Source organism: Phyllobates terribilis, unplaced genomic scaffold (assembly GCF_046119375.1).
Source record: "Phyllobates terribilis strain yellow unplaced genomic scaffold, ASM4611937v1 Scaffold_3__8_contigs__length_932513732, whole genome shotgun sequence".
NCBI classification, from domain to species: Eukaryota; Metazoa; Chordata; class Amphibia; order Anura; family Dendrobatidae; genus Phyllobates; species Phyllobates terribilis.
The window spans coordinates 524,660,123-524,732,211 of record NW_027362763.1 but is presented as its reverse complement, the minus strand read 5'-3'; the positions used below and the strand labels follow the sequence as shown (position 1 = coordinate 524,732,211).

Below are 72,089 nucleotides of genomic sequence, written 5' to 3'. Positions count from 1 at the left end.
CCTCAGCTTTGTGACTCACATTTCCCAGACATTTCAAAGTAAAAACCGCCTGATGACGTTGAGCCCTACTGCCAGCATAGTAAGGAGGTGTGCAGGATCCCTTCTGCGCAGTTAGAAAGCTTGTGGCATGACCAGACAGGCTTTGGGTGCAGGTGGAAGACCGAGAGGAGGTTGAGGAGGCAGAAGCAGTGGAGGAACTTTGACATAAAGAGGATTGACGCACAACTCGTGGGGACGGCAAGACTTGGACAGCAGCCCCTTGTCCTGCTGTCACCATAGTTACCCAGTGCCCAGTCAGCGACATGTAACGCCCCTGTCCATGCCTACTCGTCCAAGTGTCTGTGGTGAAATGCACCCTGTCACACACAGAGTTTCTCAAAGAAGCGGTGATGTTGTGTGCGACATGCTGGTGGAGCGCAGGCACACCTTTCTTTGAGAAGGAGTGCCGACTGGGCATCTGGTACTGGGGCACTGCGACAGACATAAGGTCTCGAAAATCCTCTGTGTCCACCAGGCGGAAAGGCAGCATTTCTGTAGCCAAGAGCTTGCAGATGGTGAAATTCAACCTCTTAGCTTTCTCATGGCTAGGAGGAAATGGTCTTTTACTTGTCCACATCTGAGGGACCGAGGGCTGGCTATTGTGCTTAGACGGGGTTGATAAGGGTGTCCCCGGCAAACTGCCGGTCTGTGAGGAAGATGCAGGCGAACATGTTAGGTTGCCTTGATCCAAAGGTGGTGCTATCGATGTCGGACAGCGCTCAACACCAGCTGGTGTTACCACCTCCAAAGAAAATGATGACCTGCCAATCACGCTGGCTGTTGCGGGTAAAGAGGTGGCAGGTCTGCGCCCCAAAACAGGTGTGACTGCTGTCCCCCCAGTCACAGAGGATGAAGAGGCCGCGGTTGCACAAGATATGGCAGACGGTGGCTGGCCCGGCCGGCTAGGCCGCATTGTAGCACACTGAGCTTCCCACTGCAACTTATGCTTCATGTCCATGTGCCGGTTCATGCATGAAGTACTCAAGCTATGTATTTTTTGGCCCCTACTTAGCTTTTGCTGACAAATGTTACAGATAACACGAGTTGGGTCATCTTTATCGATCTGAAAAAATGCCCAGGCTATGCAAGGCTTAGCACCCATGCGACCTGAAGAGCCACCACGACTTGTGGTGAGAGGCAGAGTTGTGTTTGAGGATGCAGTTGTTGACGTGCTTCCAGTACTACGTCTCTGTCCAGGAAGGCGCAACCTGACCTCGTCGTCACTAGCATCTTCCTCCACCTCCTCTGCTGACCTCATCTCTTGGCTGACTGTGGGTTGACAGTAAGTGGGATCTCCAACCTCATCATCATCACCCTGTGCGTTATCACACCCGTCGTCCTCAGAGCCAACCTGTTCCTGCCCTGACAAAAAACTAAAGTTGTCGCTTCAATCAGGTATTTGAGTCTCATCATCGTCTTCCTCATTGTCTCCACCAACAGGAGTTATAGTTTGGGAATGAGGGTCTACATTATGGTCAGAACCTTCTGCGTCTGGTCCTGGATCCGACTCATAAAGATTCTGGGCATCAGTGCAGATCATTTCCTCATCTGGATTCACAGAAGCGCTGGAGTCGACCTCTGATTCCCAGGCTATAGTATGAGTAAACAGCTCTGCAGACTCAACCATCTGTTCTACCTCATACTCAGACGGGCAGCTGGAGATTTGGGAGCTGTGAGGAAGCAAGTGCGATTGGGGTGACACCTTTGAGGACTGGAGTATTTGTGATGTTGAAGTTGATGTGGAGGAGAGCCCACTTAAAGGAGCACTTGATATCTGTTGAAGCACCTGCTGTTTTTGTGCCTCATCTGGAATTCGTAGCGATTGGCGTGGCCGTAAGAAAGGGATCTTATCACATTGTCCGCTAAAAGAAGTAGACATTTTAGTTTGGCTGGAAGATGGTCTTTCTTCTGCAGATGTTACTGTTGCTTTAACACCTACCCCACGGACACAACCTTTTTTCCCCCTTCCCAACACGCCTATTCCCCTTTCCACCAGCAGCAGGCCTTTTTCCACTCATTTTGGTGGTTAACTAATTCACAACTCTGGAGTTGTTTGCACAAAAAAACAATGGATGGGAACCGAGCAGAGCTGAGTGGCCAAACTGTGGTATTAGGCCAAAACTATTGGCTGGGTTAGATGCAGAAAAAAATTATATTCAATTTGCAACCTGATGGAGGTCAGTATAGATGGACTAATAGAGAAAGTCCCACACACAGCTAGAAGCCCAAATATTTTTTCAGAGGTAGATGCAGAAAAAAATTGTATTCAGTTTGCAACCTGATGGAGGTCAGTATAGATGGACTAATAGAACAAGTCCTACACACAGCTAGAAGCCCAAATATTTTTTCAGAGGTAGATGCAGAAAAAAAATATATTCAGTTTGCAACCTGATGGAGTTCAGTATAGATGGACTAATAGAGAAAGTCCCACACACTGCTAGAAGGCCAAATATTTTTTCAGAGCTAGATGCAGACAAAAAATTATTTTTAATTTGCAACCTGATGGAGGTCAGTATAGATGGACTAATAGAGAAAGTCCCACACACTGCTAGAAGGCCAAATATTTTTTCAGAGCTAGATGCAGATATAAATTATTTTTAATTTGCAACCTGATGGAGGTCAGTATAGATGGACTAATAGAGAAAGTCCCACACACTGCTAGAAGGCCAAATATTTTTTCAGAGCTAGATGCAGATATAAATTATTTTTAATTTGCAACCTGATGGAGGTCAGTATAGATGGACTAATAGAGAAAGTCCCACACACTGCTAGAAGGCCAAATATTTTTTCAGAGCTAGATGCAGAAAAAAATTATATTCAGTTTGCAACCTGATGGAGGTCAGTATAGATGGACTAATAGAACAAGTCCCACACACAGCTAGAAGGCCAAATATTTTTTCAGAGGTAGATGCAGATAAAAATTATTTTTAATTTGCAGCCTGATGGAGGTCAGTATAGATGGACTAATAGAGAAAGTCCCACACACTGTTAGAAGGCCAAATATTTTTTCAGAGCTAGATGCAGACCAAAAATTATTTTGAATTTGCAACCTGATGGAGGTCAGTATAGATGGACTAATAGAGGAAGTCCCACACACTGCTAGAAGGCCAAATATTTTTTCAGAGCTAGATGCAGACAAAAAATTATTTTTAATTTGCAACCTGATGGAGGTCAGTATAGATGGACTAATAGAGAAAGTCCCACACACTGCTAGAAGGCCAAATATTTTTTCAGAGCTAGATGCAGAAAAAAATTATATTCAGTTTGCAACCTGATGGAGGTCAGTATAGATGGACTAGTAGAACAAGTCCCACACAAAGCTAGAAGCCCAAATATTTTTTCAGAGGTAGATGCAGAAAAAAATTATATTCAGTTTGCAACCTGATAGAGGTCTGTATAGACGGATTAATAGAACAAGTCCCACACACAGCTAGAAGCCCAAATATTTTTTCAGAGGTAGATGCAGAAAAAAATTATATTCAGTTTGCAACCTGATGGAGGTCTGTATAGATGGATTAATAGAACAAGTCCCACACACAGCTAGAAGCCCAATATTTTTTCAGAGGTAGATGCAGAAAAAAAATATATTCAGTTTGCAACCTGATGGAGGACAGTATAGATGGACTAATAGAGAAAGTCCCACACACTGCTAGAAGGCCAAATATTTTTTCAGAGCTAGATGCAGACAAAAAATTATTTTTAATTTGCAACCTGATGGAGGTCAGTATAGATGGACTAATAGAGAAAGTCCCACACACTGCTAGAAGGCCAAATATTTTTTCAGAGCTAGATGCAGAAAAAAATTATATTCAGTTTGCAACCTGATGGAGGTCAGTATAGATGGACTAATAGAACAAGTCCCACACACAGCTAGAAGCCCAAATATTTTTTCAGAGGTAGATGCAGAAAAAAATTATATTCAGTTTGCAACCTGATGGAGGTCTGTATAGATGGATTAATAGAACAAGTCCCACACACAGGTAGAAGCCCAATATTTTTTCAGAGGTAGATGCAGAAAAAAAAATATATTCAGTTTGCAACCTGATGGAGGTCAGTATAGATGGACTAATAGAGAAAGTCCCACACACTGCTAGAAGGCCAAATATTTTTTCAGAGCTAGATGCAGACAAAAAATTATTTTTAATTTGCAACCTGATGGAGGTCAGTATAGATGGACTAATAGAGAAAGTCCCACACACTGCTAGAAGGCCAAATATTTTTTCAGAGCTAGATGCAGATATAAATTATTTTTAATTTGCAACCTGATGGAGGTCAGTATAGATGGACTAATAGAGAAAGTCCCACACACTGCTAGAAGGCCAAATATTTTTTCAGAGCTAGATGCAGAAAAAAATTATATTCAGTTTGCAACCTGATGGAGGTCAGTATAGATGGACTAATAGAACAAGTCCCACACACAGCTAGAAGGCCAAATATTTTTTCAGAGGTAGATGCAGATAAAAATTATTTTTAATTTGCAGCCTGTTAGAGGTCAGTATAGATGGACTAATAGAGAAAGTCCCACACACTGCTAGAAGGCCAAATATTTTTTCAGAGCTAGATGCAGACAAAAAATTATTTTTAATTTGCAACCTGATGGAGGTCAGTATAGATGGACTAATAGAGAAAGTCCCACACACTGCTAGAAGGCCAAATATTTTTTCAGAGCTAGATGCAGACAAAAAATTATTTTTAATTTGCAACCTGATGGAGGTCAGTATAGATGGACTAATAGAGAAAGTCCCACACACTGCTAGAAGGCCAAATATTTTTTCAGAGCTAGATGCAGATAAAAATTATTTTTAATTTGCAACCTGATGGAGGTCAGTATAGATGGACTAATAGAGAAAGTCCCACACACTGCTAGAAGGCCAAATATTTTTTCAGAGGTAGATGCAGATAAAAATTATTTTTAATTTGCAACCTGATGGAGGTCAGTATAGATGGACTAATAGAGAAAGTCCCACACACTGCTAGAAGGCCAAATATTTTTTCAGAGCTTGATGCAGACAAAAAATTATATTCAGTTTGCAACCTGATGGAGGTCAGTATAGATGAACTAATAGAACAAGTCCCACACACTGCTAGAAGCCCAAATATTTTTTCAGAGCTAGATGCAGAAAAAAATTATATTCAATTTGCAACCTGATGGAGGTCAGTATAGATGGACTAATAGAATGATGCTATGCTCAAAAGATTTTACTTCACTAGGTGTAGTAAAAAAATTGGTATTCTATACACAGGTGGCATATCTTGCAACACAGATAGGCTACTCCACTGACTAACACACTCTGCAATAGGCCAAAAAGGATTAGCTTTGCTAGATTCAGCCAAATGCTGTGAAAAAAACTTGTACAGCACTGGCACAGACCTGCCTAGCAAGAACTGATAGGAACTGATGTAACCTAGTCCTGAAAAGGACTGCAATGACAATTAGTCTTTACTCCCACAATCTATCTATTTAAGAGCACAGACCTGCCTGATAAAAGTCGTAGGAAATGCTGTAACCTAGTCCTTAAAAGGACTGCATTCACAACTATTCCCTACTCCCAAGCTATCTGTAGATTTGTGCGAAAATTGGCTTGAAATTAACAAGGTATAGCGCACACACCAACAGCGGTGCCGTCTAACACGCAGCTGCAGCAGTGAGAAAATGGTGGCGACGGGGAAAATGGCTTGGTCTTATAGGGCAAGGACATGTAACATACACTGCCAATGACACATGCCCTTGCTTGTGTGAAAAAAAGCACTTCGCTCTGTGTGGGCGCTGCTGATAGGCTGACAGATTGCACCTCCCCACTGTAAATGCGGGAAAGAGAAAAAAAAATGGAGATCTTCATTATTCCTGCAGAGATCCATCCCCTGCCCCTCCCCCCACCCCGCTGTACACTCAAACTGCGTATTAACATTAATTTTCATCATTACTGAGAAAAAATCCAGTTATGATTTTGGTGCACGAACAGTTATCGAACATAACCTCGAACAGCCGAATTTTTCTCAAATCGTTCGTGTTCGCCAAACGGCTCGAACACCGCCCAAAACAGCTCGAATTTGAGATTGGCGAACAGTTCGAGTCAAACAACGCTCATCTCTACTCCTTAGTTGCCCTGACTGTGTGTTTCGTGTCATTGTCATGCTGGAACACCTAGCCATGACCAGTCTTCAATGCTATTACGAGGGAAGGAGGTTGTTGGCCAAAATCTCGCTATACATGACCCTATACATCCTCCTGGTGCATCCAATACAGTGCAGTCATCCTGTCCCCTTTGCAGAAAAGCACCCCCACAGTATGATGTTTCCCCTATCATGCTTCATGGTTGGGATGGTGTTATTGGGGTTGTACTCATATTTCTTCTTCCTCCAAACACGGCGAGTGGAGTTGATTCCAAAAAGTTCTATTTTGGTCTCATCTGATCACATGACCTTCTCTCATGCCTCCTCTGAATCATCCAGATGGTCATTCACAAACTTAAAACGTGCCTGGACATGTACTGGCATGAGCAGGGGAACCTTGCGTGCTCTGCATGATTTTAATCCATGACGGCGTAGTGTGTTTCTAACGGTAATATTTGAGACTGTGGTCCCAGCTTTCTTCAGGTAAATGACCCGGTCCTCCCTGTTCTGGGCTGATTCCTGACTTTTCTCAGAATTATCCTTACCTCACGAGGTGAGATCTTGAATGGAGCCCCAGACCGAGGAAGATTGACAGTCATCTTGTGTTTCTTCCATGTTCTAATATAATTGTGCCAACAGTTGTTACCTTCTCTCCAAGCTGCTTGCCTATTGTCCTGTAGCCCATCCCAGCCTTGTGCAGGTCTACAATTTTGTCCCTGGTGTCCTTAAACAGCTCTTTGGTCTTGGCCATGGTGGAGAGGTTGGAGTGTGATTGATTGAGTATGTGAACAGGTAACGAGTTCAAACATATGCAGTTAATACAGGTAATGATTGTAGAGTAGGAGGACTTCTTAAAGAAAAACTAACGGGCCTGTGAGAGCCAGAATTCCTGCTGGTTGGTAGGTGACCAAATACTTATTTCATGCAATTAAATGCAATTTAATTAATTAAAAATCATACAATGTAATTTTCTGTTTTTTCTTTTTAGATTCAGTCTCTGACATTTGAAATGTATAACCAACCTTTCCATTCTTTGTAGGTGGGCAAACTTGCAAAATCGACAGTGTATCAAAAACTTATTTTCCCACAGTATAATACACTGTGTGCAGAATTATTAGGCAAGTTGTATTTTAGAGGATTATTTTTATTATTGATCAACAACTATGTTCTCAATTAACCCAAAAGTCTCATAAATATCCACGCTTAATATTTTTGGAAGTTGGAGTGTTTTTTTTTTAGATATCTTAAGAGGATATTGTTAGAACCTTGTTCTTAGTTTTTTTTCCTTTGCTGGTCACATGACCTTGTTGGCCTATTTAATCCTGCTCCGCCCTTCTGGCTTTGCTGGACTTCATTGTTTAACTACTTTCTAGCTAGCCTGTGCCCTGTATCTAACTCTGTTAGTTTGCTTGGTCTACGGACCTCTATGTTCTATATATTTTGTTTGTTCGTCTGTCTGCTACTATTTCTGTTAGGAGGTGTCCCATTTTCCTCCCAGTCCTTAGTACTTGTAGGGATTCCTTCCCCACATCTATAGGTCTCCGTACAGACTAGCTTAGGACTTTAGCAAGTCTGATTGCAGGAACAGGTCCCCTGTTACATCGTAGGGATTAAGCTGAGTTCTATAGTAGGGACAGATCTCCTCTCTTTCCTTAGCTCTGGTAGCAGAACATAACAGTAAGTCCAGCCCAGCAAATGCTCTAAGGAAAGATTTTTTTTTTCTGTTCCATCATGGTGTCGGTTCTGGATTTGGCTAAACACCTGCAGGGACTCTCTTTGGAGGTGACTGAGCTCCGTCAGCACGTGAGTAACTGTCCTGGAGCACATTTCTTGGAGCCTAAGGTATGTTTGCCGGATTTATTTTTTGGTGAACACCGAGAATTTTTTTCATTTAAAAATGCTTGCTTATTATATTTTCGTTTGAGACCCAAGTCCTCTGGGGATGATTCCCAGCGCATAGGGTTTATAATGTCACTTTTGCGCAAAGAGCCTCAGGAGTGGGCCTTTTCTTTGCAACCTAGTGATACATGCTTCAGATCAGTGGATAGTTTTTTTTCTGCTTTGGGACTATTATATGATGATCCTGACCGTGTCGCATCAGCTGAGACTGAGTTAAGACGTTTGAGACAGGGATCAGGTAATGTGGAAAAATATTGTACTCATTTCCGTCGATGGTCTACTCAAACAGGGTGGAACGATTCTGCTCTGAAAAGTCTATTTCTTGCTGGGCTCAGTGAAAGGGTTAAAGACCTTCTAATTGCTTATCCTACACCTGAAGATTTGCAACAGGCTATGCAATTAGCTATACGGGTGGATAGGAGACTGCGTGCAAGGGTTAATGAGAGCAAATCCTCTGCTATGTCAGTTTCTGGTTATGAGAATGTGTGTACTAACAGTGGTGAATCGATGGAGATTGGAGCGATGGCACATCGCTCTCAAGAAAAAGATCGCAGATTTTCTGAAGGCTTGTGTTTCTATTGCGGAAAATCTGGTCATTTGATTAAAGACTGTGAGCTTCGTATCAAGAAAGAAAAAAAAAAGGTCAGTCATGCCCGTATTGCCTGTTTAAATTCCAAGGGTGTATTTTTAGCTGCTTCCACGATTGCTCAGGAAAAATTAATGGAATTTCGGGTGTTTGTTGATTGTGGGTCTACTCTGAATGTAATTGATGGGGGATTCTTGGAAAGACTCAATTTAAAACCCGAACCTTTATCATCCCCCATTGCTGTGGTCTCTGTGAATGGTTCCCCTTTGAAGAATATTACTCTCAAGGTCTGTGAATTTCCTCTCACTATTAATGGTGTTCACCATGAGAAATTGGATTTGGTAGTGTTGAATAACTTGCCTTCTCCAGTAATATTGGGATTGCCCTGGTTAAAATTTCACAATCCTGTACTGGATTGGTCTACCAGTGAAATTAAATCCTGGAGCCATAAATGTTATGACAAGTGTTGTAACGGGCGTATTGCAGCTTTGGATAGGGGAGAATTGCCTGTTCCTATTCAGGATTTTTGGAGAGTTTTTTCTGAGAAGGAATCGCAGGTTTTGCCTCCCCATAGAGACTATGATTGTTCTATTGAATTTGTCCCTGGAGCGACTCTTCCTAAAAGTCGTTTATTTAACCTTACTATTCCTGAGAGAAAGGCTTTGGAGGAATACATACAGACAAGTTTGGCCGCCGGTCACATTAGGCCCTCTAAGTCTCCTGTGGCGGTTGGATTTTTTTTTGTAAAAAAAAAGGACGGCGGTTTACGTCCTTGTCTGGATTTTCGTGAGATTAACAAAATTACTGTACGCAATCCTTACCCACTGCCATTGATTCCTGATCTGTTTAACCAGTTAATGGGGGCCAAGTGGTTCTCTAAAATTGACCTTAAGGGGGCATACAATCTGTTGCGCATGAAGGAGGGTGACGAATGGAAGACTGCTTTTAACACTCCTGTGGGTCATTTTGAGAATCTGGTTATGCCTTTTGGTCTTACTAATGCTCCTGCATTTTTTCAGAATCTTATTAATGACATCCTTAGACCTTTGATCGGCAAAAATGTGGTTGTGTATTTGGATGACATTTTGATTTATTCGCCGGATCTGGAGTCTCATTGGCGGAGCGTACGTGAGGTATTACAGTTGTTAATGGACAATTCGCTTTTTGCTAAGCTGGAGAAATGTGAGTTCGCTGTACAGAGAATTAGTTTTTTGGGCTACATTATCTCCAGCGAAGGTTTTGAGATGGACCCGGTTAAAGTTCAAGCTGTACAGGAATGGCCTAGGCCTATTGGTTTGAAATCGATACAGAGGTTTTTGGGTTTCGCCAATTATTACAGAAAATTCATAAAAATTTTTTCTAGTATTGTCAAACCTCTGACCGATCTCACCAGGAAAGGTGCTGATGCGGTTCAGTGGTCTTCTGAGGCCATTGAAACTTTTGTGTATCTCAAGGAGAGGTTCACCTCTGCTCCCATCCTTATGCAGCCTGATGTGACTAAGCCGTTTTTGGTTGAGGTTGATGCTTCCTCTGTGGGGGTTGGCGCAGTATTGTCTCAGGATAACGGGGATGGATTACATCCCTGTGCCTTTTTTTCAAAAAAATTTTCGGAGACTGAACTGAATTACGATATTGGTAATCGTGAATTATTGGCTATTAAACTCGCATTTGAACACTGGCGCCACTTCTTGGAAGGTGCGGAATTTCCCGTTCAGGTTCTTACGGATCATAAAAATCTGATATATCTTGATGCTGCCAAGCGCCTGAATGCCCGTCAGGCTAGGTGGGCACTGTTTTTCTCGCGGTTTAATTTCTCCGTTACTTACATCCCTGGTACTAAGAATGTTAAGGCGGATGCCTTGTCTCGCAGTTTCTCTCCCATAGTCGGTGCTGAGAAAGAGGAGAACATTTTACAAGAAGGTGTTGTGATAGCTGCTTTGGACTCCGTTTTGGAAGATGAGATTCTTAAAGCACAGGAGAATGCCCCATCTAACACTCCTCATGGGAGGTTGTTTGTGCCTGGGACCTTTAGGAGAGATTTGTTTGTTGAGTGTCACGAATCTCGGTTGGCAGGTCATCCCGGAATCTCTGAGACCAAGAGACTGGTGGGTCGCAGTTTTTGGTGGCCTGGATGGCAGAAGGAAGTCATTAAGTGGGTGCGCCAATGTACTATTTGTGCTAGATCTAAGTCCTCACATACTCCTGCTGCGGGGTTGCTTTGTCCTTTGGAGGTTCCCAGTGCTCCTTGGACACATTTGGCTATGGACTTTATAACTGACCTTCCCCCCTCTGAGGGTTTTACTGTCATCTGGGTGGTCGTTTTAGCAAGATGTGTCACTTGGTTCCCTTCGTCAAACTGCCCTGCGCTAAAACTCTCGCTAAGGCCTTTGTCAAGTAAATTGTCAGACTTCATGGCGTTCCTACTGACATTGTTTCTGATAGAGGTCCTCAGTTCGTGGCTCGTTTTTGGCGTGCCTTTTGTGACAGGTTGGGAGTTCATTTGTCGTTCTCGTCCGGATATCATCCTGAATCTAATGGCCAGACAGAAAGGAAAAACCAGGATGTTGAGCAGTTCTTGCGTTGTTTTGTGGCAGACAATCAAGAGGGGTGGTCTGAGTTTCTGCCACTTGCTGAATTTGCTCTGAACAATCATACATCTTCTTCTGCTGGTTGTTCGCCTTTTTTTTTGTTGTTCTGGGAGACATCCGTCGTTTGGGTCGTTCTCCAAGTTGGGATCTGCCGTGCCTGAGGAGGAGAATTTTTCCGGTGATTTGGAGAGAGTTTGGACGGATGTGCGTGGTAATCTTCAGGAGGCCAACAGAAAATCTAAAGACTACTTTGATAGGAAACGACAGGAGGTTTTGTTCGCTGTTGGTGACATGGTTTGGTTGTCCTCTAGGAATCTGCGGTTGAGGATTCCTTCTAAGAAATTGGGTCCCAAGTTTGTAGGGCCCTTTAAGGTGCTTCAGGTTGTCAACCAATCTGCTGTTAGGTTGGAGGTTCCTACCTCCTGGAGAATTAATCCGGTATTTCATGTCTCTCTGTTGAAAAAAGCTGTTGTATCGGATTGTGACGCCTCTGCCTCTGTTCCTCCGGTGGTGGAGGACGGGGAATATGAAATTTCTCACATCCTTAACTCTAGACAGTATAGAGGTAGTTTGCAATATCTTGTGGCCTGGAAAGGTTTCGGACCCGAGGATAACTCTTGGGTGAGGTCGGATGATGTTTCCGCGTCCAGACTTATCAGAGCATTTCACAGGAGATTTCCTGATAAGCCTGGTCCTAGGGGATCCGGAGGATCCTCTTAGAAGGGGGGGTACTGTTAGAACCTTGTTCTTAGTTTTTTTTCCTTTGCTGGTCACATGACCTTGTTGGCCTATTTAATCCTGCTCCGCCCTTCTGGCTTTGCTGGACTTCATTGTTTAACTACTTTCTAGCTAGCCTGTGCCCTGTATCTAACTCTGTTAGTTTGCTTGGTCTACGGACCTCTATGTTCTATATATTTTGTTTGTTCGTCTGTCTGCTACTATTTCTGTTAGGAGGTGTCCCATTTTCCTCCCAGTCCTTAGTACTTGTAGGGATTCCTTCCCCACATCTATAGGTCTCCGTACAGACTAGCTTAGGACTTTAGCAGGTCTGATCGCAGGATCAGGTCCCCTGTTACATCGTAGGGATTAAGCTGAGTTCTATCGTAGGGACAGATCTCCTCTCTTTCCTTAGCTCTGGTAGCAGAACATAACAGATATCTGTTTGTGCAGGTAACTGTTACTGTGCAGAATTATTAGGCAACTTAATAAAAACCAAATATAATCCCATCTCCCTTGTTTATTTTCACCAGGTAAACCAATATCAGTGCACAAAATTTAGAAATAAACATTTCTGACATGCAAAACAAAAAACAAAAAAATTAGTGATCAATATAGCCACCTTTCTTTATGATGACACTCAACAACCTTCCATCCATAGATTCTGTCAGTTGCTTGATCTGTTTTCGTTCAACATTGTGTGCAGCAGCCACGACAGCCTTCCAGACAATGTTCCGAGAGCTGTATTGTTTTCCCTCCCTGTAGATCTCACATTTTATGATGGACCACAGGTTCTCTATGGGGTTCAGATCAGGTGAACAAGGGGGCCATGTCATTATTATTTCTTCTTTTAGACCTTTACTGGCCAGCCACGCTGTGTAGTAGTTGGATGCATGTGATGGAGCATTGTCCTGCATAAAAATCATGTTTTTCTTGAACGATACTGACTTCTTCCTGTACCACTGCTTGAAGAAGTTGTCTTCCAGAAACTGGCAGTAGGTCTGGGAGTTGAGCTTCACCCCATCCTCAACCCGAAAAGGTTCCACAAGTTCATCTTTGATGATACCAGCCCATACCAGTACCCCACCTCCACCTTGCTGGCATCTGAGTCGGAGTGGAGCTCTCTGCCCTTTACTGATCCAGCCTCTGGCCCATCCATCAGGCCCATCAAGAGTCACTCTCATTTCATCAGTCCATAAAACCTTTGAAAAATGAGTCTTAAGATATTTCTTGGCCCATTCTTGACGTTTTATGTTATGTTTCTTGTTCAAAGGTGGTCGTTTTTCAGCCTTCCTTATGTTGGCCATGTCCCTGAGTATCGCACACCTTGTGCTTTGTGATACTCCAGTAACGTTGCAGCTCTGAAATATGGCAAAACTGGTGGCGAATGGCATCTTGGCAGCTTCACGCTTGATTTTCCTCAATTCATGGGCAGTTATTTTGCGCCTTTTTTGGCCAACACGCTTCTTGCGACCCTGTTGGCTATTTGCCATGAAACGCTTGATTGTTCGGTGATCACGCTTCAAAAGTGTGGAAATTTCAAGACTGCTGCATCCCTCTGCAAGACATCTCACAATTTTGGACTTTTCAGAGACCGTCAAATCTCTCTTCTGACCAATTTTGCCAAAGGAAAGGAAGTTGCCTAATAATTAAGCACACCTTATATAGGGTGTTGATATCATTAGTCAACACCCCTCCTCATTACAGAGATGCACATCACCAGATTCACTTAATTGGTAGTTGGCTGTCAAGCCTATGCAGCTTGGAGTAGGACAACATGTATAAAAAGTATCATGTGATCAAAATACTAATTTGCCTAATAATTCTGCACACAGTGTATAGAGACAAATGGACCTTATGTAAAATGTTAATCCACAGACTCTTGACACAGTTTTAAGGATAGAAATGATGTAAATTCTTTTGACAGTATCTGGACATCTGTAAACATATGTTGATAATCCTGGATCCCATGGAACAAATTAACAACCAATGAACAGTATTGTAATCTTTTTAAATTGATGGACCTATCCATAGGATAGGGAATCAATGTATGATTGGCTGGGGACATGCACGCGGCACCCCGCCGATCAGCTGTTATTGGTGCAGGCTGCGGTGGCCGCCAGGTGGAAGTGCTCACCTGCGGGGCTCCGCCGTCAAGTGAAAGTGGCCACCGTGGTGTACTGCAGATCTGCCTCCCATTCAATTGAATAGGAGGCGGATGTGCAGTACACCGCGGCGGCCACTACCACTTGACGGTGGAGCCCCACAGGTGAGCACTTCCAGCCGGCGGCCGCCGGCACCGATAACTGCTAATCGGTTGATCATACATTGATGCCCTATCCTATGGATAGGGTATCAATGTAAAAGTAGTGGACAACTTCTTTAAGGGAATTAGTGATACATCAGTATTTGTAAGCCTATATCAGGAGTGGAACAGTCAAAGGAAAAATATAATATAAACATGTGAACCACTTCTGTATTTTTCACCCCATCCTGGGCCCTTTTGATTTTTAATAATGTTCCATATCCTAGGCCCTTTATTTAATAATGTCCCCATCCTGTCCCTTTTATTTAATAATGTCCCCCACCCTGTCCTCTTTATTTAATAATATCCCTTCCTGTAGTAATGTTAATATCCCCCACCTGGGTCCTTTATTTAAAGGAAATCTGTCAGGTCATTTTTGTGTAGTATCCTAAGAGTATCCTGAAATAGGGCTTTGGCAGCCCTATCAGGATATGTAACTTTTATTTCTCTATGTGGCCCGTTGTGATCCTGTAAGCCTCAGACAAATTCATTGTTAAACTGGCAAGTCAAGCATATGTAAATTGCAAATTAATATTTACCCCTTCCCCTGCCCATAATCCCATTCACCCCTCTGCACTGGCGTAATTTATTCAGTCAAACTGCTGTATGCCCAAGGATCGCACTCCCTGACAAAGGTAGACGCCGAAACACGCTTCGGAGTGGACACATACTTGTTCTGCATTCTGCACTGGCTCCCATACAGGTGTACCTAACATGAATATTAAAATGAGTTACCTATAAGAGCAGCAAGGCATTGTTATACACTATTAGCTGATCACCTATGGCGTCTAAGCACTGCAGCACTTTATAAATCTATATAGACATATCCCTATGAATCTGTCTGGAACCTTTGCATGGCTGCACTTTATTAGCTAAGTTTGAGTTTATTTACAGTACAGACCAAAAGTTTGGACACACCTTCTCATTTAAAGATTTTTCTGTATTTTCATGACTATGAAAATTGTACCATCACACTGAAGGCATCAAAACTATGAATTAACACATATGGAATTATATACTTAACAAAAAAAGTGTGAAACAACTGAAAATATGTCTTATATTCTAGGTTCTTCAAAGTAGCCACCTTTTGCTTTGATGACTGCTTTGCACACTCTTGGCATTCTCTTGATGAGCTTCAAGAGGTAGTCACCGGAAATGGCCTTCCAACAATCTTGAAGGAGTTCCCAGAGATGCTTAGCACTTGTTGACCCTTTTGCCTTCACTCTGCGGTCCTGCTCACCCCCAAACCATCTCGATTGGGTTCAGGTCTGGTGACTGTGGAGGCCAGGTCATCTGGCGTAGCACCCCATCACTCTCCTTCTGGGTCAAATAGCCCTTGCACAGCCTGGAGATGTGTTTGGGGTCATTGTCCTGTTGAAAAATAAATGATGGTCCAACTAAACGCAATCTGGATGAAATAGCATGCCGCTGCAATATGCTGTGGTAGCCATGCTGGTTCAGTATGCCTTCAATTTTGAATAAATCCCCAACAGTGTCACCAGTAAAGCTCCCCCACCATCACACCTCCTCCTCCATGCTTCACGGTGGGAACCAGGCATGTAGAGTCCATCTGTTCACCTTTTCTACGTCGCACAAAGACACGGTGGTTGGAACCAAAGATCTCAAATTTGGACTCATCAGACCAAAGCACAGATTTCCACTGGTCTAATGTCCATTCCTTGCATTCTTTAGCCCAAACAAGTCTCTTCTGCTTGTTGCCTGTCCTTAGCAGTGATTTCCTAGCAGATATTTTACCATGAAGGCCTGCTGCACAAAGTCTCCTCTTAACAGTTGTTGTAGAGATGTGTCTGCTGCTAGAACTCTGTGTGGCATTGACCTGGTCTCTAATCTGAGCTGCTGTTAACCTGCGATTTCTGAGGCCGGTGACTCGGATAAACTTATCCTCAGAAGCAGAGGTGACTCTTGGTCTTCCTTTCCTGGGGCGGTCCTCATGTGAGCCACTTTCTTTGTAGCGCTTGATGGTTTTTGCAACTGCACTTGTGGACACTTTCAAAGTTGGCCCAATTTTTTGGACTGACTGACCTTCATTTCTTAAAGTAATGATGGCCACTCGTTTTTCTTTACTTAGCTGCTTTTTTCTTGCCATAATACAAATTCTAACTGTATATTCAGTAGGACTATCAGCTGTGTATCCACCTGACTTCTGCACAACACAACTGATGGTTCCAACCCCATTTATAAGGCAAGAAATCCCACTTATTAAACCTGACAGAGCACACCTGTGAAGTGAAAACCATTTCCGGTGACTACCTCTTGAAGCTCATCAACAGAATGCCAAGAGTGTGCAAAGCAGTCATCAAAGCAAAAGGTGGTTACTTTGAAGAACCTAGAATATAAGACATATTTTCAGTTGTTTCACACTTTTTTGTTAAGTATATAATTCCACATGTGTTAATTCATAGTTTTTATGCCTTCAGTGTGAATATACAATTTTCAAAGTCATGAAAATGCAGAAAAATCTTTAAATGAGAAGGTGTGTCCAAACTTTTGGTCTGTACTGTATAATCACATGTATTTATCTGTAGGCTAATACTCATTTATATCCCATAGATTTCTTACCCTTGGCTTATTATATATTTTTGATACTGTGTCTGTGCACTGTTGTACTTGTGCTAATACTAAGTTTTACATATGACTACTTTTATATATTTTTGAGAAGATCTTTGTGCTGTTTATATATTTGTATTTTTGACATTTGTCTGGACATTTCATAACTATTTATCTATTGATTGATATAGGATTACTGTTTTGACTCTTAGAACTATATGCCACTTGGATTGTGCACTTGCTTTTCTTCTGGTTGTCTTTCCCATCCTTGTACACCATCTTTTGACCAATATAATATTCAATATATTGCATCATTACTATTGACCTTTTTGTCATTTTTTCTTCTGTTTGGTCTTTCATGTATTTTTCCAATGGCTCATTATATAACACAAATCTGCACATGCACTTTAATAATGGAGACTTCTCCCTATATATAGACAAATACTGAGTATAGTATAAACAGTGGTGTAAAAAAGTATTTGCCCCCTTCCTGATTTCTTATTCTTTTGCATGTTTGTCACGCTTAAATGTTTCAGATCATAAAACAGATTTATATATTTGTCAAAGATAACACAAGTAAACACAAAATGCAATTTTTAAATGAAGGTCTTTATTATTAAGTAAAAAAGAAATCCAAACCTACAGGGCCCTGTGTGAAAAATGGATTTGTGTATTTTGTATTGTAGTATTCTTTTTTTTATAATTTTTGGGCATGTATGCCTACTGGAGGCATACACTCAGACATAGACGTCTCAATCTCAGCTTATTCTGACCTTAGCAGTCAAGTAGGCAATCTAATCAATAATTGACAGCCTTTTCTGTATAAGTGTATAAAAATAGTAAGTCACTGACTAGGACCACCCACTTAACTAATAAACCCATATAGAGCTAACATTTTCAAGTTATCCTGAATCTTTCCTTTGCATTAGATCAATCTGTTCAGCTTCTCCCGCTCTTACAACTTTACCAACAGATTAGATTTAGACACCATCTTCAGTGTGGGAGGTTCTCTTCAATAATAGTCTATGTTGCATTGAATTGGCAAAAAATGAGAGACTCTTAAAGGTGTCAAAATCTACCACATTGTTGCAATTGCACCTACTGTCTTGTTTCTATTAGGTCATTTTGTACAAGTACCCTTTAAAGAGGTTTGTCACACGTAATACCATATTTTAAAAAAACTTGAATTTTTTTGTATTCAGTGATTGTTCTTCTTTTGCCTTTTTACTGCAGTGCTTCAGTGCTGTTGACAAAATATGTATTATCATGCCTTGTATGCTTATTTTTCTTATTCAAAAGAGCTTGTCAATTCTTTGCATTTCCTTTTGTCAAAAATGTCTGCAGAAAACCAACAAATCATACATTGTCCCACTGCTAGGAGTTCCACAAATTTATTATGCTTATGTAAAGGAGTGAGAAGATGCCGAGTCAAGAAGAGTTAAATTGTACAGTAATGTATACTGATGCTTTATGGTTATGTGTTTTTATAAATATCTGCATTTTTATCCTTATGGCTGGTTTGTGTCTCGGTTTTCCAGGAGGTTTTACCTCAAGGTCATCCATGGGGATTGGGGAATGCTGTCCATAGGGGAACCAGTGGAAGGCATAGGGATACAGTTTGCAGCAGTCAGGGTAAGATATAGTTAAGAGTTTGGGAATAGTCCACTTATTGGGATGGATTAGATCAGATGAAAAGGGGAAGCACTTCCTGCTTCGGAGTGGAAGTGTCACAGATGTGTCAGAGGTGACAGATAGTCACCCTGCAGTTGGTTGCAGGAGATCTCCACGTTTGGCATTACAGACATCTTCATAAAGGCTGTCTCTAGGACCAAGTGGCTACCTCCCTCTAGCTAATTAACTCCCTGGCCTGGGTGTATAAATACCTGGTGTGTTCTAGAGGGAGATGCTGGTGATATTCATTATTCCTTGTGAAGGCTTAGCAAGAGCATTACCTTTTCCTCTCTGGAGCTTGAGGACATGTTTGTGTATTTGTCTGGAGTCATCTAAAGCTAAGCACTTTTCCATTGTTTGTCCTTCCTTGTTGTCTATAGGGTTTAGTGGAGATCAACTAGTGCTCATCTCCCCCCTTCCCTAGCTTGAGCCAAACGCCAGGGAAAGACAGGGCGAGGTACGCGTGCATTGATTGGTTAAGAGCCAATACAGGGACATTAGGAGAGACAGGGTGATGCTAGATCAACCTAGGAGGTCTCCACTTTCCCCTCTTTCCCTAAAGTCTGGGCTCCCTTTCCCTCTTACCTTTGTGTTGCACTAAGTCTTTCCCACGCTTTGCGTGACATTATCGCTGGCTGAGCACATTTTGAAAAGGAAAAAAAAAAAACTGACACTTTGTTTTTTTTTCTTCTCTGCATGTTTTTGGGCGTGGACCTTTTTTTTCCTTTTCCCCTTGGTATGGACTCAGTTGCGGACCTCGCAGAGCAGTTCCATTGCCTGTCTCTGGAGGTGAATGACCTCTACAATCTGGTTAGAATCAGAGAGGGGGACGAATGGAAAACAGCGTTCAATACCCCGTAAGGACATTTTGAGAGTCTGGTTATGCCTTTTGGTTTGACCACTGCACCTGCGGTATTCCAGCATTTCATAAATTCTATATTCCTTCATTTGGTGGGAGGTTTGTGGTGGTCTATCTGGACGATATTTTGGTTTATTCACCTGATTTTGAGACCCATCGTGGGCATGTTAAGCAGGTGCTCCAGATATTAAGGGACAACAAACTCTATGCCAAACTAGAGAAATGTGTTTACGCTGTTCAGGAGGTGCAGTTTTTGGGGTACTTCTTGAAAGACAGGGCGAGGTACGCATGCGGCGACTGGTTAAGAGCCAATAAAGGAGTGTAGGGGAGACAGGGTGACACTAGATCAACCTAGGAGGTCTCCACTTTCCCCCCTTTTCCTAGAGTCTGGGCTCACTTTCCCTCTTCCCTTTGTGTTGCACTAAGTCTTTCCCACACCTTGCATGACAGGAAGTTAGGAAGTTTCAGACAGTGACAGGTGTGATAGGTCCAAGTTCAGTGTATGCAACAGCGATGAGGGGTCCTGCCAGTCACAAGTCTCTAAAATAGTATGGGGACACATCCGAAGTTTTGCGTAGATCCAGGAATGGTCTTGGGCCTAGGGCCCAGGAGAGGCATTGGATTCCATGTCTTTGTCTCCCCTGTGAGGAAGAGGCCAGTCGGATCACAGTGAGAAGGAAAGATGGTAGGCCTCAGGAAAGCAGTAATGCTGGATAGAAAGTCCCTTGTACCAACACAAGCTGTTGAGTTGGGGGCAGGTCAGGAAGAATGAAGGCAAGGACTGACAGTACGCTGGACTAAGGGAACATCAACTGGAGGGGACTCTATCTCATTCTGTTTGCAGCAAATGCATGTATCCCAATTGCACCGGACCTAAAGTCTCCTGTTATGTGAACAGCTGTATATGGTCCCATGGATGGGGAGGTAACTCAGACTCCTGTAGGACAAGTGAGTACAGAAGGAATCAGCACATCACATATATGTCAGATTCCTGTGTAGAAGAGGGATTTCAGGGCGCAGAGAACTCCGTTCCGGCCCACAGCATTGGCCCTGAGCCCCCCTTCATTTACCCCCTTCAAAGCATCATCATATTTTGTAGCTCTTTACAGAAATTATCAACATTGTCCCCATTGGGGCTCATAATCTAAATTCCCTTTCAGTATCTCTTTAGAGTGTGGTAGAAAAGTGGAGGAACCAGAGGAAACCCATGCACGGGGAGAACATACAAACTCCTTGCAGATGTTGCCCATGGTGGGCTTTGAATCCAGTATCCCAGCACCTGTGCTACTAAGCACTAGTGTTGAGCCAACCCCGTAGTGTTCGAGTTCGGTTCGTCGAACACCCGTGTGTTCGCCGAACTGTTAGTCAAACTGTTCGTCGAACTGTTCGTCGAACACCTTCGAACACCGTTAAAACCAATGGCAGGCAAACAAAAACACATAGAAACACATAGAAAACACCTTCAAAGGTGTCCAAAAGCTGACAAACTGCTCAGAAGACATAACTAACATATGGAAAAGTGAGAAGTACATATAGTCATGCGAAAAGAAAAGAGGTGGAGGAGTAAAAGGAGGAGGAGACACAGATATAGGCATGTCATGCCCTTCTAAAATCCAAAAAGTGAGAAGCCGACACGGCCAGTTCGTTCCTGCCCGTGCCACCTCCGTGTCACCGGGTTTGTGCCAGAGCTGCGGTGGACCCTGACGGCCAGCCCCCCTCTCCCAATACTGGTGCCTGTCCGCTGGTGGGTCGAGCGAGTCCCCCTGTGGTGGAGGCAGCTCTAAGCTTTTAATTTAAATTGTCTCTCTAATTTGAATGAATACACTTTAAATCCTTTTACAAGGATCTATTGGAGGGCAAGTCTCATGCCTGCAGCTGCGTAATTCCAACTCCAGTAGCATTCACTAAAGCTGCTGCAATTAAAAAGCTTTTATAAGGATCGAGCTCAGCTGTCCACCGCAAGGCGTCCTACCGCCAGTCCCAGCCCCTATGCCTTGGGGTGCCTCCTGATGCTCTTCACTGAGTATCCCGTGGTCCCGAAGCATTTACTTTGAAAAAATTAAGTGTCCAAACTACAAGTGGTGTAGCTTGCATAACAGCCGGGATAATCCGCTGACTAGCAGACACTGCTACTAGGCACAAAGTATTTCCTGGGATAGATGCAGTTAAAAATTTGTAATTAGATACTCTCGTTGGATGCTGAGAAAGCATTCCATAGAGTTTCCTGGCACGCCATATATTATTCTCTTAAAAAGCTTGGGGTAGGGGTCTAGGGGACCCTTTTATAGGCAAAATCACGGCCCTGTATCGCAATACGTCACCTAGCCTGAAGATAAATGGAACTGTAGCACCCTGGGGGCTCGGTTGCTACAGACGTATTGCACCTCACCCAGAGGTATGATATCTCACTCTCAGGTAAGGATGGAGTGTGGATCAGGACCCGACACCTGCATGCATTACACCACATTGCCGTGGGGCAGGGCGACCAATATGCCCCTGATATGGGCACGACAGTCCTTTTCCCTGGCTGGAGTGGGGGGAGGGAACACTGAGGAAGGGGAACCCTGTAGTGCAGGAGCAGGGAGGAAGCAGTTCCTGGGTGCATTGAGAAGGGAGTATAAAAGGTGGGCACCATCTTAGTTCAGTGCAGAGAAGTCTGAGCAGAAGTGACAGGGAGCAGGGGCTCTGCATGAGCTCTGCTCCGGAGGCGGGCCTAGTAACAGAGGCCCAGGCCTGGAAGAGGGAGAAGGAAGGAAGAGGAGCGGAGAAGGCTCCAGGAACGAGGAACGAAGGGATCCCAGGGGTGCGGACGGGCGAGTCGCCACCGCATGCCCGAATCCACCTGTGTGGAGGGGTCAGGCCAAAGGGGGAGACCGGTCCCCGAAACTAGTGGAGGCGGGAAACGACCCTCAGCTAGAAACCAGAGGCTGTGACATTTTATGTGGCGCAGCCCCTTGCTACACCCGCTAGGAAGGCACCACATAGGGTCAGGGAAACTGGCGCCAAGTTTACCAAGAGGAGGCCCGAGGCAGCCGGACAGAAGCGTTGGTAAGAAAGGCCAGACAAAGGACGCACAAAGGGGGTCCTGTGAAGCGCTCCAAAGTTATCTGGGAGTTGTCTGAGCCCCTCACCTGGTGAGCACAGTACGACGTGGGCAGCCGTTACCTGCAGAAGTGGTCTGGATAATAAGAACTGTGAGTAAAGGCCCTGGACTGCATCACTGACTCCGTGTCGTTACTGCTGCTGCCCTGCACCATCACCCCTATCCTCCGCATACACTGCCCTGAGGCTATACTCTTCCCGTGGGGAGTTATGCTACGCTCTGCTGCACCCACAACACCAGCCTCAGCGGTCTGCCCTGCAGCGGCGGTTCACTCTGACCGCAATCCACGGGTGGCGTAGTCGGACATTTAAACATCAAAACCACATAAATAGTTCCTCCACTGGTTTGACCGCCCTGAGCCATGGAACCGGGTCGCCGCCACGGAGACTACAACCACCAGCATCCACCAAAAAGGGTCCGGCTCCGGGTGTCTCAAGGCCCAGGGGGCGCGTCAGAACATTTTCATCACCTTTCATAATCACCAATGGGACAAGGCAGGGATGTCCTCTGTCCCCTCTCTTATACATCCTAGTGACAGAGCACCTGCTCTCATCAATTCGCCATAACCCCAATATTAGGTGGATTGAGGTGGGAGGCACCGAGTACAAGTGCTCTCTATTTGCTGATGATGTCCTAGTATATATCACTCAATCACATCCATCCATCCCTGCTGTTATGGCTGAAATAGATCACTTTGTTACATGGTCAAATTTTAAAATCAATGCAGCGAAGTCTGAGGCCCTAGATATCTCCCTCCCCAAATCCATACAGGATTCCATCCAGTCCAACTTTCCCTTTGCCTGGCCCTCACAGGGTATCAAATACTTAGGAATTCCTATTCATAGAGACCTCTCCCGTCTATGCTATCTTAATTTTGGGCCCTTTATTGAACAACTCCATACAGACCATGGTTGGCAAGCTAGAACTGTAAGATTCACTACGTGAACCACTGGTGTTTTGTGGAAAAGCACATGTATACTGTGTTCCAAATTATTATGCAAAAAGTGTTTAGGAGTGATAAGGGAAGAATTTGTTTGTTTGTCAGTTAAACTCATTGATGGTGATGTGTGTCAGGGCTCTTTATATCACTGTAAGCAATTGCAGACACCTGTGCTAATTAGTTTGGCAGGTGTGTCCAATGAAAGGCAAGACTACTTAAGAAGGCTGTCCCACATTATTAAGCAGCCTACATTTTCTGCCAAAATGGGAAAGAAAAAGGATGTGTCGGCTGCTGAGAAGCAACAAATTGTGGAGTGTTTAGGTCAAGGCATGACTACAATCAACATTGTGCGATGATCAGGATGAAGTGTCTTGGCAATCAAGAAGTATGTAGCTGATTCACAGTACACACGTGTGCGTGCTGATAAGGGCAAATTGAGGACTCTTTCCTACAGGTAATTACGTCAGGTTAAAAGAGCAGCGGCAAAAAAGCCTTGTCATAGCAGCAGACAAGTTTTTGAAGCTGCTGGTGCCTCCAACGTCCCCCGAACAACAAGATGCAGGGTCCTTCAGAGGTTTGCAGCTGTGCGTACGCCATCCTGTCGACCTCCTCTATCCACTGCACACAAGCAGAAACTGCTCCAGTGGGCCAAACAATACATGAAGACTGACTTCAAAACTGTTTTGTTCACGGATGAGTGCCGTGCAATGCTCGATGGTCCAGATGGATGGAGTGGAGGATGGCTGGTTGATGGACACCCCACGCAAACACGACTACAGCGCCAACAAGGAGGAGGTGGAGTAATGTTTTGGGCTGGAATCATGGGGAGAGAGATTGTCGGCCCCTTTAGGATCCCTGAAGGGGTAAAGATGAACTCCATAATATATGTGGAGTTTCTCAAACAGCACTTCCTGCCATGGTTCAAGAAGAAGAACCGTGTATTCCCAGCAACATCATTTTCATGCATGATAATGCACCGTCTCATGCTGCACATAACACATCTGCATCTCTGGCTGATATGGGCATAAAAGGGGACAAACTTATGGTGTGACCCCCATGCTCCCCTGACCTCTACCCCATTCAGAACCTCTGGAGCATCATCAAAAGGAGTGTCTATGATGGCGGGAGGCAGTTCACATCTAAGCAACAGCTCTGGGAGGGTATTCTGTCCTCATGCAAAACAATTGAAGCAGAAACCATCCAAAACCTGACAAATTCAATGGACGAGAGAGTTCAGAAGTTCCTTTCGAACACGGGGTCCTATGCGCAAATGTAACATAACCTAGAATAAAGTTTTGAGTTGAAAACTGTTTGATTTCAGTTTCTAAAAACCTGCTAATGCTTATAATTTCAAAAATGACCATTTTTTTGGTCTTTATTAAAATGAAAAGGTTGATCGAAGAGTGTGGGGGATCTAAGAGTGTGGCAATCCAGTAGTCAGGATTACTTCGAATTCTGACAATCTGAGGGTCATGTTGCAGGTAGTGCAGCAAGAAGGCACTTATGTGTCTTGTGCATCTCGGAGCCCCAAAATTATTTTCCGGGCTAGATGCTGCTAAAAATTATTATTAATTTTAAATCTAGTGGAGCTTAGTATAGATGGCCTAATAGAATCAGTACTGCACACTGCTACAAAGCCCAAATTATTTTCCAGCCAAGATACAGATAAACATGATCAGTAATTTTAAATCTGGTGGAGTTTAGTATAGATGGCCTAATAGAATCAGTACTGCACACTGCTACAAAGCCCAAATTATTTTCCAGCCAAGATACAGATAAACATGATTAGTAATTTGAAAGCTTAAAACGGTTGGTGAGGTGATTTTAACCAATCATCAAGCTTTTTCTCTCCCCAGGATGACACAGGGGTAGAAAAGTCGTTTCGGATCCATGATTTGTTCATCTTTATGAACGTGAGTCTGTCTACATTATCAGTGGAGAGCTGCGTCGTGCGCTTATCTGTCAGCACACCACCAGCAGCGCTGAACACACGTTCAGACAGAACGCTGGCTGCGGGGCATGACAAGATCTCAAAGGCGTAAGTGGTGAGCTCCAGCCATTTATCCAGATTGGAAGCCCAAAAAGAGCAAGGGTCCAGTGACACAGTCATGGCTTCAATGTTTACTTGGAGGTACTTCTGTACCATCGTCTCTAGGCGTTGACTATGTGTCAGACTTCTTGTCTCCTGTGGCCTTGCAAAGGATGGGCTAAAAAAGTGGTGAAATGATTCCGCAAAATTGATGTTACCAGCAGATACTGTGTTTCTGTTAAAGTTTGAGTGCTGAACACTCGTCGGTCCCACGGTTGGCAAGTTGGAACTGTGAGATTCACTACGTGCACCACTGGTGTTTTGTGGAAAAGCACATGTAAGATTCTGCAACAGTCTCTGCTGATACTCCTGCATGCGTGCATTCCTTTCTATGGCAGGAATAATTTCTGCAAATTTACTTTTGTACCGGGGATCTAACAGTGTGGCAACCCAGTAGTCAGGATTATTTCTAATTCTCACAATTTGAGGGTCATGTTGCAGGTAGTTCAGCAAGAAGGCACTCATGTGTCTTGCGCATCCAGGAGTACCAAGTCCCTGTTGTGTTGGTGGCGAGGTAACAATCATGCTTCCTTCCTCTGTCCTCTCCCCCCAACCTCGCACAACAGAAATGTGATCAAGGTCTCCCTCATCTGATGAGTCTTCCATCAGTTCGTCCTCCACTTCTTCCTGGGCTCCTGCACCTTCCTCACTAGTTTGGCTGCTATCATGCGCCCTGGTAAAACCATCTCCCCCACCCTCACATGCCTGCCGCCTTGGTGCTGCCGACCGTCTGGACCTTGCAGATGTGAGCCCTTCCGCATACAACTCCTCCTCCTCTACTTCCTCCACCTCCTCTTGTGCCACCACCTGACTCCGAATTCTGTTTAACATGTGCTCCAGCATATAAATCACCGGAATAGTCATGCCGATAATGGCATCGTCAGCATTAAACATCTTCGTCGCCATTTCAAAACTGTGCAGAAGTGTGCATAGGTCCCTGATCTGAGACCACTCCTCCAGCGTGATTTGCCCCACCTCTGGATCTCGTTGGCCCAGGCTATAAGTCAGAACGTATTGCACCAGGGCTTGTCGGTGCTGCCACAGTTGCTGCAACATGTGCAGAGTTAAATTCCACCGGGTAGGCACATCGCATTTTAGCCGGTGAAGTGGCAGGCCCAACGACTTCTGTAGAGATGTATATCGCTGATCTGCGGGATGCGAACGGCAGAAGTGAGCACACAGTGACCGTGCCCTCTGCAGAAGGCCATCTAGTCCGGGATAGTGGGCTAAAAATTGCTGGACAACCAGGTTCAACACGTGAGCCATACAAGGCACGTGTGTGACATTGCCCAGGCGAAGGGCCACACCCAGGTTTGCAGCATTGTCGCACACGGCCTTCCCTGGTTTCAGGTCCAGTGGAGACAACCATTCATGAAATTGGTTCTCCAGAGCTGACCACAACTCCTCAGCTGTGTGACTCACATTTCCCAGACATTTCAAAGTAAAAACCGCCTGATGACGTTAAGCCCTACTGCCAGCATAGTAAGGAGGTGTGCAGGATCCCTTCTGCGCAGTTAGAAAGCTTGTGGCATGACCAGACAGGCTTTGGGTGCAGGTGGAGGACCGAGAGGTGGTTGAGGAGGCAGAAGCAGTGGAGGAACTTTGACATAAAGAGGACTGACGCACAACTCGTGGGGACGGCAAGACTTGGACAGCAGCCCCTTGTCCTGCTGTCACCATAGTTACCCAGTGCCCAGTCAGCGACATGTAACGCCCCTGTCCATGCCTACTCATCCAAGTGTCTGTGGTGAAATATACCCTGTCACACACAAAGTTTCTCAAAGAAGCAGTGATGTTGTGTGCGACATGCTGGTGGAGCGCAGGCACACCTTTCTTTGAGAAGTAGTGCCGACTGGGCATCTGGTACTGGGGCACTGCGACGGACATAAGATCTCAAAAATCCTCTGTGTCCACCAGGCGGAAAGGCAGCATTTCTGTAGCCAAGAGCTTGCAGATGGTGAAATTCAACCTCTTAGCTTTTTCATGGCTAGCAGGAAATGGTCTTTTACTTGTCCACATCTGAGGGACCGAGGGCTGGCTATTGTGCTTAGACGGGGTTGATAAGGGTGTCCACAGCAAACTGCCGGTCTGTGAGGAAGATGCAGGCGGACATGTTAGGTTGCCTTGATCCAAAGGTGGTGCTATCGAGGTCGGACAGCGCTCAACACCAGCTGGTGTTACCACCTCAGAAGAAAATGATGACCTGCCAATCACGCTGGCTGTTGCGGGTAAAGAGGTGGCAGGTCTGCGTCCCAAAACAGGTGTGACTGCTGCCCCCCCAGTCACAGAGGATGAAGAGGCTGCAGATGCACAAGATGGGGCAGACGGTGGTTGGCCCGGCCGGCTAGGCCGCATTGTAGCACAGTGAGTTTCCCACTGCAACTTATGCTTCATGTCCATGTGTCGGTTCATGCATGAAGTACTCAAACTATGTATTTTTTGGCCTCTACTTAGCTTTTGTTGACAAATGTTACAGATAACACGAGTTGGGTCATCTTTATCGATCTGAAAAAATGCCCAGGCTATGCAAAGCTAAGCACCCATGCGACCTGAAGAGCCACCACGACTTGTGGTCAGAGGCAGAGTTGTGTTTGAGGATGCAGTTGTTGACGTGCTTCCAGTACTATGTCTCTGTCCAGGAAGGCGCAACCTGACCTCGTCGTCACTAGCATCCTCCTCCACCTCCTCTGCTGACCTCATCTCTTGGCTGACTGTGGGTTGACAGTAAGTGGGATCTCCAACCTCATCATCATCACCCTGTGCGTTATCACACCCGTCGTCCTCAGAGCCAACCTGTTCCTGCCCTGACAAAAAACTAAAGTTGTCGCTCCAATCAGGTATTTGAGTCTCATCATCGTCTTCGTCATTGTCTCCACCAACAGGAGTTACAGTTTGGGAATGAGGGTCTACATTATGGTCAGAACCTTCGGCGTCTGGTCCTGGATCCGACTCATAAAGATTCTGGGCATCAGTGCAGATCATTTCCTCGTCTGGATTCACAGAAGCGCTGGAGTCGACCTCTGATTCCCAGGCTATAGTATGAGTAAACAGCTCTGCAGACTCAACCATCTGTTCTACCTCATACTCAGACGGGCAGCTGGAGATTTGGGAGCTGTGAGGAAGCAAGTGCGATTGGGGTGACACCAGGCCTTTTTCCAGCAGGCTTTTTTCCACTCATTTTGGTGGTTAACTAATTCACAACTCTGGAGTTGTTTGCACAAAAAAACAATGGATGGGAACCGAGCAGAGCTGAGTGGCCAAACTGTGGTATTAGGCCAAAACTATTGGCTGGGTTAGATGCAGAAAAAAATTATATTCAATTTGCAACCTGATGGAGGTCAGTATAGATGGACTAATAGAACAAGTCCCACACACTGCTAGAAGGTCAAATATTTTTTCAGAGCTAGATGCAGATAAAAATTATTTTTAATTTGCAACCTGATGGAGGTCAGTATAGATGGACTAATAGAACAAGTCCCACACACTGCTAGAAGGCCAAATGTTTTTTCAGAGCTAAATGCAGATAAAAATTAGTTTTAATTTGCAACCTGATGGAGGTCAGTATAGATGGACTAATAGAACAAGTCCCACACACTGCTAGAAGGCCAAATATTTTTTCAGAGCTAGATGCAGATAAAAATTATTTTTAATTTGCAACCTGATGGAGGTCAGTATAGATGGACTAATAGAACAAGTCCCACACACTGCTAGAAGGCCAAATAATTTTTCAGAGCTAGATGCAGAAAAAAATTATATTCAATTTGCAACCTGATGGAGGTCAGTATAGATGGACTAATAGAACAAATCCCACACACTGCTAGAAGGCCAAATATTTTTTCAGAGCTAGATGCAGAAAAAAATTATATTCAATTTGCAACCTGATGGAGGTCAGTATAGATGGACTAATAGAACAAGTCCCACACACTGCTAGAAGGCCAAATATTTTTTCAGAGCTAGATGCAGATAAAAATTATTTTTAATTTGCTACCTGATGGAGGTCAGTATAGATGGACTAATAGAACATGTCCCACACACTGCTAGAAGGCCAAATATTTTTTCAGAGCTAGGTGCAGATAAAAATTATTTTTAATTTGCAACCTGATGGAGGTCAGTATAGATGGACTAATAGAACAAGTCCCACACACTGCTATAAGGCCAAATATTTTTTTAGAGCTAGATGCAGATAAGAATTATTTTTAATTTGCAACCTGATGGAGGTCAGTATAGATGGACTAATAGAACAAGTCCCACACACTGCTAGAAGGCCAAATATTTTTTCAGAGCTAGATGCAGATAAAAATTATTTTTAATTTGCAACCTGATGGAGGTCAGTATAGATGGACTAATAGAACAAGTCCCACACACTACTAGAAGGCCAAATATTTTTTCAGAGCTAGATGCAGAAAAAAATTATATTCAATTTGCAACCTGATGGAGGTCAGTATAGATGGACTAATAGAACAAGTCCCACACACAGCTAGAAGGCCAAATATTTTTTCAGAGCTAGATGCAGATAAAAATTATTTTTAATTTGCAACCTGATGGAGGTCAGTATAGATGGACTAATAGAATGATGCTATGCCCAAAAGGTTTTACTTCACTAGGTGCAGTAAAAAAATTGTTATTCTATACACAGGTGGTGTAGCTTGCAACACAGATAGGCTACTCCACTGACTAACACACTCTGCAATAGGCCAAAAAGGATTAGCTTTGCTAGATTTAGCCAAATGCTGTGAAAAAAACTTGCACAGCACTGGCACAGACCTGCCTGGCAAAAAGTGATAGGAACTGATGTAACCTAGCCCTGAAAAGGGCTGCAATTACAATTAGTCTTTACTCCCAACCTATCTATTTAAGAGCACAGACCTGCCTGATAAAAGTCGTAGGAAATGCTGTAACCTAGTCCTTAAAAGGACTGCAATCACAACTATTCCCTACTTCCAAGCTATCTGTAGATTTGTGCGAAAATTGGCTTTAAATTAACAAGGTATAGCGCACACAGCAACAGCGGTGCCATCTAACACGTAGCTGCAGCAGTGAGAAAATGGTGGCGACGGGGAAAATGGCTGGGTCTTATAGGGCAAGGACATGTGAAATACACTGCCAATGACACATGCCCTTGCTTGTGTGAAAAAAAGCACTTTGCTCCATGTGTGCCCCTGCTGATAGGCTGACAGATTGCACCTCCCCACTGTAAATGCGGGAAAGAGAAAAAAAAATGGAGATCTTCATTATTCCTGCAGAGATCCATCCCCTGCCCCTCCCCCCACCCCGCTGTACACTCAAACTGCGTATTAACATTAATTTTCAGCATTACTGAGAAAAAATCCAGTTATGATTTTGGTGCACGAACAGTTATCGAACATAACCTCGAACAGCCGAATTTTTTTCAAATCGTTCGTGTTCACCGAACGGCTCGAACACCGCCCAAAACAGCTCGAATTTGAGATTGGCGAACAGTTCGAGTCGAACAACGCTCATCTCTACTAAGCACACATATCAGCTTTAATTTGCAAGGGAATATAAAACCAAATGTTCACCCTAAGCGGAAATAATGCACTGCATGGTGACCATTCAAATAAATGAAAAATGAATCAAGATGGAAGTGGGGCTGTAACACTGGGAAAATTTCAGTTAGATAAGGGAGAAAACTGATGTGGCAGAGAAGAAGTTGGGGAGGTGAAGAATAAGTAAAAGGGGTAAGAATTGTATCCAACATATAGTGTGAAGAAAGGAAGGGGTGCACAAGCTCTGTGGTTGGCAGGTACTATGCAATAGGAAAGAGAAAAGCAATATATGATAAAAAGTGTAGTTTTATGGGAAAGAGGTGAGTAGAGTAGTGAAATACACAATTTCATTCTTTCACCACTCTACTTACTTCTTTACAATAAAACTACACTTTTCCTTATCCTTTACTCTAACCCCACTTCTCCTCGGCCCTCTCAGTTTTATTCTTTATCTAACAGAATCCTTCCCGTGGTTCTACCAGATTATCCCCCCCCCCCCTATTTTCCTCTCCTTCATTACTACACAGTGTTCTAGCCCCACTTGCATCTTGTGCTTTTTTTTTTTTCATTTTGTTTTATTTTCTCTCCTGACTTTACCACTCATTCATCATTTTACATAAACAAGTTTTTCTATACTCACTTTTTTCCTTTTTGGCTAGATCTCTCACCGTACCTATACTTATTATTCATGCCTTTTTCTCCTCCCTTTACCCCTTCCTTCCCCTCCCACATTTTCAAATCCTCTGCGGGTGTTTCTTTAGTTATTTTTTGGCAGCCATTCCTGGCTATTTATACCCCTTTTGCTCCTGTGTGCACTGTACAATTGTTTTTTACACGTGAGAAAGATGCCAGTCAAGTATGGAAACGCATTGTGGAATAATAACAGCTTCTTCATATTATTGGATCAAGGAGCTTAATTTTGGTTGGCGCTACCCAAAACCGTGAATTGTCTTTGACTTTTTTTTATATGGGTGATAACTCAGGAACTCCCTGTATTCATTCGGAATTCCTTGAAAATGTGTTTTATAAAGCAAATGACCCCTTTGACTACTGGGAGATTAGGCTCACATTAATAGAATGGCTTGGCGTGTATTTCTGTGGTATATAAATAAGCAATTAACTAGGAGAATTTGGATTTAGGCATTTAGAAGAGTGTGAAGAGCCTGCGTATGATGTTCTCATTTATTGTATACTCTTTGCTCAACTATGTTTACAACTTTCGTTCCCAATGGAAAATTGTTCTCGTGCTCTTTTAAGTAAATAAAATAGCAGAATTTATCCTTAAGTATTATTCATTGCTAAAGTTCAGCACTTATTTACATTTGGCAGCCGAATAACAGTCACCGAGCAATTAGGTACAGTAGCTACACTGTTAAAAGAAGAGAGAAGGGAAACAGTGAGAACAAAGAGCTGGCTATAGAAAATAAAGCAGTTTAGATAATCCTTTCTAACAAAAGACGTAATGGGAGTTACCAGTTGAACACCATAAATGCCTTTATTTGTATAACTGCAATCTGTGACCAATTAGGCACAAGTATAGACAAAAAATTATCATTTTATTCTGTCAGGATGCCAGAGTAAAGACTTATATCCTGCTTATCTGTCCCTACGCATTTCATGTGCACGTCATCATCAATGAATATCATGAGAATTCTACTGTCTCCAAATAGGAAACATTCCATTTAGCCGAAGATGACGGTCTATGTGGATTACCTGATGCTCCTTTTGCTCCTGATGCTTCATATGTATTCGCTAGCAAATCATTTTGTATGACCACACTATTTCACAAGGTAGGCATGCAGATTTATTACCCAGTGATTAAAACCTTTTTATAATCTCTATATATCCTGAGTGGCCATAGAGGTGAGTGGATGTTAGGTTTTATAATGCTTAGAATGAATGATGGGATGCGGCTTGTTACAAAAGTAATGGTTTAGAATTAGAATTCTAGCTTGGCATTTTTATTCTTTAGTGAAACATACAAATTTTACATAGTTTTTAGTTTATGTTTATTGTTTGTTTAAAAGGATTGAATTTGGTGTTTAGATACGTTTCCGTATATCATACAGTGAGATGCTGAACACTAATAAATACAATAAAATAGTTTTTTCAAGTATCCTTTTATGTTTTTTGTTAATATTATACCTATTCAATATTCTATTGTGACTGTAAAGAATCAAACTATTTTTCATGTGAATATTTCTGATTTTTGTTCTAACTTTAACATTATAGGTTTGGACTTTTCATCATGTGATTTTTCTCTGGGTTAAGATCTTTTGTATGCTTCTATTTTTTTCTTCTTATATGGCTCTGTTCATATAACCATCTTAACCTGGCTTTATTAGTGCTATGAAATCAATATTAAGTCAAATCCCAATGAATGCTGATAGAACCTAATGACTTACAAAGGGGTCCATTAAAGCTCTAGCATTTTTTATTGCAAGAGTAGAACATACTATTCTTGTTGTGAGAAAACATAACAATCCTAGGGGAATGTGTAAAGTGTATGTGTGAACAAAGCCAAATACTGGCAGGTTGGCTAGGTGTACCAAAATTAAGAATGAAATGTATGCACTTCACGTGGTGCAATTCCAAGGGACAAATTTGTCATACAGAGCTATATTTTAAAAGGGGTAAATAATGATCATGATATTATTATTTATATAATAATAATATTATATTATATTTTATTGTTTTGTTTTTATTACTATTATATTTAGCTCTTTTAAGACTGGACTTACAATTTGCCATGAGTTGGTGTACCTCTATTTCATCTATCTGAACAATGAGATATATACCTAGAATTTTTTAAAGGCTGTTAAAATGTGTGGCCATTCAAGTATTAGTAATGACCGCATCACAGGGCATTCCTGTGATGTCTATAATAGGGTGTAGTTGGAAAGTAAGTACTGGTAATAGGAGTATCTCCCTGTTGAATACTGAATAACCTATCTAACTAGATGCTAGAGAATATAACTCCTTTTAGCACCCATGACAGAGTCACTGGCGATATATGTGAGGGGAGATATGTTTCACTGCGGCTTCAGTGAACTAAACTTACAAATTTCCTCCAGCATGTTATGTGTTGGGGGTTAAACCACCATTTTAAAAGGGAGTGTTTTTTTGTGAATAGTTTTTTGAGAAGAGTGGGAAGTCATTCACCATATCTCCACCTCAGGGTGTGGCTCGGCAAGTTAAATGCTCAGTCACTGTTTTTTTTTCTCTGGTGTGGTCTGGAGAAGGAAGCCTCCAGACTGTGTGTGTGTGGAAGCCAGAGATCTCCACAAAAGGACTTTGTGATGAAACCTTTATGTGCTACCCAGAGTGGGCAAAACCCTGCTCACCTATGGACTGTACTCTACTTTATCTTTTTGTTTTTCGTTACCCTGGAGAGGAGGTGTTTATTTTGTGGAACCCTGCTGAGGTTTATGCCATATATCAATAAACCTGTAGGAAGTTAACCTGAGATGTGTTTCCTGTGTCTGCCTCTGTGAGAGCCGAGCAAGTTGCTTTACCACACACCTTACTACAATATGAAAAGTATTCTCACCACAGGGCTGCCGGTAACCTACTCACCTAATCTGTCTGTGACCTTCAGTTGCCTCTGCTGCACATCCTGCAATTACTTTATGTGGCATGTGCATAATACCAATAGTTATATACGGAGTTCACCTTGATTTGAGAGGCACAACAAAGAAAGACAGGCAACGCTTCATCCCACAATACTACAGTTCCCAAATAACTCACGTATAATAGGATAAATCGTCTTGTCTTCAGTTGGTGTTTAATGGTAAAAGTGAAAGTCCTTAATCCACAATTATACTTAGATCAATAATTCCACAGCACTCACTAAGATGTAAAATAAAATGGTTTACTCTATCAGTGGTATATAAATGTGGTAAAAAAAGCATACTTCCATTTCGTGTACTACAATTACAAGGTGCTGCAGTACATGAAACGGCCGTAGGCATTTTCACCACATTTATATACCACTGATATCGATATAAATCATTTTATTATTAAATCTTGGTGAGTGCAGTGGAATTTCAGCTCTCTGTATAATTATTAATGTTAGAGGCATTCATTAACTTTTTTTTGCAAAACTCCTATTTTCTTCTTTATTACTGTTTTCTGTGGCTATCGATGTTTTAATAATGTGGAAATAAGAAAAAAAACAATAATTGCCATGGAGATTGTGATCTATAGATAATTAACTTAATAATATGACCATTCAGTTTTTAAATAAAAATACCATATAGTATTGTAATAATATTATTAAATAATGCTGTAATCTGGTTCAATAATACCGCTATGAAGTGATTGAATAATAATAGCAGAAAACTATGACTAAATAATAAAACTTTACAGTGACCATATATTACCTCCATACACCACTTTCATGGAATCACACCAAATTAAAAACTATTTTTTCAATCCCTTTCTGAACCATGATGTACATTTGTGTCATGAGTAGGAAGTACTTAAAGGACAAACCCTTATCAATCTGCCCAGGGAGGTGAAACAAAATTGATGCTCACCTTCTGGACCAGCACCACTCCTCCGTACTCAGCACTCCTTCCCAGGACTCATAACATCAACATCTAGTGAAGATGTCACGTAAGTGGTGCAGCCAATCATACCAGTGGGCGATGTAGCGCTGATTACGGTGGAGCAGTGCTTGTCCAAAAGGTTAGTATATTTATATATTTTTGGGTTTATTATTTTTACCTTCCTCAACCCATTAAACAAGAGCAGTAAATGTAAGTCCAGGTGAGGGAGTGGTAAGCTCAGAAATTAAAGAGACAGTCTTTCGTATAAGAGGACTAGCAGAATAATCCATGTCAACTCTTTTACAGAAGGCCCAAACTCATCTGCAACAATTACAAAATATCCCCTCCAGTGCTAAGAAGGGAAGAGCCCCCAAAAGGTGCAAAGTATGCAATGCAGTGTTATTTTATGTTCATGCTGGCCAGTTAAGTAACCATGGGCTTTTCATGAAATGTCTAATTGGGGCCCTTGTACATACAGCATATTGGTCAAAAACAACTGCAATGCTGTTTAACATTTCCATTACAGAGAAATAAATGGATATATGCTTGATGCATGCACTGAGCTGAGGTCACAGGTCCCTCGTTCTAGATGGGGCCAGATTACAAGAGTTTCATTCATGACATGGTCATTAATGGTAATTTCATGGAAAAAGAACCTGTGGGTTGAGACCTGCAGACCCTTAAGTAGCTAGAGGCTGCTGATAAAAAGGAAGAGCAGTGTTCATTGGTTAAGCAAAGTAGATGGTACTTAGGTATGACTGAGCCCAACCAACCCTGTTGGTTAGTTAGCACAATGAGAGGTTGCGAGACCTTCTAAGGATTCCTGCAACAATAAAGTCTGCCAATAAAGACCAAGGGCATGAAGTGGTTCTGAAAAATATAAGAAATTATGTACTGTAGCGTCGGCGTCCCTGCCTCCTGCTAGGCAGGGACGCTGTTCCCCTCACCTCTCCACTCCGTGCCCGGCGTCCTCCTCCCGCTCTGCTGGCAGCGCGCGCTGCTTCCTGGCTACTGTGCTTAGGGCGCGAGCGCGCGCGCTCCCCCTCTCTTAAAGGGGCCACACGCGCCGTCCTAAGGAGTCCCCGGCCAATGGCCGGAGGACCTCACCATCTATAAGGCACCTCCTCCAAAATGGAGGTGCCCGAGCAATGTTGTTGCAAAGCCTTCACTCTGCTTCAGCCCTCAGGTCCCGTTACCAGTTACCTGCCAGTCTCCTGCCAGATTCCTGCTTGATACCTGCCTGATATCCGTTTACCTGCTTGCAAGCCTGCGGTCCGACGGTCTGCCTTCCGACACCTGTCAGTCTGTCTATGGACCAGCCTGCCCGCTCACCTGGGAGCGCTCGCCTGCTACCTGTCTGCTAGCCTACCTGGAGGCTCCGCCGTCACTTGCCGTGACCACCTGCCTGCCCAGAGACTCTTGCCTGCTCACCTGGGAGCGCTCACCTGCTACCTGTCTGCTAGCCTACCTGGAGGCTCTGCCGTCACTTGCCGTGACCACCTGCCTGTCCAGAGACTCTTGCCTGCTCACCTGGGAGCGCTCATCTGCTACCTGTCTGCTAGCCTAACTGGAGGCTCTGCCGTCACTTGCCGTGACCACCTGCCTGTCCAAAGACTGTCGCCCGCTCACCTGGGAGCGCTCAACAGCCACCTGCCTGCTGTCCTTCTACCCAGAGACTGTCCCTGTCACTTGCCGTGAGAACCCGTCCTTCTACCCAGAGACTGTCCCTGTCACTTGCCGTGAGTACCCGTCCTTCTACTTAGAGACTGTCCCTGTCACTTGCAGTGACTACCTGCCCGTCTTCCCTGGGAGCCACCCGCTTCCTTACAAGGACCGCCCCCTTGTATAGTTGCTCAGAGGTTCCGCCTCCCAGACCCGTTACAGTTTGCTCGGGCCATGGAACCCGGTGGCACCCAAGCTCCCTCGCTCTTGGACCTATGTCATGAACTGTCCCGTCAGAGGTCCCAACAGGAGTCCATCCTGAGTCATCTGCGGAATGTCAACTCTCGCCTGGACACTCTGACTGCTCCACCAGCAACCACCGCTAGTGTCATGACTCGCAGCCCGGCAGCGCCGCTGCCCACCAATACCATGGCTTCCTGCCCCGGACCCCGGCTTTCTGCACCTCCACGCTTCGGAGGCGACCCCGCTCAAGCTCTGGGCTTCATAAACCAGTGCACCCTGCACTTTGAACTCCTGTCCCACCAGTTTTTCTCCGACTGGGCCAAAGTAGCCTTCATCATGTCCCATCTCACGGGGGAGGCACTGGCTTGGCTAAATCCTCTATGGGAGAGAGGAGACCCCCTGGTGTCCAACCTGCCAGCCTTTCTCACGGCTTTCCGTAAAGTCTTCGACGAACCCGGACGGGAGACCTCATCCGCATCATCTCTGCTACGCCTCCATCAAGGAAATCTCACCGTGGGCCAATATGCCATACGGTTCCGTACCCTTGTTTCGGAGCTGGCCTGGGATAATGACGCCCTGGTGTCTGTCTTTTGGGAGGGTCTGTCCGGCCGTATTAAAGATGAACTCGCCGGTCGGGACATACCTACCACTCTCGACGACTTAATAACTCTTGCCACCCGGATTGACATCTGGTTCCAGGAACGCGCCAAAGAGGTCACCCGTGAGAGGAGGTTTCCACGTCTAGCCTCAACCTTTCAGAAACCTGTCACTTCTCCCGCTACTCCCCAGGCGCACTCACCCGAGCCTATGCAGGTCGACCAGACCAAGATGGTCAAAACCCGTCAAGAGCTACGCCGTGCCGAGGGGAGCTGCTTCTACTGTGGCAGTAAGGAGCACCGGATCCGTTCCTGCCCGGAGAGGTCGGGAAACGCCTGTGTCTAGGATCGCTCAGAGAGGTCGTCCTAGACAAGAGTAAACCCTCTCCATCTCTGTTGCTGACGGTCTCTATCATCTGCGGGGAGAACCGTTTTTTTGAACTAGCCCAACTTGACTCTGGAGCTGCCGGAAATCTCATTTCTCAGTCTCTGGTAGAGAAATACCGCATTCCCACCAAACCTCTAGCTGTACCCTTATCTGTCGCTGCCGTGGATGGGGGCCTCTTACCACATCCCATCCAACTCATCACCGAATCCATAACCCTGCAGGTGGGAATGCTGCACTCTGAGAGCATCTTCTTTCATGTTCTGCCTGGACTCTCTCACGCTCTCTTACTAGGCCTACCTTGGCTTCAGAGACATGCACCCGTGCTTGATTGGCAGACCGGAGAAGTCCTTCACTGGGGACAGGACTGCCATAAGACTTGTTTAGTTCCCGTCCATCCTGTCCGTTCTTCTCCTACTCCAGCCAATCTACCTGGTCTTCCGGCTCCTTATTGGTCGTATGCGGACGTCTTTAATAAAAAGGAGGCAGAGACATTACCCCCTCATAGACCATACGACGGCCCAATCGACCTGATGCCCGGCGCTACTCCTCCCAGTGGGCGCATTTACCCTTTGTCCGCTGCTGAGACCCGATCCATGTCAGAATATATTGAGGAGAATCTGGCCCGGGGATTCACCCGGAAATCTACTTCCCCGGCGGGAGCAGGCTTCTTCTTCGTCAAAAAGAAGGATGGCTCACTCCGTCCCTATATAGACTATAGAGGCCTTAACCAGATCACGGTGAAGAATAAATACCCCCTTCCGCTCATTCTGGAGTTATTTGACCATCTGAGGGGGGCTAGAATCTTCACCAAGCTGGACCTCCGTGGGGCGTATAACCTGGTCCGTATCCGTCAGGGGGATGAATGGAAGACGGCATTCAACACCCGGGACGGCCACTATGAATACCTGGTAATGCCCTTCGGTCTCTGTAACGCTCCCGCCGTCTTTCAAGAGTTGGTCAATGACATCTTCCGGGACCTTCTCTACTCCTGCATAGTGGTGTACCTGGACGACATCTTGGTCTTCTCTCCGGATCTCCCCACACACCGGAGGGATGTTCGTCAGGTTCTGCTCAGGCTCAGGCAGAATCACCTCTACGCTAAATATGAGAAGTGCCTCTTTGAGCAGACCTCGCTTCCGTTTTTTGGCTACATAATTTCTCAGACCGGCCTACGAATGGATCCTGAGAAACTGTCTGCCATCGAGAAGTGGCCTCGACCAGAGGGGTTGAAGGCTATTCAGCGGTTCCTGGGCTTCGCCAACTACTACCGCCTCTTCATACCGCACTTCTCTTCCCGGACTGCCCCAATCTCTGCGCTCACCCGTAAGGGCACTAATCCCAGAGAATGGCCGCCCGAAGCTGAGGAAGCCTTTCTTTCCTTAAAACAGGCTTTCTCTTCCGCCCCGGTGCTGCATCGCCCAGACGGCAACAAGCAATTCTTCCTGGAAGTTGACGCCTCCTCCTCTGGATCAAGGTTAAGTGCTATTGTTTTCTTACTAATGGATATTTATATTCTGATTACTATTCTCTAGTTATTTGAAAAGGTATAGGGACTAATAATGATAAGTGTATTTCTTTCTGTCTACTATTATGTACATCTATGACAGATAGAGTCTGGACCTGATACTTTGATATAGATATTATGCTTTTTCAAATACCAATACTTAAATCCCATTTGATGTATGGGGAGACATCTACCTGGGTGGGATTCTGTTTTTGGAGCCCCTTTTGAGGTATATAGCTGGATTATCAAAGTGGAGCATGTGTCCATATTTGACTGCTCTGGCTGCTATTTGATTTGATTTGGCTATGGAAAAACAAGCACTGTGCTCCTCTACCCTAGAGCATTTATGTTTACCCGACCAAATGAATTTGGCCATCTATAATCATTGACTTATTATCGGCTTCTGTACTTATACGTTCACTTTTTCTACCCTTTCTCACTATTGTGGTTTTGTTTAATTTAAGACAAGGGTCCTTGTAGGGACATTAGGGATACCGACGTTGAGCGGGGGCGCCACAAAGTACAAATTAGGGTGCCAACCTCCGCTGTCAGGTAGGGACAGGATTTAGGGACATAACAGGGACAGCTTTAATCTGTATTCCCTCCCGGTCGGTGTATTACCTGATTCTATATGTCCTATCATTTAGAGTATTATTGTTGTTTGTCTATGGACTCTTAGGTCCTTTTTAGAGATTATTAATAAAAGTTATTTTTTAGGGGGGCTGTGTGTCTGCTGGTTGTCTCTATTTATTAGGCCCCTCATGTGATATTTTGTTTAGGTGTTTAACTGTATGGTAGGATACCCAGGAAGACCCCACTTCTTACCTCGAGACATAAAAAAGCCAGGCTGGAGTTTGCCAAAACTTACCCGAGAAAGCCTAAAATGTTTTGGAAAAATGTTCTCTGGTCAGATGAGACAAAAGTAGAGATTTTTGGGAAAAAGCATCAACATAGAGTGTACAGGAAAAAAAAAGAGGCATTCAAAGAAAAGAACACGATCCCTACAGTCAAACATGGCGGAGGTTCCCTGATGTTTTGGGGTTGCTTTGCTGCTTCTGGAACTGGACTGCTTGACCGTGTGCATGGCGTTGTGAAGTCTGAAGACTACCAACAAATTTTGCAGCATAATGTAGGGCCCAGTGTGAGAAAGCTGGGTCTCCCTCAGAGGTTATGGGTCTTCCAGCAGGACAATGACCCAAAACACACTTCCAAAAGCACTATAAAATGGTTTGAGAGAAAGCACTGGAGACTTCTAAGGTGGCCAGCAATGAGTCCAGACCTGAATCTCATAGAACACCTGTGGAGAGATCTCAAAATGGCAGTTTGGAGAAGGCACCCTTCAAATATCAGGGACCTGGAGCAGTTTGCCAAAGAAGAATGGTCTACAATTCCAGCAGAGCATTGTAAGAAACTCATTGATGGTTACCGGTTCACAGTTATTTTGGCTAAAGGTTGTGCAACCAAGTATTAGGCTGAGGGTGCCAATAATTTTGTCCGGCCCATTTTTGGAGTTTTGTGTGAAATGATCAATGATTTGATTTTTGCTTCATTCTCTTTTGTGTTTTTTCCTTGCAAGCAAATTAAATGAAGATAATAAGACCAAAGAATTTGTGATTGCAATCATTTTCAGGAAGAAACTGAGTATTATCTGACAGATTTGCAGGGGTGCCAATACTTTTGGCCACCACTGTAAGTTCATGCTCAAAACCTATAACTCTGCCCTTCATCTGGCCAAACAGTCCTACTTCACCTCCCTCATCACTTCACTAACTAGCAATCCAAAACAATTTTTTGAAACCTTACACTCCCTCTTGAGCCCTAAAGCACAGGCCCCTATCACCAACCTCAGCAGTGAGGATCTGGCCACTTATTTACTAGAAAAAATCAACCACATCCATTAGGACCTTTCAGTCCAATCTCCTCAATCTCCACAGTGCCTGGATCCCTTTCCATGCACCATTTCAAGCTCACTTGCCTTCTTTGTGCCTGTTACAGAAGAAGAAGTTGCCCAGCTCCTTGCTTCTTCTCAACCTACAACCTGCAACTGTGACCCTATTCCCTCACATCTCATGTAGTCTCTTTCACCAGTGGTCACCACTCACCTAACTAAAATATTTAACCTCTCTCTTTCTTCAGGTATCTTTCCCTCCTCATTTAAACACACCATCATAACCCCTTTACTTAAAAAACTATCCCTTGATCAGAACTGCACTGCTAACTACAGACCTGTCTCTAATCTTCCATTCATCTCTAAACTCCTGGAACACTTGGTCCACTCTCGTCTAATCCGCTATCTCTCAGATAACTCTCTTTGCGCTCTTTACACTCTACTGAAAATGCCTTACTAAACTCTCTAATAATCTATTAACAGCTAAATCCAAAGGTCACTGCTCCCTGCTGATTCTTCTGGATCTCTCTGCTGCATTTGACACTGAGGATCACCAGCTCCTGCTCACTATGCTCCGCTCTATTGGGCTCAAGGACACCATTCTCTCCTGGTTCTCCTTTCTGACCACTCCTTCACTGTATCTTTTGCTGGCTCCTACTCCTCTCCTCATCCCCTTACTATCGGAGTTCCGCAGGACTCAGTCCTAGGCCCCTTCCTCTTCTCTCTATACACAGCCCCTATTGGACAAATAATCAATAGATTTGGGTTCCAATATCATCTCTATGCCAACAACACTCAATTATCCACCTCTTATCCTTACATCACCTGAACCCTAATACAAAATACCAAGGATTGTTTGTCAGCTGTCTTTAACATTATGTCCTCCCTCTATCTTAAAATGAATCTCTCCAAAACTGAACTTCTTGTGTTTCTATCCTCTACTAACCTAACTCTACCAGAAAGTGAAATTACCTTGGAAGGTTCAGCCATAACTCCCAAGCAGCACGCCCAGTGCCTTTGGGTTATATTCGACACTAAACTTTCCTTTATTCCCTATTTCCGATCACTCATCCGCTCTTGTCACCTGCATCTTAAAAACATCTCCAGACTCTGACCTTTTGTCACCTATGAAACTGCTAAAACTCTTATTGTCACTATTATTCACTCTCGTCTGGACTACTGCAACTCTCTTCTGATCGGTCTCCCTCTTACCAAACTTTCTCCTCTCCAATCCATTCTGAATGCGGTATTTCTGTCCAGCCACTTCACTGATGCCTCCATCTTGTGCCAGTCATTACACTGGCAACCTATTCGCTGCAGGGTCCAATATAAACTCATTGCTCTCACCCACAAAGCTCTCCACAGTTCTACACCACCTTATATCTTCTCTCTCATCTCTGTCTATCGCCCTACACGTGCCCTCCATTCTACAAATGAAATAAGGCTAACATCCCCCATAATCCGAACCTTGCACCTCTGTCTCCAAGACTTCTCTCGTGCTGCACCAGTTCTCTGGAATGTAGTACCCCAAAGGATCCTACTGATACCTAGCCCCCACATCTTCAAGCGCGCTTTAAAAACCCATCTCTTTAAACAAGCCTACCACCTCAACTCAGTAAAGTTACTTTCCCCTGTTCCCTCCCTCTAAATATTATTCAGAATCTGTTCCCTACTATTTATCTGTCTCCACACCCTCCATGCACACGATAACTGCACTCGATACTTGATAATTGCACTTAAACATACCGGCTGATGACCGGATCATGCAGCCTTATATGAAAATCCCTATTTATTATAATTGCTAGACCTTAAATAACAAGCACTTTTCACCTATTGTGTCCCCCTATTCCCTTGTAGATTGTAGGACCCTCAATCCTAGTGTAACTGTTTAAACTGTCTTACCTTGTATTAAATTTATTCTCTGTATATGTCCCCGATTAATTGTAAAGTGCTGCGCTATATAAATAAAAATTATTATTATCATTACTTGAAAGAGAATATAGACTGCTCTCATGTACTTGTGCTGCTAAGTACAGTGCACCATAGACACCTGGAGCAACTATGGGCAGGGATTATACATGAGTTTTATGGCCCATTGGGTGAATGATTTGAGCAACAGTGATGCAAAAACAAATTGGACTGCCATTGCCACGTCGTGATCCCCTGGCATTCGACGCCGCATACAGTATATTGGAGCATCTGTATGAGCAGCGTAAGGCAGTGATGGACTACTCGTATAACAAAAAGAAGCCAAGCAGGAGCATGGGTTACCTTGAGATCTACCATAGACAGCTGAAGATGGTCATATGTCGCCTAATGAGGCCCTTTTTTATTGAATAGCCATGCTTTTGGGCCCTCATTATAAAAGCAAAATGGGTCATTTTTTCTTGTGTCTGAAAGGGAGTACAAATTGTCCATTTTAACGATAAGCCGTGTTACCTGATCTACAAGCTTTTGCCAAATGATACCTGCTGACCCCACAACTGCCCAGGAGACCCCTCTGCGATCCCCATAGACCCAACCCTCCCCCACCTGTTAGGTCTACAACTAGTAGCTGAGGCAGCAGCATCAACAGCTACTGCATAGTTGACATGATGAACCAGATATTTTATCTGCCAATGTGACAGCCCGACAGACATCTGCAAACAGAAATGCACCAGTTGAACAGCCAGGACTATTTGTACCTAAACTACAGTACAGACCAAAAGTTTGGACCCACCTTCTCATTCAAAACTATGAATTAACATATGTGGAATTATACACTTAACAAAAAAGTGTGAAACAACTGAAAATATGTCTTATATTCTAGGTTCTTCAAAGTAGACACCTTTTGCTTTGATGACTGCTTCGCACACTCTTGGCATTCTCTTGATGAGCTTCAAGAGGTAGTCATCGGAAATGGTTTTCACTTCACAGGTGTTCCCTGTCAGGTTTAATAAGTGGGATTTCTTGCCTTATAAATGGGGTTGGAACCATCAGTTGTGTTGTGCAGAAGTCAGGTGGATACACAGCTGATAGTCCTACTGAATAGACTGTTAGAATTTGTATTATGGCAAGAAAAAAGCATCTAAGTAAAGAAAAACGAGTGGCCATCATTACTTTAAGAAATGAAGGTCAGTCAGTCCGAAAAATTGGGCAAACTTTGAATGTGTCCCCAAGTGCAGTTGCAAAAACCATCAAGCGCTACAAAGAAACTGGCTCACATGAGGACCGCCCCAGGAAAGGAAGACCAAGAGTCACCTCTGCTTCTTAGGATAATTTTATTCGAGTCACCAGCATCAGAAATCGCAGGTTAACAGCAGCTCAGATTAGAGACCAGGTCAATGCCACACAGAGTTCTAGCAGCAGACACATCTCTACAACAACTGTTAAGAGGAGACTTTGTGCAGCAGGCCTTCATGGTAAAATAGCTGCTAGGAAACCACTCTTAAAGACAGGCAACAAGCAGAAGAGACTTGTTTGGGCTAAAGAACACAAGGAATGGACATTACACCAGTGGAAATCTGTGCTTTGGTCTGATGAGTCCAAATTTGAGATCTTTGGTTCCAACCACCGTGTCTTTGTGCGACGCAGAAAAGGTGAACGGATGGACTCTACATGCCTGGTTCCCTCCGTGAAGCATGGAGGAGGAGGTGTGATGGTGTGGGGGTGCTTTTCTGGTGACACTGTTGGGGATTTATTCAAAATTATAGGCATACTGAACCAGCATGGCTACCACAGCATCTTGCAGCGGCATGCTATTCCATCTGGTTTGTGTTCAGTTGGACCATCATTTATTTTTCAACAGGACAATGACCCCAAACACACCTTCAGGCTGTGTAAGGGCTATTTGACCAAGAAGAAGAGTGATGGGGTGCTACACCAGATGACCTGGCCTCCACAGTCACCAGACCTGAACCCAATCGAGATGGTTTGGGGTGAGCTGGACCGCAGAGTGAAGGCAAAAGGGCCAACAAGTGTTAAGCATCTCTAGGAACTCCTTCAAGATTGTTGGAAGACCATTTCCGGTGACTACCTCTTGAAGCTCATCAAGAGAATGCCAAGAGTGTGCAAAGCAGTCATCAAAGCAAAAGGTGTCTACTTTGAAGAACCTAGAATATAAGACATATTTTCAGTTGTTTCACACTTTTTTGTTAAGTATATAATTCCACATGTGTTAATTCATAGTTTTGATGCCTTCAGTGTGAATGTACAATTTTCAAAGTCATGAAAATACAGAAAAATCTTTAAATAAGATGGTGTGTTCAAACTTTTGGTCTGTACTGTATGTCCTTTTGCAGACACATACCTTGATGCCTAAGCCTGTTGATTAGTGGTTCAGCAGATTTAATCAGTAGTAAGAACTGGCCCTGTTTGTTATGGGCATATTATCTTCTCCAGCCTCCTGTGTGGTGTCATATATTCAGCGTGACTGGTGGCTTTGCAAGTGTGTCTACTTTCAGTTACCTATGGCTTATACCGATGATTAAATTCCATCTTCCTGACTTTCTTTTACACTGTTCTGCTGTTGCTAGTGCTGATGGGCCACACTTAGCGAGGCATTTACTCGTTGTCCATTATGACATCTATATTGTAGTACTACTGCTGTTGTGGCTCCCTTTGCGAGCCGTACACTGCCAGGCATCTCCATGCCTGCTTTGACATCATTTTCTGTTGTGTGTCTTATGCCACTGCCACTGCCACTAAACGACCATGCCAAGCCACACATCGCTTGGCTGCACACAGTTTTATTTAGTCTTATATTGTAGTACTGCTGCAGTTGGCGCTTCCATTTGACACTACACTGCCAGACATCACCTTGTCTGAATTTTCATTTTTTTCTACCTTGTACTGTACGTTCTGCTACGGCCAATGCCATGCCATTGCATACCACACCAGCCACACATCTCTTGGATGTCCAGTTTTATAGTGCTATATTATACTACTGCTTACATGGCTAATGTTGGTGGCCAGACAGTTCCTTGCTTGCCCTTGTTATTTTTCTACCGCAGGGCTTCTGCTGCTGCCACTGCACAGGCACATCAGTAACACATTTCTTGGCAGCACTCTGTATATTCTGATGCTAGACTGTACCGCTGCTAGAAAATGTACTCTCTTAAGGGTAGGTAAACATGAAACAAGCTTTTTTAAAAGGTTTGTTGACAGGCCATTGGTTCTTTGCTTTCCTGTGCCCTAAAAAAGTGATAATTTTTGGATGACTTGATAAAAGCCTTTGTAATTTGTTAATAATTTTAAATCATTTTGAGAATAGAATACCTGTTATGGATCCCAAAAAAGGTAAAATATTTTCAATCCTAATTGAGAAGCCATTACTTCTTCACTTTCAAAACAGAACACTTGCTTTTGCTCCCTTAATAAAGGGATCAATTTCGGACAGGTTCTGAAAAAAACGAATGCTTCTTCATTTAGCAAAGAAAAAAAAGCTTTTGATACTTCCCAAACTTTCCACCCCAAGTAAAAAAGCCACAGCTTCTTCTTTTTGTCCAGCTTGTTTATAAACACTAGCAAAGCAGACGTCAGCCTCCAAAAGGTGGCCATTAATACAATTTAAGTAGCCTAAAAAGTTTGATGCTGCAGTATGTTTTTATATAGGCTATTGGTTACCACTTACCACCTAGGGAGCAATTAGAGGCTTGTAGTAATGAGATTTGTAGAAAATTTAGTAGAGTTTAACAACTTCAAAAATTCTAAAACCTGGAGAATTAAACGTTCCAAACTCATCTCTACTAAGTATCTCAAGTTTATATAGTTTTTAATTATAGTCTATATTGACATAATTGGTTCAAAATGCATTTATTCAATGTTCACATATATCTTAGCGCGCTTTGTCGTTATATTTGTTTGTATGGTAAAGTATAATATGTTTAAAAAAAAGAAAACAGAGAATTACTTGGATTAATGGAACCACTGAAAGTTATTATAACATAAAATGTCAACTGCAAAATTTTTAAAATGGGGTTACATCACAAAACTACTATAGGCTGTGTCCTTAAGTGATTTATGTTTTTAAACAGATATTAATTGTTTGAAAGGAAATACATGGATTTATGTGATATAGCAAATGAAACATTGTCTGTACTGGTTAATAGATTAATAATTAACAGCTTTTGTGTCGCAAGTAACAAAGCTGAAATGAAAAGAAATGAATACATGTTATCAACCCATTGTTTTTAATGACGTAGTCAACATTTACTGTATATCTAGTAATATCTTAGGTTTTCTTAGAATGAGCAATTTCATAGTGATTGTAATACAATAAGCCAAATAGACTGCTTTTGAAAAGCAGATTATGGTTATGGAATGAGATTTTATTCATTTCATTATGTATTAGCAATACTCGATTTAAAAACCAACAAACCATAAAAGTCAGTGAAAAAAAGGTAACCCTACAAATAGTTTTGATTAAAAAAAATCTAATATTTTCTAATATTTCATTTAGAGTATATAGCTTTTATGCAGATCAGAGTGTCTCTACAGTGTGCAACAAAACCTTCTGTGCTTTATTATTCTGAAGATCCTTTTGTCAATCACCAGCTGACCCCTCATTTGCTCACAAATAACAGTAAATTGTCAGGCACTAAACATGACCATAAATATTGCTTGTAGTTAGGTCTTCCACCCTTTACATTAGTATGTATGTTATAAGTGATAAAATTCTTTCTGTCTTAAAGGGGTTGTCCAGTCTTAGGCTACAAGTCTGCAATCACTCTATATGACTGCAGACATGTGAATTCTCTTATCCAGCATACTGCACGCTGTGAAGGTTCTCTAGCGCCAAGGTGCGCAGTGCGTGCCATGTGAGAATTTACATAGAGAGTTTGTAGTCTTGTAGCCTAAGGTTGGACAACCCCTTTAAACCACTGCTAAAAGGAGACAGATGTAAATTGATTTGCGTTAGACATACAGGTGCTTCTCACAAAATTAGAATATCATTAAAAAGTAAATTTTTTTCAGTTCTTCAATACAAAAAGTGAGTCATATAGAGACATTACAAACAGAGTGCTCTATTTCAAGTGTTTATTTCTGTTAATGTTGATGATTATGGCTTACATCTAATGAAAACACAAAAGTCATTATCTCAGTAAATTAGAATACTTTATAGCAACAGCTTGAAAAATGTTTTTAAAATCCGAAATGTTGGTTTACTGAAATGTATGTTCAGTAAATGCACTCAATACTTGGTCGGGGCTCCTTTTGCATCAATTACTGCATCAATGCGGCGTGGCATGGTGGTGATCAGCCTGTGGCACTGCTGAGGTGTTATGGAATCCCAGGTTGCTTTGATAGCAGCCTTCAGCTTGTCTGCATTGTTGGTTCTGGTGTCTCTCATCTTCCTCTTGACAATAACCCATAGATTCTCTAAGGGGTTAAGGTCAGACGAGTATGCTGGCCAATCAAGCACAGTGATACTGTTGTTTTTAAACCAGGTATTGGTACTTTTGGTAGTGTGGACAGGTGCCAAGTCCTGCTGGAGAATGAAATTTTCATCTCCAAAAAGCTTGTCGACAGAGGGAAGCATGAAGTGCTCTAAAATTTTCTGATAGACCGCTATGCTGACTTTGGTCTTGATAAAACACAGCGGACCTACACCAGCAGATGACATGGCTCCGCAAACCATCACCGATTGTGGAAACTTCACACTAGACCTCAAGCAGCTTGGATTGTGTGCCTCTCCACTCTTCCTCCAGACTCTGGGACCATGATTTCCAAATGAAATGCAAAATTTACTTTCATCTGAAAACATCACCTTGGACCACTGAGCAACAGTCCAGGTCTTTTTCTCCTTGGCCCAGGCAAGACGCTTCTGTCATTGTCTATTGGTCATGAGTGGCTTGACACAAGTAATGCGACCCTTGTAGCCCATGTCCTGGATACGTCTGTGTGTGGTGGCTCTTGAAGCAATGACTCCAGCAGCAGTCCACTCCTTGTGAATCTTCCCAAAATATTTGAATGGCGTTCTCTTAACCATCCTTTCAAGGCTGCAGTTATCCCGGTTGCTTGTGCACCTTTTTCTACCACACTTTTTCCTTCCACTCAACTTTCCATTAATATGCTTGAATACAGCACTCTGTGATCAGCCAGCTTCTTATGTGATGCTACAGTGGCAAGTAAAAGTTTGGGCACCCCTGGTCAAAATTATTGTTATTATGAACAGCTAAGCAAGTTGAAGATGAAATGATCTCTAAAAGGCCTAAAGTTAAAGATAACACATCTCCTTTGTATTTCAGGCAAAAAATATATATATTTTCATCTTTTACATTTTAAAAATTTCAAAAAGGAGTGAGGTGAACTACAAGAGTTGGACAAAGGACCATGTAGGTTCGAAATGCGTTGCCTGGAGGCTTGTATGTGTTACCCTCCTGACATTTAGTTTTTTCTGTGCAGCTTCTGTCTACCATCTCTGCTTTTAATTTGAACTGAATAAAGAAGTTTTTTTATGAAAACGTGAGTGCCTGATTTTTCCCTTGGATTGTCATTTGTTGGAGTACTCCTGCCGAGCACCAGACAGTTGACCTGATTGCTCCTTTCTCCTGCATTTAAAAGACTTAGGTACCCTCCAGATTAAGATACACCTTGTCACAGTGGAATGGCTTTTACGCTTTTTTCTTATCAAAACAATGTTAACCTATTCAGGGTCGATCTGGCCTGGCGGGAAATCGGGAAATTTCCCGGTGGGCCCTGATATGAGAGTGAGAAAATTGGTGGCGGGGGCCCTTTAAAAGTGTGAGCCCTTTAAAAGCGCGGCTGAATCAAATGTAGCATCGCGCGCATGGCACATTCATTGGTGACAGCGGGCCTGCAGTGACGTGCATGCAGCATACTTACCACGTGAGTCTCTGACACTAAGAGGATGGATTCTTTCTGGGCGGTGACACGCACCGCGCTCTGCTTTCCCGCTGGCTGGCAGACTGTGGTGACGCTGACGCCGCTCTCTCCTGGCCTCTGATACGCGCGCCCGCGCTCTGCAGTGCTCTCTCTGCTCCGGGGCCGTCCTATGAAACGCCGGCGCCACCGAAGCTGATGTCTCGCTCTGCTCTCCCTGCTCCCGGGCTTCTGATACGGTCCCATCCCGGCTCCATATCTGCTCTGGCCTGCTCCCCTGTAGTAATACCGGCTCCCGACCAGGTGGTGGCACCGCCCCCTTCTCTCCTGCTCTGACTCTGGGTTTTTTTATACCGGCTCCGGGGCTGGATATGTGGAATGTGGCCTGGCCTGGAATTGGAAACAAGACTGCAGTCCTACAGCTCTCACTGCTTCAATTTCATGTCAAGAGCACCGTGCCAAATAGTCAATAACGTTTTTATGGGTGCGTTATATGGCTGTGTGTGTGTGTATATGCCTGCATGTGTGTGTGTATATGTGTGTGTGTGTATATGTGTGTGTGTGTATATGTGTGTGTATGCCTGCATGTGTGTGTGTGTATATGGCTGTGTGTGTGTGTGTGTGTGTATATGGCTGTGTGTGTATATGCCTGCATGTGTGTGTGTGGGTGTGGGTGTGTGTGTGTATATGGCTGTGTGTGTATATGGCTGTGTGTATATGGCTGTGTGTGTATATCCCTGCATGTGTGTGTGTGTGTATATGGCTGTGTGTGTATATGCCTGCATGTGTGTGTGTGTGTTTGTGTGTGTATGCCTACATGTGTGTGTGTGTGTGTGTATGGCTGTGTGTGTATATGCCTGCATGTGTGTGTGTGTATATGGCTGTGTGTGTGTGTATATGCCTGCATGTGTGTGTGTATATGGCTGTGTGTGTGTGTATATGCCTGCATGTGTGTGTGTATATGTGTGTGTATATGTGTGTGTATGCCTGCCTGTGTGTGTGTGTGTATGGCTGTGTGTGTGTATATGGCTGTGTGTGTATATGCCTGCATTTGTGTGTGTGTGTGTGTGTATATGGCTGTGTGTGTATATCCCTGCATGTGTGTGTGTGTATATGGCTGTGTGTGTATATGCCTGCATGTGTGTGTGTGTATATGGCTGTGTGTGTGTGTATATGCCTGCATGTGTGTGTGTGTGTATATGGCTGTGTGTGTGTATATGCCTGCATGTGTGTGTGTGTGTATATGGCTGTGTGTGTATATGCCTGCATGTGTGTGTGTGTATATGGCTGTGTGTATATATGCCTGTGTGTGTGTGTATATGACACGCCCCTGGGCCTGTGTCGCGCTGCGTTGCGCACGCGGGAGCTTACCCGGAGCCGGATCTCTTGAGGGTTGTAGTCTCGTGGCGGTGATCCGGTCCGTGCCCAGGGAGTCAGACTAAGTGGCGCTGTATTAGCGGTAGATGTTGGACGACTACGCCACCCGTTGAGTACAGCTAAGGAGCTGCTGCTGCAGGGCAGACCGCTGAGGCCGGTGGTAGGATTGTGCAGCGTGATAGTATAACCCCCAACGGGAGGGGTATGGCCTCAGGGCAGCCGACGTGGATGATGGGGGTAGCAGGAACCACTCGGAGACGGCACGGTGTAGTTCAGGGTCTTTACTGGTGACAAAGATAGACCCTCCCGGAGTACTGGCTAGCGATTGGGGCCTGGTCAGTCCTTGAGCAGATGGAATCTCCCCTGGCCAGGCGGATTTGTAGGCCTCCCAAACTAACGATACTCTTCCGGCTACCTTGCTAGAGGCGGGTATAAGTAGCCCACGTCCCTGAGTGTACCGTGTGGTGCTCACCCGTATGGCCGGTGACTCGGGGCCTTCTAGTAGCTTCCGCTCCACGACGGCGGTGCTGGTCCCACACGTGTGACCGTGCCTTCGGGTTTCTGGGCCAGAGGACCTGCAATCCCCTGCCGGTCGGTTTCTGCTGCTGGATAGGAGTTAGTCCCCACAGCCTCGGACTCCGGGTCCGGTGATAACTTCTCAGTCAGGGCGAGCTCTGCAGCTGCCAGCCCCTGACTCCTTGTAGCACTGCTCCCACAGAGCTCCTGATGTTCTTTTCCTATATCTGCTTCTCTTCTCTGTCTCTACTTCTTCTCTACTCACTAACCCTGCCTCAGCCCTAGGTTTATATAGGGGAAGTTCTTCCCCTCCCAGGACTGGGCAGGAGGTGTGGCATGCACAGGATCCCTGACCAAGAGACCTCCCACCTGCTCTCAGACATAACATTGCCGTTACTGTGGAAACCAGACCCCTGGGGTGCCACATTTATACCTGCATGTGTGTGTGTGTGTGTATATGCCTGCATGTGTGTTTGTGTGTGTGTGTGTGTATATACCTGCATGTGTGTGTGTATATGCCTGCATGTGTGTGTGTGTGTATATGCCTGCATGTGTGTGTGTGTATATGCCTGCATGTGTGTGTGTATATGCCTGCATGTGTGTGTGTGTATATGCCTGCATGTGTGTGTGTGTATATGGCTGTGTGTATATGCCTGCATGTGTGTGTGTGTGTGTATATGGCTGTGTGTATATGCCTGCATGTGTGTGTGTGTATATGCCTGCATGTATGTGTGTATATGCCTGCATGTGTGTGTGTGTATATGGCTGTGTGTGTGTATGTATATGCCTGTGTGTGTATATGCCTGCATGTGTGTGTGTGTGTATATGCCTGCATGTGTGTGTGTGTGTATATGCCTGCATGTGTGTGTGTGTATATGCCTGCATGTGTGTGTGTATATGCTTGTGTGTATATATGCCTGCCTGTGTGTGTGTGTATATGCCTGTGTGTGTACAGTGTGTGTATATGCCTGTGTGTGTACAGTGTGTGTGTATATGCCTGCTTGCGTGTGTGTACTGTATATGCCTGCATGTGTTTGTGTGTATGTATTTGAGTGCCTGCATGTCTACGTGTGTATATATGTCTTCACACGTGTGCGTACTTCCCTGTGTGTCTGCATTTTTGTGTGTGATTGTCTGAGTGTGTCTGAGCATGACTGCGTGTGCATTTCTGTGTGTGCTTGCCTGCGTGTGTACGTGTCCCCATTTCTGTGAGTATGTGTATCTGTGTGTGCATATTAGGGCTCTTTCACATGTCCTGATATTTACGGGACTGGAGATATCCGTGTCCACCTGTGTGTCATCCGTGTGACACGTACCGGCGCTTGGGAATCAGTGTACAGTTAGCGCTGTTCCCAAGAGCCGGGTGCTGAGCGCTGCCCTCATCATAGATCCCTCCCGGTGCTGCGATCAGCAGCAGCAGGGTCAATGATGAGAGTAGTAGTCTACTCCCTCCGTGTCCAACTGTAAAAATAGGAATAAAATAAAAGAATCCTTATACTCACCTCTCCTAAGCGTCACCCGCTGTGATCCGTGTGAGCGCTCACGCCGAGGAGAATGACTCCTGCAACGAGCGGGCCCCGGAGTTGCGCTCAGTGATTGACAGGGCACCCCTTGTTGAGCGCAGCTCCGGGGCCCACTCGCTGCAGGAGTCGTTCTCCTTGGCATGAGCGCTTGCACGGATTACAGCGGGTGACGCTTAGGAGAGGTGAGTATAAGGATTTTTTTATTTTATTCCTATTTTTACAGTTCTACACGGCGGGAGTAGACTACTACTCTCATCATTGACTCTGCTGCTGCTGATCGCAGCGCCGGCAGGGATCTATGATGAGAGCAGCGTTCAGCACCTGGTGCTTAGGAAGAGCGTTGTCATCAGTGTGCGGGATGTTTTGTGGGAGGTGCAGCAGGTAAAAACATTCATTTGAATGGGTCTACGTGTACCAATGTCTCTGGTACGTGTGGAAACTGTCACCGCATGTACTGATGTGTGAAAGAGCCCTTAGTATGTGTCTGTGTGCGCTTGTTTTCGTGTGTGTAAGTGCGCTTCTGCATGTCTGTGTGCTCTTCCGAAGATTTATTATATTTGGGGAGAGATGGGAGAGAAATTTTAGGAGACAGAATGGGGAGATGTGTGAAGAAACAGTATGATGAACCAGAGGAGGGGTGGGAATGAGTGCAGGAACAGAATGGGGAAGGGGGATGTATGAGGAAACACTATGGAGAGTGGGGGAATAGTGTGAGGAGACTGTATGGAGGGAGAAAAGTGTGAGGTGACAGCACAGAGACTAGGTAGTGTGGGGGAAGGTATAGAGATGCAGCAGTATGGGGGAAACAGTGTGAGGGCACAGAAAGGGGGGAACAGTATGCTGAGGAGGGGGGGTGTGATGAAGGGGCACAGTATAGAGACTTGACAGTATAGGGGGGACACAGTGTGAGAGGACAATGTGAACAGGGGGCCCAGTATGGTAAGGAGAGGACAGTGTGGAGAGGGGGCCCAGTATGGAAAGGAGAGGACAGTGTGGAGAGGGGGCCCAGTATGGTAAGGAGAGGACAGTGAGGAGAGGGGGACCAGTATGGTAAGGAGAGGACAGTGTGGAGAGCAGGTACCATAAGAGGGGTAGAGTGTATGTCATGTTTTGTGCAGGGAGCATTGTAAGAGTTAGGTTTATTCAGGGGCTCAGTGTAGATATTTTTATTCAGGAGCATTATAATGACTCTGCTATCTTTAAGGGCATCGTGTGGGGATGTGCTGCAGAAGACCGGAGAAGATGGAAGTCTGCAGAGATGAGCTGTGGATGAGAAAAGTCATCATGGAGTCTGGACAAGATGGAGAAAAGAAAGAGAACAACTCTAATCAGAGAAGACGTCTCAGGTAAGATACCTGGATGTAAATGTTCATTTGTGATCCTGCCTACGTCTCATCAGTACTGTGGTTCCTGTATGGTCCGCAGTCTGATGATGACTGATAACAACTCCCAGTATCTCTATTGTTAATTACATACTGGGAGTTGTAGGTTTATGCGATACAAATATATATGGGGCTGACCTGACATTACAAATGATGGTGGTTCAGATGATGCATTCATGTACTGATGTGTTTGTGCGCGTCTGCGTGTTTGTGCGTGTCTGCGTATCTGGAATAATATGTATTTTTGTAAGATGCGTGTATGTAACTGTGCATTGTGGTGTGTAATAACATTCATATGCTTGGGGCACCTTTACTAAATCTATTAGGTCTCTTTCACATGTGTTAAGGAATTCCATTTGTCTTTCCACATTTAGGAACAGACAAGTGAAATTTGCTAACCTTGTCATAACTGTCACCATAGGGATGTGCTTGTATGGAGCGGGTTCAGGAGCTGAGCCTGCTCCATACCGAGCAGATGTCGGCTGTGTTACATAGCCGGCGTCTGCCTGTAACAGCAGTGATCAGAGCTCGCCTTGATTGCTGCTGTTTTGAGTATTTAAGTGCCCTTGTCAATCACTGACAGCGGCATTTAGATAGCACAATGGCCGGTGCATGCAGTCACCTGCTCCCTTCAGCCCCCTGTGATGCAGTTGCAGGTTGCTGATGGGTTGCCAGTAGTGCTGAGTGAGCGTGGTCTGATAACAGACATTACAGTCACCGCGAACTACAAAGTGAGCGTGCTGCAAAAACGTCCGGCACCTTGATTGTGACACTTCCATGGAGGCCAACCTCAGGCTGAGCTTCATTGAATGACTAACATGGTAGCAGCACCTGGCAACTAGTGCTGAGCGAGCGTGGTCGGATAAGGTGTGATCCCAGCATGCTCGGGTGTTATCCGAGTATCTTGTAGTGCTCTGCTAATATGCTCTAGTCCCTGCAGTAACATGTTTTGCGGCGGTAGACAGAAGCAACACATGCAGGGATTACCTAACAAACAGGCAATTCCTGCATGTGTTGCGTCTGTCTACCGCCCCAAAACATGCTACCCTGGGGATTCGAGAATAGTAGCAGAGCACTACAAGATACTCAGATAACACCGGAGCATGCTGGGATCACACCTTATCCAACCACGCTAACTCAGCACTAGTTGCCAGGTGCTGCTGCCATGTTAGTCATTCAATGAAGCTCAGCCTGAGGTTGGCCTCCATGGAAGTATCACAATCAAGGTGCCGGATGTTATTGCAGCACGCTCACTTTGTAGTTCGCGGTGACTGTAATGTCTCCCTCCTTGCACCGATCCTATGACAGGAAGCGAGTGGCGGCAGGGAGAATAAAATGTCATTTTCTCCATGTAGCCAACGCTTTTCCAATAAGCCGTCTAACCAGGCTTTAAACCCTATTTACCTGCAGATTAACCCCATATCTGCAGATAAATATAGTTTTTCAAGGTGACAAGTTACCATTAAAGGCACTCTGGCAGTACAGAATGACTGTTCGAAGAAAGTCCTGCCGCTCAGTGCTTCACAGCGCGGCCAATCATGTAATTATAGTAGATTATAGAAAAGCATAACAAGTAATAAAACCGTTTATGGTGGGCTGTAGTGTGGGCCCCTAGAGTCAATTTCCCTGGTGGGCCCTAGGCACCCCAGTCCGACCCTGAACCTATGTTATTTACACATACTGTTACTATTTATTTACTTATACAGGGTATTTGCTCATTTTGTTTTTATCTTATGTTCTGTTAGTTAAATGGCCATTATGTGAATGCACACTTATGCATTGCTCTTATACCAGCATATGCTCTGGCTCAATATTTTTGGCTTTGTATATTTTTATAAGCACTGCCTATTTGTCAGATTAAATATATAAAATGTAATAGCTTTGTTCCTCTTGCTCTATAAACTGCAAAGCCTCATGCCGTCATATGTTACTAGAAATTGGTGCTCAATCGGGGTGTATAAATGACTGACGGTGGTGGCTAGTTTTTTTTGTGTTATTGTGGGGCTTGGAGGTGACTCTACCGAAGTATTTATCTATATATTCCATGAGTTAGAATCGCATGTGTATATACTATACGCTCATTAGGAAGTGCAGAATAACTGGACTGGTAGCGAAAAGAGCCGTGGTCTCATCCATCAATCGTCAGTCAATTGCGTAATTGTCTTGACCATTGGAGGCAGTGGAGTGCTTGTTTGTGACAAACTGGTGGCAGCGGTAGGATATCTGAATAATCTCCTGTCTGTTACCCTGACATAAGGACAAAAGAAAAGTCTCCATAATTCAGCAATTTAAACACAACTGTCTACCTCACGAAGTGTGCATGTTGTAAAAAATATATATTATTTTGCACACTTCCTTGTTGTAATAGTCCATTAATAAGCCCATGCACACCACCCGAATACCACTGATGGTTACAACTGATGGGAGTAACCATCTGTTTTTCCTTGCTGGACAGGTTGAGGTCACATGAGCATTAGTAATGTACTTGTAAGAAAGTGCTTTAAAGGGATTTAGTACAGTTCTAGGAGATCTTACAGTTATCCAGGCAATAAGAGGTCATGGGCATTGGGATTCTGTGGTCAAGTATAACCGTCGCAAATCAATTTTTTTTTAAGGAGACGATATATTGAATTTCAAGCAATCGACTCAACTCTAGTATAATGAATAAATAGCAGAAAGTATGTATACTTTTATTTTGAAACATTTAAATGGGTCTCTTTAATAGTTTAGTGCTAACTCATAAAGTATGTGCACAGACTCACAGTAATGCAGTGGTATTTTTACAGGGCATCATAACTTTTCCTAATATCTAGCCCTGTTTACAATTAATGTATTATTTGTTTTACAGTTTTTGACAACTGACGACAGCAGAAGAAATTAAAGTTATACATCGTATGCCTCACTATTATACCATTACCCACTGCAACCAATGTGTCAAGGTGAAACGTGTCATCTGAAAGTACAATGCATCTACAGTACTGTTTCGAGACAATGAACAAGTCATGTGAAAAGTATAACTGGCCAATCAACATAAGGATTCCCATATATGTGTTTATGGTAAGCACCATTTTGGCCACAATGGCAGGAAATCTTGCTGTGATCATCTCCATAGCTCATTTCAAACAGCTTCACACTCCAACAAACTATCTGATCCTTTCCACGGCTACTGTGGACTTTCTATTAGGTTGCCTTGTGATGCCATATAGTATGGTGAGATCAGTGGAGAACTATTGGTATTTCGGAGATATCTTCTGTAAAATCCATACGGGAACGGATATAATGCTAAGTACAGCTTCCATATTCCACCTCTCGTTCATCTCCGTGGATAGATATTATGCAGTGTGTGATCCACTGAGATATAAATCAAGAATAAATCGCTTTACTGTGCTGACAATGATCGTTGCCAGTTGGGTGCTACCTGGAATTTTTGCCTTTGGTATGATCTTTCTTGAGCTTAATATCAAAGGATCTGAATCATATTTCTATAATCAAGTCAGCTGTATTGGAGGCTGCTTTGTATTTTTCAGCGAAACATCAGGGATAGTGGCTTCGATGTTGTCTTTCTTTATTCCTGGATTTGTTATGATTTGTATCTATGGCAAAATATATTTAATTGCAAGAAAACAGGCAAGATTAATTAAAGACACTACCAATCAGATTCAATTCCAGATTGATCTAGATGGAAAACACCAATCCCGATGCAGAGAGAGGAAAGCTGCAAAAACCCTGGGGACAATTATGGGAGTTTTCCTTATTTGCTGGTCTCCCTTCTTTTTCTCCACAGCTACTGGTCCTTTTATGAACTATAGAATTCCGTCCATTGTCATTGAAGCATTTGTATGGATTGGATATTTAAATTCAACATTCAACCCAATGGTCTACGCGTTTTTTTATTTGTGGTTCCGGAGAGCACTAAAAATTATTTTGTTTGGAAAAGTTTTTCAGTTTGAGTCTTCTAGAACTATTTTATATTACGAGTAATTCATCAAGCAAAGAGATAAACAATAATAAAAGAGTGAACATTGAAAAATAGAATGAGACTGAATATGTATGCTAAATAAGTAATATTGCACTTCCAGAAGACTTTCTTTGCACTATGGGATTCTGTATTACCTGATATATTTTCCTAAAATATACATGACGTATTATGAGATAACGACTTTCTTTGATTTATAAAGTATTCTAAAATCACTTCAATTCACTTGAATCAATTCACTTGACGTGCCAGTCCTACTTTTAACGCCATATTATTTTTGGTCAACTCCAGAGTTATGATTTATGAACTTTAAAGGGTTATTCTCATGTTTTTCTTTAGGAGCACACCACTCCAATGCCTCCTGTTTCCTGCTTGCTAAAGGTGCGGTGTGTTCCTGACTGACAGTTTGGACCTGCAACATTGTTGCACTGCTGGCCCCAACTCTGCGCCCTCCAATACCGCAATCAGAGGCAGCTTTGCTACTTTAGCATTGGAGAAGGGCAAACTGACCGTGATAGACTGTAGACAAGCAGCAGTATTTAAAATGAGAAATCCCTCAATTCTTGAGAATGGAGCAAGTTTTTAATAAGAGGTAAATTGCAAAGTTGCTTTGTTTTACAAGCCGTATGTAATAGTTCACCTTTAGGATGATGAGACAAATACTTTAAAGATGTCTTGCATCATATGTAAATTGTTAATTTGCCGTCAAGGAGGTGGAAATGTTGTGCCTTAAGGCTGCACCTTAATCCTCTAAATTTTGCTTGATTGATGACCCTGGTGCATTATCTCAAGCCTTTTTCAAAGCCTGTCCTTTGGGATTTCAGTCAAGACAGGTTAGATTGGTTACGTGCACAGTCAATTTGAATTCTTAACACATGTCTACGTGTATCTGACACAAGCTGTCATTACATTTCTTTTTTTTTTATCAAACATGGGTCACCGCATGGGCACTATTTTAGAAAGCCCTAAACAACAACTGTATGATAGCTGTGGGGAGTTGCAAGGTAAAAACACCTGACATGTTTCCTTCCAATGTCTATGTAAAAAAATTGGAGCCTTTGTATCAGTAAAAGCGCATTCATACGTCCGTACAAATTGGTCTGAGATCAGACCGTAATGCATGAACTGACCACTGGTCATGTTCGGGTTGGGAGACCTGAGGCCAGTCCATGCATTGTGGTTCAATCTTGGACTGATTTGTATGGACGTCCCTAAATGTGGAGCAGCATTCAAGATACTTCAGGAAATTAATCAGTAACTAATTTTCAAATAAAAAAGGAGTTCTATGTTGGACTTAATGGTAGACCTATTCTACTTTTACACCGCACAATCTATATACATAGACAATTCTATGAATAGCATAAGAGTTTTAGCAAATCTCATCATAAAAAAATTATGTGAAATGTTTGATAGTGATTTGGAAAACACCATAGCATATACAGCTTAAAGTGTATTTGATTATATTTTGGTCTGTGATTTTCTATTTTCTATCATGGAAATAATGTGTTAAACATAGTCTTTCATTATCGTCATGTCTATAAGAAATAAAAAGAGTTTAGAAGCTGCAAACAAATTATGAAAAATAATAAGAAAATAAAGAGAGTGTGTACGTTCACACATTTCTTCCTTGGAGGGACTAGATTCTACCACCTTCTGCAGACAAAGATGCACTAAGAGAAAAAAAAAACACTATATTTTCATCTCATGGACTTGCATTTATTAAAGTACATTTATTTAATATTCTTTTCAGTTATTATTGTCTGTCACATTATCATGTTAATAAACCTTTGACAAATCATGTACCATGTACTGTGTTTTACTAGTGTAAAAATTTCCAGCTTTCCTGAATACTATGTATGCTTGATGCATGACTGATGCCTATTATTGCACTTTACCAGAGCTCCAAACTGTCCTGTTTTTTGTAAGGGGTTGACAGAGGCTGTCATGCACCTTTACTAAACAGTTTTTGTTGTTTGTGGGTCTCTTGTCTTCTTATGACAGTAATGTAATGAAATGTATAATGTTATTTATATATAGTATATAGGGAAAGCATAGTACATTGCCTAGTGTTTAGTTATGAATTGATAGGAATATTGGGGTTGACAGGCAGTGGTGGGCCTATTACTATATAGAAGATAAGGCTTGGGATTCCAAGACGGTTTTTATTAATACCAACGCGTTTCTGCGCCGGACCGGCGCCTTTCTCTAGGTATAAAAACCAAAAGAACAGGACACAACAACTGAGAGCTTTAAGTAGGAGAAAATGGCTCCAAAAAGCATAAGGAAAGCCCCTAAAAGGGGAGGGGGGAGGAAGCAAGAAGAAAGAAAAAAAGGAAAAAAAAAAAAAAGGGTGTTGACACAAGGCACAAGCAAGGTGGTTAATAAAGTAGTGAAGAAATCAATAAATAAATAGAGAAGGGGCGCAGGGAACAAGGTTAAACCTTGATCGAGCAGACTGATATGTAAAATAAAAAAAAGGGTGATAAAAAGATATGAATTGTGAGGTAAGATAAACATAAAGAATACAAAAAAGTGAGACAACCGAGACTAGACCTTGCCTCACAGTGGGATAGATTTTATCCTTCTCCACTTGTCTCTTCACAGCTCTGTGACACGGAGAGATATTTACAGGAAATTAAGGAAAAAATACACAGGTTACGCACTGAGTATAATATTCATATCCCAGCTACAAATATTCCCTCTTATCAACTTCCATCTGACCTCCTATCCACTAATATCCAGGAGGATATACCTCTGACTCCCCTTACACCAATCCTCCTCAACCAAGGGGCCACTTCACAAGCCTGCACCCCATCAAAAAATGACCAAGAGCTAGATTTTTCCATACATGAAACATCCACAGATTTTTTACCAACTTTCTTTGAATTACAAGTTGAAAGCCCCCCCAATATTCCTAACAACATTAATAAAACTATAATACTGGATAACACTAAAGCTGGCAACACAAACTCAGTTCCTTTTCTGCCATCAATCCTTCCCAACCCTACCCCTCTAATTACTCTACCACCATCATCCATAAAAAAACTACTTTGCCCAAAAAGCAACCAAAAGAAAAATCTAGAAGGGGAACAAGAGGGGGAAGTAACAAAAACAAAAAAAGGCAAATTCACATCAGAGCAATTGACAACCTAAGTGAACAATCTAACCCTACTAATGTCTTTACTTTATCAGACTATCAACTTACAACAGCAGAATCTTCAATTTTATCCAAAGGACTTTCTTTTTGTCCACTTGACAATTTCATGGTTTTTTTGGGGACCTACACTCCTTTGTCCGAAAATTAACCCTCAAAAGACACTTCCAGTTAAACAAAAATAAACCATCCCAACCTAATGATTCAACATCAGGTTTTCATGTAGACATACATCCAAAATCTAACTTCTATCCATTGGAGAACAAAGGACATTTCCTTACCACTTTTCTTGACCTAGTTCTCCATGATTTTAAAAACATTAATAAAGGTAAATCCAGGAATCTTAAACACAACTTTACCTCAAAAGAAAAATCAGCAATATTATCTCTCAAAAAAAATAGAAAAATTGTCATTAGACTAGCTGACAAGGGGGGCGGGATCGTTATGTAGAATCGAAATGACTACTTGAAAGAAGCATATAATTTATTAGCCAATCCTGACCACTACTCCATGATACCCTCAGATCCTTTTCCATCTATTCAAGTGAATTCAACCAATCTTATCCGTACAGCCTTTAACAAAGGTGTATTAAACAAAAAGGAAAAAAAGTTCCTTACCATTACAGACCCCAGCAAGCCATTCCTTTATCATATACCAAAGGTTCACAAGTCTTTAACAAATTACCGCGGCCACCATATAATTTCAGGAATTGGATCCCTCACTAGTAGTGTTGAGCGATACCTTCCGATATCGGAAAATATCGGATCGGATTGGATCGGACCGATACCCAAAAAGAATCGGATATCGCCGATTCCGATACCGGAACCCAATGCAAGTCAATGGGACAGAAATATCGGAATAAAAATAAACCCTTTCTTTCCTTGTAGGTTAATTCTACATGAAGTAAAACAACTAAGAATAATGTAGAATGTATTGGGGGAGGTGGGGGAGACAATAAAGGCATAGGGGTTTAGCTAAATCAAATGGAATAGCAGGAATTAATATTTTTTTTGAGACGTTCTGAGTTACGGAAATATTGACTATGTTAAGTTTTTTTATATTTTGTCAGATATTTATGTTTCACTACTTTCATGCTCTTCACCTTCTTTTTTACTTCTCCCACACTTTCTCCTTCATCATCCTCAGCATCAGCATCTTTTTCATCAACTTCTTCTTCACCTTCTTCATCTTCTTCTTCTTCACCTTCTTCGTATTATTCTTTTTTTTTACATTCTTCATATTCTTCTTATTCAACTATTATTCTTCTTCATATTCTACTTCTTCATCTTCTTCATATTCTTCTTCTTCACCATATTCTTATTTGTGACAGGCATTCCTGTAGTTGTTATCTATAAAAGTTTGAAGATTACACCTTTCGTTCTGCCCGTCACAAAAGATTTACAACAGGATTTGTCCGCGTTCAGTTTGGCCTACAGCAGCAGGTCTTTTCCAGGGGCACCACGAGGAGGAACGGACTCACCCCCATACACTGTTTAGTCATCTTCTGCTTATAATTTAGGTAATATCTTTTGCTCTGATTTTTAGTCTTATGCTTAATGTTCTTCCGCTTTTTGTTCTGTAGCTTCTTGTACTTCTGCTTCTTGGTTTTCTGCCTCTTGTTCTTCTGTATCTTGGTGGTTGTCTTCTTCTTCTTTGTCCTCTTGGTCAACTTCTTCAGGGTCATCTTCTTGGTCTTCTTCGGGGTGGTCTTCAGGGTCATCGTCTTCAGGGTCGTCGTCTTCGGGGTCCTTGTCTTCGGGGTCCTTGCCTTTGGGGTCCTCATCTTCAGGGTCCTCGTCTTCGGGGTACTCGTCTTCAGGGTCCTCGTCTTCTTCGGGGTGGTCTTCAGGGTCGTCATCTTCAGGGTCGTCGTCTTCGGGGTCCTCGTTTTCTTCGGGGTGGTCTTCAGGGTTGTCGTCTTCAGGGTCGTCGTCTTCGGGGTCCTCGTTTTCTTCGGGGTGGTCTTCAGGGTTCTCGTCTTCAGGGTCCTCATCTTCGGGGTCCTCGTCTTCTTCGGGGTGGTCTTCAGGGTCCTCGTCTTCAGGGTCCTCGTCATGGAGATCCAGAGTGATTACCAACAACCATTTCAAAAAGCTTGAACTTGGAAATGTAGCAGAAGGTACAAGAAGGCTGAGGAACTGCCGAGAACCAGCTGATGGTACTGGAACCCGGATGGGTAGCAGAAGGTACAAGAGCCAATGGAACTACCGAGGACCAGCTGACGGTACTGGAACTCGGTTACTAAGCAGGAGGTACCTGTGCCAGAAAGTACTACCAAGGACCGGCAGACATTGGTGGAACTTGGATACCGAGAAGGAGGCACCTAAGCCAAAGGCACTGCCGAGAACCAGCTGACGGTACTGGAACCCGGATGAGTAGCAGAAGGTACCCATGTAAAAAAAAGTTGCAAGGCCGCGAGCCGGCCTGAGTTACCGAAACCCACAGTCCTACAGGGGGTGCTTGTCTTATTGGCACTATGGAACCAGCCTTCATTGCCAGATCCCACAGCCCACATAGGAGTCACCTAAACTGCAGGCACCATAGAGTCGGCTAACCCGAACGCAACACGACAGGACAACGCATTGGAGGCAAAGTGACGTTGACACTACCCGGAAACAGCTGGCGTGCTGGAACCAGGCTGGGCAGGAGGGAGTACCCGTGACAAAGACACTGCAGGGAAACAGCTGGCGGTGCTGGAACCCAGGGTAAATACTAAAAACAAAGTGGAGCTAGAGGCCTAATTGGAGCAAGTTTAAAATCTGTAGTAGTGTGAATGTGGACAGAGCAGGAAAAATTGCCATACGCACAGCAGGGGAACAGCTGACGTTACTGAACCCTAATAACACTGGAGCAAGCGTTGACTGCGCAGACGGCACTTCTGAGCAGCAACTGGCGGTGTTGGAGCTCAGGGATTACAGTTCAGGTGGTAGAAACATGAACACAACAGGAGACCTGGATACTGTTGCCAACCAATTATTTATTCTGGAAGAGGACTGGCAAATTCATGCGAGATCCAGGCCTTGTTCATTTTGAGAAAAGTAAGCCGGTCAACGTTATCAGAGGATAGTCGCATGCGACGGTCTGTTAGTACACCACCTGCGGCACTAAAGACGCGTTCCGATAATACACTAGCAGCAGGGCAAGCTAGCACCTCCAATGCATACTGGCTAAGCTCTGGCCATGTATCCAGCTTACAGACCCAAAACTTGAAGGGGGAAGAGCCGTCTGGGAGTACACTGAGAGGGCAAGACATGTAGTCTGTCACCATCTGACGGAAATGTTGCCTCCTGCTGACTGGAGCCGTCTGTGATGATGTAGACATTTGTGGTGGCGGGGACACAAAACTTTGCCACATTTGGGCCATACTGGTCTTGCCTTGTGCTGAGGCGCTGCTTCTGCTCCCTCTTTGTGCAGAGCTTCCTCCACTGCCTCGACGCACTGAGCTGCTTTGTAAAGCACTAGCAGCACTGCTCTCGGTTGGAATGGAGAACATGATAGAATGCACCAGTGCGTTTTGGTACTCCCACATTTTACGCTCCCGGTTCAACGGTGTTATGAGGCTTTGTAAGTTGTCCCGGTAGCGAGGATCTAGGAGGGTGGACACCCAATAATCAGCCGTGTTGAGAATGTGGGCAATGCGGCGGTCGTTTCCCAGGCACTGCAGCATGAAATCAACCATGTGCTGCAGACTGCCAACTGGCCAAGAAAGGCTGTCCCCTGCTTGAGGCGTGATCTCTGCCTGCTCTGCATCACCCCACCCTCGCTCTAGATACTGACTACTAGAGCATTGTGTCCCTCCCTCCTCTGGACAGATGTCTTCCTCCTCCATTGACTCCTCCTCATCCTCCTCAAAAAGTGTCCCCTGCCTTGGCCTTTGTGAGGAACCACGTTGCGCAGACTGTAGAGAAGCTGATGGCATTTGTGACTCCTCATCCTCCACCTCTTCCAAAACCTCGTCCCTTAGTGCTTGCAGTGTTTTTTCAAGCAAGCAGATAAGGGGGATAGTCATGCTGACTAGTGCATCGTCTGCACTCGCCATCCGCGTGGAATAATCGAAGGCACGCAAAACGTGGCAAATGTCCTTCATAGAGGCCCACTCAGTGGTGGTGAAGTGTGAACGGCGCGCACTGCGACTTGTTTACGCCAGCTGCAGCTGGTACTCCATTACTGCTGCCTGCTGCTCACACAACCTCTCCAACATATGTAACGTTGAATTCCACCTGGTGGGTAGGTCACATATGATGCGATGTTCCGGAAGATGTAATCGGCGCTGCAGAGCTGCAATGCGGGATCTTGCTTTGCTGGAATGCCGCAAGTGAGCGCACTCTATGCGGACCTTGTGAAGCAGTGCATCAAGATCCGGATAGTCCCTCAAAAAACTCTGCCCGACCAAGTTGAGCACACGTGCCAGACATGGGATGTGAGTGAGGTTGCCTAGGCCCAGAGCTGCCACCAGATTTCGGCCATTGTCACACACTACCATGCCTGACTGGAGATTCGCTGGCACAAACCACACGTCGCTCTGCTGCTTGATGGCATTCCAGAGCTCCTGTGCTGTGTGGCTTCGATTCCCCCAAGAAATTAATTTTAATACGGCCTGTTGACGTTTGGCCATGGCTGTGCTCATATCGGTCATCATAACAGGTAACCAACCGTTCACGGGTCGATGTGGAGGTAGACCGTGACGGCTCCTGCAGTGCTGATTCAGAGGAGGAGTCAATGTGTACAGACTGGATTCCTGCAATCCTTGGAGTTGGCAGAACATGTACAGCGCCACTCTCAAGATCTGTACCCGGCTCCACAACATTTACCCAATGGGCAGTGAGGGAAAGGTATCGTCCCTGTCCATGCTTACTGGTCCACGCATCGGTGGTCAGGTGGACCTTGCTACTGATGGCGTTTTGTAGCGCATGTTTAATTTTTCCCTCCACATGCTGTTGCAGTGCAGGGAAGGCTTGCCTGCTGAAATAAAAGCAGCTGGGCACGTTGTATTGTGGGACTGCCAATGTCATAAAGTTACGGAAGGTTTCAGTCTCCACCAGCCTGAATGATAGCATTTCAAGGGCCAGTAGTTTAGCAATGCCAGCATTCAGAGCCTGTGCTCGGGGGTGGTTTGCTGAGTATGGGCGCCTTTTCTCCCATGCCTGTGCTAACGATGGCTGTAGACTGGCCTGGGAGTGTGAGGATGACAGGGAAAGTGGTGCTGTGTGTGGAATTACACTGTGTCTCTGTACAACAGTGCCAGAGATTCTTCCATGGCGATCCTGTGAGGAAGCCGAACCAGCTGTGTGTGAGCTGGAGGAAGAGGCTACAACACGAGCTGAAGAGGTGGTAGGTGGCGCTGTAGGTTGGCCTAGGTCTTCAGTGTGTTTTTGTAACTCCACCACGTGCTTGGTCCGCACATGTTTCCACATATTTGTGGAATTTGTGGTATTGAGGTTGCTGACACTTTTCCCTCTTTTCACCTTCTGATTACACAGCTTGCATTTGACAAAGCAAATGTCATCTGCAACTGTGTCAAAAAAGGACCAGGCACTGCAAGTCTTGGGAGCGCCCGCTTTGGATTTTGGAAAAGCCATGCTCCTAATGGGTGCCGAAGTGGAGGCTACAGGCAACCAAGTCTGCCCCCTCCCTCTCCCTCCTTTTTGGGCCGTTCGGGGAATCTCTGCCTCAGAGCTGCTCCCACCCTCCCACCACCTTCCTGTCCCTCACGCCATGATGGGTCAAGGACCTCATCATCTACACCACCCTCTTCAAACAACTGCTTCTCCTAGGTAGTCTCGACAGCACAGTACGCACCAGAAAGTGGCACCTGAGTCTCATCATCAGATGCATACTGAGGTGTGCTGCTGACCATAGGCACTGGCCCACCCGCCTCTTCAGATTCAGAGAGACAAAACGGTTGCGCATCACTGCATACTACCTCTTCTTCAAATTCTCGAATTCTGCTTGGCTGGCCCCCTCTTTCCAAGCCAAGAGATTCAGAGAACAGAAGTAGAGATGGCTCCTGTCCAGGGCTCTCTGACTGCCTGGGCAATTTGGCAGGTGGTGAAGAGACAGAGGGATGCTCTTCAGTGCTCAGGACCTGAGAGGATCTGGAACTAATTGAGGTAGATGCGTTAGCTGCCATCCATCCGACAACGGCTTCAATTTGGTCCTCCCGCAGCAGTGGGGTACGGCTAGCTCCTACAAAGCTGTGCATAAAGGACTGTTCCCTGGTAAAACTGGGGGATGCTGAGTCACTGGTGCCCGCAGCAGGCACAGAATCCCCACGTCCTCTCCCTGCAGGCACAGAATCCTCACGTCCTCTCCCTGCAGAAACTCCACGCCCACGACCACGACCACATGCCTTACTCCCTGCCTTCTTCATCTTGGTAGACTGATAAAGATAGGCAGAAAAGAACTAAGGGCTTAGTGTGCTTATTCCTGAACAGCTGCTAACAGGTATAAGAAACACTAATTTTATAAAGTGTGGACTAGACTTTAATATGAGCTAATATGGCCTACACAACGGTAAAGTGGAGTGTTTGGTGAACTTTATTTAGTTTTTTTTTGTCACAAAAAGACACTGGATGTGCCCAAAGATGTAATACCGATAGTATCACAAACTTTTTGTAACTATTACAATGTAGGAAGGTAACCTACAATGCAATAGATGAGGCTACAAAATATAGGCTAATACTAATCTGGCTGGGGCTGCAGGGCACAATGCTGCAGAAAGGCTCCTCTATCTACTCCTATATAGTGTGTTTGAAACCAATGTAGCTGAATACGGATGGAACCACCACACTAATAGGAGATATCAGGAAAAATGATCAATTAGCAAAAAAGGACAATGTATGAGGCAGTGACGCATGCTGAGCGCACTACAACCAGACGTGGCTGAAGCACACACTACAGCGTGAGCTGCACTCACACACAGAGACCTTGCAGACAGGCGTGAACAGTGCAGATGCAGAGCACTGTGCACTAGCGCTGCAAGACAAAAAAAAATTATCTACTCCTATATAGTGTGTTTGGAACCAATTTAGCTGAATATGGATGGAACCACCACACTAATAGGAGAAATCAGGAAAAATGATCAATTAGCAAAAAAGGACAATGTATGAGGCAGTGACGCACACTGAGAGCACTACAACCAGACGTGGCTGAAGCACACACTACAGGGTGAGCTGCACTCACACACACAGACCTTGCAAACAGCGGTGAACAGCACAGAGAACTGTGCACTAGCGCTGCAAGGCACAGCGATTTATAAAGTAGCTTGGGTAAAGCAGAATAGAGCAAATAAGTAGCTAAAACTGTCCCTCAGAACAACAGCGTCCTATCCCTAACTGAATTCACAGCAGAGTGAGCTCAAAATGGCGGCGGCGGCTTTTATAGTGCATCATGACATCATTTCAGCAGCCAATCACAGCAATGCCATTAGTCAACATGCCTGCAGGATGTGCCCACACTTCTTAGGATCCTCATTGGCTGAATAAAATGAAAGTGGCTCATTGCATTATGGGAACTTCCGATTCCGTTATACGATATCCTAAAAGTATCGGAATTAAGTATCGGAATTCCGATACCGCGAATATCGGCCGATACCCGATATTTCAGTATCGGAATGCTCAACACTACTCACTAGCAATTTATTGTATTATTTAGACAATATCTTACAGACATAAGTTAAAAATTTTCCAAGCCATCTACAAATCTCTTCCCATCTTATAAGAATTTTACAGGAAGTTCATTGGGAATAATCGTTCATATTTCTTACTTTAGATGTCTCAGCACTTTACACTAACATCAAACACAGTATTGGCCTACAGTGTACCAACCAATTTCTATAAACAGACCAAAAAATAAGTGAAGAACATAGAGCCTTCATCCTTGAAAGCCTTGAGTTCATTTCATGCAACAACTATTTTCTATTTCAAAATAAAGTTTACCATCAAAAATGTGGCACTGCAATGGGGACAAGAGTAGCCCCAAGATATGCCAACATATTTATGGGGGCATTTGAAGACCTACACATCTACCAATCTAAATATTTTACGAATATTTTGGTCTATAAAAGATACATTGATGACCTTTTTTCATATGGAAAGGTAACTCAAATGACATTTCCCACTTTATAGAGGGATTAAATTCAAATAATTGGGGCATTTCATTCACTCCGACTATTGGCAAGTATTCCATTAATTTTTTTAATTTAAACATCTCCCATCAGGAGAACTCCATCATCACCAAAACTCATTTTAAGGAAGTAGACATGAATGGTTACATCCATTTCTCTAGTAGTCACCACAAGAAATGGCTAACAAACATTCCTTACAACCAATATTGACAGATTAGGCGCAATTGCAGTAATTTATGTGACTTTGATCAGCAAGCTGATACTCTTAATGAGCGATTCACTAACCAATGCTACCCTAAAAGCTTAATCAAGCGTGCCTACCAAAGGACGAGGGGGCTCACTCAGCAACAATGTTTGGAACCCAGATCCCAGGACAATATAAAGGTAACAAATGAGTTTGCAAGTAATTTATAACTACTTTTAATTCAGCTCATTTCCCTCTAAGGAAAGTGCTACAAAAGCATTGGCACATTTTACAAAAAGACCCTATACTGGGCCCCCTTATCTTTGAGCAACCACGGGTTACTTTCAGACGGGCGCCCACTTTGAGAAATCTAATAGCTCCAAGTCGCCTGAAGACCCTTGGAAGTACCTTGATACAGCAGACCTTGAGCATGCAGCCCCCTGGCAGCTTTAAATGCAAAGCAAAAAAATGTCTGTGCTGCAAATGCATTTTGCACAATACACAATTTTTCAGGTCCAGTAAAACAGGAGAAACCTTCCCTTTAAAAACTTATATGACCTGTCAGACTCAATTCATAATCTACAGTACCTTATTGAGTGTAAATGTGGCCTGCAGTATGTTGGTAGGACAAAGCAAACTTTACATAAAAGGCTCAGTTCACACAGAGCTAACATAGCCAAAGGCTTTATGTATCATGGTCTCTCCAGACATTGTACCAATGAACATGGCAAAGACACTGCATGTATTTCTATTGTCCCAATTCAGTTTATTCCCCCTGAAGCCCCTAACCGGATGGAGATCCTGAAAAAGAAGGAAATTTATTGGATCTATAGGTTGAATACCTCATGGACTTAATGAGATCACATAAGTTTTTATATGAGGTTGGCAAGTCTATGGATTATTATTTTTTACTAGAGCCTTTTTTATGTATTTTAATATTTTTACACATACTATTTTTAATTTATTATCATATTTTATACTCTAATTGTCGTTTTTATTTTATTTATGCTTACCAGTGCAGATTCTCTTTGGTTTTATGAGGATACACAACTTATCACAGAAATTTAGAGTGGCCTTATTTTTATAGATTTTATATTGTTACTTTATATGCTAATTCTGTATGACTTTTTGATATTGAGCTGCTTTGTCGCAATTTTCACTATATATAGCTTCCTGTACTTTTATATTTTAATTACTTTCACCACATTTGCAC

General features: G+C 43.7%; 1 protein-coding gene across 2 annotated transcripts; it reads left to right on the top strand.

The window, feature by feature from the left end:
* The first annotated feature begins 32,599 nt into the window (after positions 1–32,599).
* Positions 32,600–61,082, top strand: LOC141258214 (trace amine-associated receptor 1-like). 2 transcript variants are annotated; one of them, XM_073673224.1, is made up of 3 exons: positions 32,600–32,775; positions 55,260–55,401; positions 58,286–61,082. In XM_073673224.1, exon 3 carries the CDS (start codon positions 58,402–58,404, stop codon positions 59,416–59,418), a length of 1,017 nt encoding a protein of 338 aa, XP_073529325.1. In that variant the 5' UTR covers positions 32,600–32,775; positions 55,260–55,401; positions 58,286–58,401; the 3' UTR covers positions 59,419–61,082. The 2 variants fall into 2 exon arrangements, with proteins under 2 accessions (XP_073529325.1, XP_073529323.1); XM_073673222.1 differs by lacking the exon at positions 55,260–55,401.
* Positions 61,083–72,089: the final 11,007 nt, after the last annotated feature.

Bases quoted from the DNA above. Each gene is read 5' to 3' on its own strand.
- LOC141258214 (XM_073673222.1), top strand. From the start codon at position 58,402: ATGCATCTACAGTACTGTTTCGAGACAATGAACAAGTCATGTGAAAAG.